The 70018-nt window shown below is 49.2% G+C and overlaps 2 protein-coding genes and 1 pseudogene across 3 annotated transcripts; 2 read left to right on the top strand and 1 right to left on the bottom strand.

Moving 5' to 3' along the window:
* Positions 1-4367: 4367 nt before the first annotated feature.
* Positions 4368-5836, top strand: LOC129639164 (heat shock transcription factor, X-linked member 3-like; annotated as a pseudogene).
* An 894-nt stretch (positions 5837-6730) lies between these two features.
* EOLA1 (endothelium and lymphocyte associated ASCH domain 1) lies at positions 6731-8220 on the bottom strand. Its single transcript, XM_055565249.1, has 3 exons — positions 7968-8220; positions 6950-7211; positions 6731-6809 (listed from the first exon to the last, which is right to left on the bottom strand). Exons 1-3 carry the CDS (start codon positions 8218-8220, stop codon positions 6731-6733), a joined length of 594 nt encoding a protein of 197 aa, XP_055421224.1.
* Positions 8221-31436: 23216 nt separating this feature from the next.
* IDS (iduronate 2-sulfatase) lies at positions 31437-50718 on the top strand. Of its 2 annotated transcripts, XM_055563903.1 has the most exons (9): positions 31437-31671; positions 32070-32206; positions 32764-32941; positions 35414-35502; positions 37136-37336; positions 38747-38917; positions 41061-41187; positions 43294-43467; positions 46109-50718. In XM_055563903.1, the coding sequence occupies exons 1-9, from the start codon at positions 31578-31580 to the stop codon at positions 46579-46581; spliced, it is 1644 nt and encodes a 547-aa protein (XP_055419878.1). In that variant the 5' UTR covers positions 31437-31577; the 3' UTR covers positions 46582-50718. The 2 variants fall into 2 exon arrangements, with proteins under 2 accessions (XP_055419878.1, XP_055419879.1); XM_055563904.1 differs by lacking the exons at positions 32070-32206; positions 32764-32941.
* The last annotated feature ends 19300 nt before the right edge of the window (positions 50719-70018 follow it).

The raw sequence follows: 70018 nt of genomic DNA, 5'->3' as shown, positions 1-70018 counted from the left end.
TAGTGTGATTATATTGACTAGTTTTCTGTGAGTATGGTTTCAGTGTGTTTGCCCTCTGATGCCCTCTTGCAACACCTACCATCTTACTTGGGTTTCTCTTACCTTGGGTGTGGGGTATCTCTTCACTGCTGCTCCAGCAAAGCGCAGCCATTGCTTCTTACCTTGGACGGGGGGTATCTCCTCACTGACCCCCTTCCTGACCTTCAACGTGGGATAGCTCCTCTAGGCCCCCTTGTGCCCGCGCAGCCATGTCTCCTTGGACGTGGGGTTGGTCCTCCTGGTCACCGCTCCTGGCCTTGGGCGTGGGGTTGCTCTTCCCGGCCGCCGCCCCTGGCCTTGGGCTTAGGGGCGTGGGGTATCTCCTCCAGGCTGCCGCCCCTGACCTCGGACGTGGGGTAACTCTTCTTGGCCGCCGCCCTTCGGGCATGGGGTCCTCCCGGCTTCTGCCCCTGACCTCGGATGTGGGGTGGCTCCTCTCGGCCGCACTTTAGCGTGCCCGTTGCAGCAGCCTGCGCTTAAGAAAGTAGAATTAATCTAAGTTAAGCAGCCCCCTCCTCATTGGCTCATTTATTCTGAAGACCTTTATGGAGCCTCTGCTCCGTGAAAGGCCCTGTGTTAGCAGTGGGGACACTGGGAGAAGCAGGACAGCCCCACACCTGGAGTGATGGTCTAGGAGCCACAGTCACATGAAATATGTCATGGGGGTGAGGGGAAACTCTGAAATGGGACATTACTGTGAGGTGTCCTTTTGGATCTTGGATTAACCCCAGAGAGATCTCTTTCTGAGGCAGGATGAAAGGGGTCTGGCTCTTGTTGCATTGCTGTTGACCACAGGGATGGAGTAGTAGTAGTACCCCCTATCTGCTAGGAATCATACAGAACTCCGGTCACACTCCCTTGAAGTGATGCCCAGAAATCCATGGGCTGACCCTTTCTTACCTGGTCCTGGAGATCCAGAATTCAAGGTGTTAATTAGCTTTTAATTATCTTGATTGTAATTGGCCATCATAATCAAAGACTTTACCATTGTTGGGGCTGCAGTGATGGAAAGTAAGGGTTTGGATGAAGACCAGCTGGGACACAGGCAAAGAGTGGTTCTTGCTTCCATTTCCTGGAGCAGCTTGTATCATGCTGGAACACTCCTCCACACCCAAATTTAACAGGTCCTCCAACTGGAAATGGGACTTGCTCAAATGATGAAGAATCTTCTTGCATTGTCAGAGACCTGGGTTCGATCCCTGGGTAGGAAAGATCCCCCTGGAGAAGGGCATGGCAACTCACTCCAGTATTCTTGTCTGGAGAATCCCCATGGACAGAGGAGCCTGGAAACCTACAGTCAGTGTAGTTGCAGAGTCAGACAGAACTGAGCAACTAACACTATGGTCCATTATGGTCTAGCTGGAAAAATTACTGTGTTTTATTTATAAATCATACTGTTTGGCTGATTAGCTATTCCACATCCTATTGAGGTACCTATCCTCTGACATGCCCTGGACCACAAAGCAGTCAACCACATCCCACAGTGGAGAGTGAAGAGTGTCTGGGGGGAACAGTGTGAGAGATTCCTGCCCTGCCATCATAGTGCAAACAGCTGCCAGGCCCTGCGAGCTCTGACTTGTCTCTCAGGCCCATCCTGCAGCCCAACACACGGGGCTCTTCACACCCATTCACCTCCCAGATGAAGAACTGAGGCCATGGGCCTTGGGCATCTTCCCAGGAGCACGTGCTAGTGAGGGTTGGGGTGGGCTCCGAGCCCTGGTCTCAATTCCTCTGGAGCCCCCGCCCTTCCCATCCACCCCAGTCCACAGCCCGACCTTCCCTCTTCTCCTGCCTTCCTCTTCTCAGTGCTACATGATGCCTCTGAGGTGACAAAAAGCAGCCTGCGGAAGGAAGGGGATGAGGCGAATCAGAAGCACTGTGGGGCTGCTCTGGGGTTTGCTGAGAACTGACTCTGCTGGGGGCCTGCATCTCTGTCCAGTCCCAGTGCCTCCCACGTGAGGGTGGTGCCCTGTCCCTGTTGCTGCCATGGGGCCTCCTGCCCAACTGAACCTGCCAGGGTGACCAGCTCCTCACTGAGCAGGAGGGAGGAGGGCCTGACTGTATGGTCCCAGTGCCCAATGGGATAAGGCCCCTACAAGAGCTTCCTCTGATATGGGAAGGAAGGTAACACAGGCAGACCCCTGAAGCTCCAGGTCTCCCCAGCCGCAGTGAGGGAGGGGAGCATCTGGAGGGCCTTTGGGCTGGGGACGCTGAGGCTGGGCCACCAAGCACAGGGGCAGGAAAGTCAGGCTGAGAAAGGCAGGCCTTAGACGTCATGAGGGCTTGTGTGTGCACAACACAAGTGTCCCGAGCCACAGCTGACAAAGGTGCCTTGGTGCCACACAAACCCACTGCCAGGGCCTGGGTGGTACCTGGAGGAGGCGGGCCAGAAAAGGCAGCTCCCTCAGGACCCAGGGGGTGAGGAGGGACCCTGAATTGGGGTAGTGGGGTCAGGAAAGGCCACCTAGCCAGGCTGCCCACAGATGCCACGGCCTTCGGTCCCCTTTCAGAGGAGCCACCAGTGGGCCCCACCGACGTTCACAGCCTCCAGGGTTGTGTCCTAATCCGAGGAATCAACCTGAAGGAATGCTTTGTCAACCTATTTAGAAGAAGAAAGGCCATGGAGAAGCCCAAGTCGAGGCCTGAAGCTCATCCAGGCCACCAGTCCTTAGGCAGAAAGGCCCCTGGGAGAGCTTCTTTCACACTCTCTTAGCTCTCCCCTTTCAGACACCAGGCAGTGGCCTTGCTAGTGGCAGCACTGGGAGACAGTGCCCTAGGGTCCTTGCACATGGGCCTTTCCAAGGTGCTGGTCTGATCCCTACATGGTGATTTTGAAGAACAGTGGCCCACAAAGGCCAGAGAGCACGCACCTCTAAACCCACTGCTCTACTGTCCATGTGCAGTGAAGACCGGTGACCCTCATTCAGGTTTCATCCAGTCCCACACCCTGACTCTCATCCATTTTCAAATACAGGTAATTGGGGGTTTCCTTTGGTCACATCTAGCTCAACAAGTCAGACTTGTCCCTGGGAGTGAGTGTGGATAAAGGAGGCCCCTTCAAAAGTGCCTAACCTGTGAGCCAACAAAATCATTCATTGTACCTGCCATCTGGGTAAGGGAGATCAGGTCCATAGTGGTGGTGGGGACAGGGGCAGGGGTGGAGAAGATCAGAGCTGGCCTCGAAGAAGACCAGTGAAGTTCTTGTTTACAACAGAACAGGCTATATGTTGAGCCCCCAATCAAGTCCTTCAAAGGGCAAATACCCACAGATACCCAAGTTGGACGTGGGAGGCCAGGACCAGGGGTAGCAGAAGCCCAACTACCCCTCTGACAAAAGGAAACAGGACTTTTGAGGCAGTCTCCAGGGAGGCTGAATCTAAGGCTCTGGGAAGGGGATGGGAGAAGCACATACAGGTGTTCCCAAAGTGAGCACTCTAGGGCTACGAGAGTGGTCTTTATGGGAAGAAATGGAAACTGAAGACAACAGCCTGTGATCTGCAGTGGGATGAGGTCTGGGGTTGGGCAGAACTCAGAAGGGTGCAAGCTCAGCAAAGCTCCAGAGTACCCTCCCACATGGCGTCCTGAAAAGTCTGTGACTCAGGTGCTTGGGGGAAAGTCAAGTGGAACATGAGGTCGTCTCCACTGTGCTTGGGCACAGCCCTGCACTGGGGAGAGCTCGACCTGGGTGGCAGTGGGGGCAGGACAATAGAACTCTGACTTTGGGGCCATCTGAGTGGGGCCTACCAACCAGCAGCACCAGCCAGAAGAGACCAAAGCCAGAAAAGGGAGAAGGATGGGGGGCCACCAACTCAAGCTAGGCCAATCAGCCCACTATGGACCCCATCTTCTGGGAGGGACAGTCGCCAGGGGCCCATCTGACCCCTAGGGTCTCTTTTGGTGGAAGCTGACCTAGAACTCACCAGAACTTTAGCAGAAGCCATCCACAGGCTTCTACCTTGCTAGTGAGGGGAATGGAGCCAAGAGCACGTTTGCCAACCCATCCAGGGCCTGGCCACAGATGGGAGCCTTTGTAGGCAACCTGAAACATACTTTTCCGTACTTTCAGACAAGAGACAAGCTGGGAATCACATCTCCATCCCCGTCCCCCCCTCCCCCACACTGGGCCAGGGCTGCCTCTCCACATGACCTCTGTGACATCATGAAAAATTAAGGAAGCGACCATTTAATTGGCTGCCTGGCCCATGATACAGATTCTAGAATCTCCAAACAGTATTTATTGGGCACCGCAACCCTGGTCTGAGGCCCTTCTGCCCTGAGCGTTCACTGCTTTGGTATTGCAGTGAATGTTCCTGAGCTAGACTGTCTCCATGGCTAGTCAGAGTTCAGATGAGGCACGTGCAGCTCCAGTGGCCCCATCAACTGATGGGGAGCCCACAGCAGGGGACCTCCCTGATTCCTCCCTGGATGAAAATGTGGATTCAGGGGAGGTCTTGGCGAAGCAGGGTGACCAAACTGAGAGCCCAAATCTGGGCTGCCAAGACAACCTGACCCCACAGGACCCGAACCCAGAAACAGCCAATGAGGAAGAGAATAACACCGTCCTTGGGCTGTCCTTCCCCAGGAAGCTCTGGAGGATCATGGAGGATGCGGCCTTCACCTCTGGGCGCTGGAATGATGAGGGAGACATGGTGGTCATTGAGACAGATCTCTTCCACACGGAGGTCCTCCAGTACAGAGGCACGGACAGGATCTTCAACACAGACAGCATTAAGAGTTTCATCTCTGAACTGAACCTGTATGGGTTCAGTAAAATCCACCCTTTGGGTTGCTCTGCAGGGAAGAACAGGATGATGATGATGTAGAAAGCCCTTCTGGGGAGACTAGACTAGACGAGCTGAGTGCTGGATGGGTTTCACTTCCCAGGAGAAGGTTTTTCTCGTGAGAGGGTGGTTAAGCAAAGAGGAGAAAGCAGGGCCTGTCTTATTCCATTATCCACTTAGACAGGATCCACAGGTGTGACACCAGGTCCCGAGGGGCCACTTGATATCAGGGAGGGCCAGTAACACCTCAAGCAAGGCCAGCCCCAAGGAAGCTGTGGAGAGCACACATGCTAGGGCCTCATAACCTGCCAGGAATGAAGAGACTTTGTCTCCATAGTTAGGCAAGGCTGGGATGGGGATAGAGTGGAGGGCAGCGAGGAAGGGCTCTTCTTCCACACGATGGCTAAAATCTTTCCTTTCAGATTCATTACAACTCCAACTTTCAAAGAGACAAGCCTCTCCTCCTGTAGAACATCCAGAAGAAAGTCAACCCCAGAACAACTGCTCAGCCCGCCAATGGAACAACAACCACCCCAAAGAGAAAGAAGCGAGCGATGGTGACCAGACGCTCCCCTCCATTCCATCACAATGAGTCCACACAAGAGGCTGATAAGAAAGTTCAGAATGGAACCCCAACTGCTCATGGAAGCCCCAGCCAGCACTCACATGTGTTCTCTGGCCTTTGGTCTATGGGCAGTGTAGCCAGGTGGGCTGAGGCAAACCATCTCCCCAGTGAACAGGGCGGCCCCAGTGGAGAGGGTACATCCAGCAATGGCACGTCTGTACTCCTGGCTACCGCTGGAAGGGACAGCATAGGGGAACTGCCCAAGAGCTCCCCAGAGTATCCAGGTTATGGTTTGGTGATGACTCTGTACAACACCTGTTACTCCATCCTGATGGCGGCCCTTTTAGTCATGGCCCCAAATGAGGCCCTTGAGGTGGCGGAGAAGCAGGAAGAGTCCTCAGATTACAAGTGTGCCCTCTATGAGCAGTTCAAGGACAACCCCAATCCCTGAGCTGCCAGGTCCCTAGGGATACTCAAAAGCACTCTCGTAATAAAAAATCTATTTCTGGCTCTAATAAAGTACAGCAAAACTTCACGGGAGTAAATAAAGAATTGAAAGAGAGCTGCAAGTCTGTGTTCTTTCAGTTTGTCCATGCTATTCCACATGGCACTGGATGAGCCATATGAGGCTGGAAGCCCACTCCCCAGGCAGGCTTTGGTCCAGTCCACGTGGTCCCTTTTCATCTGGAGTAGCAGCATTTCACACATTGCCAAGGGTGCATGCAGCTCGTGAGCGATGAGGCCACCCCAGCTCAGGCTTGTCCCTGGGCCTTGGCTGCCCCTCAGCAGACGGCTCAACCTGGATCCTGACCTTGGGGGTGTCACCTTCTATGAGTCATGCACCTGAAGAAGAAGGGGCTCCTCCTGGGTTCCCCAATGATGCCACAAGTTTCTGATCAGCAGCTGAGCATCTCCAGCTCCCGATCCAGGGGTGGCTCACTGGAAAGCAGGGTCACCTCACCTGCCAAGGGCCTTGCAAACACATGGCCCCAAAGACAAGTACAAGGTTTCCCCAAGGTGAACACCAGCCCTTATCACTCTGCCCTCACAGGTGTATTTAGGAGCCTATCTTTGGACACAGGGCGGCCGGGCACCGTGTTCAACACACACACTTTGTGAACCAAGGGACACTTTACAGCAGGGCAAGGGTCACCTGCAAGGACAAACCACGGCTTGTTTCTGGGCCTGTGGGCCTCTCTGCCTGACAGAGGCCTCGCTGGCTGTTGATGCTCAGCGCAGCCCCCAGCCTTCCCTGATCACCCCTGGACACTGTTCCAATATCGGGGAGTTTGAACCAAAACAGAGAGGGAAAAACACTAACCGGTTTCCTAACAACACATTTCTCTCAACTGCCCAGACCCAGCAGGGCCAAAACGAGTGGCGACATCATCTTTTCGTAAAGGTCAAAGCCCTGGAGACTCTCACTGAGTCCAGAGCAGCACAGCATGAGGGAAGTCCTGGCCCCAGACCCCACACCAAGTGGGCAGTGCAACCCAGGATGGGGCTGATTCAGACTGAACCAAATGGGCACGTCCAGGGCCTGGTGGCGACTGGATGGTGTCACCATGAGCTGGTCTCCTTCCTCTCAAGATCCCAGTCTGGACAGGCCTCCTGACCAAAGGGGATCAGGTGCTCGGGGATGTACACCTGGAAGATGTCCTTTCCGGCCCACCCCAGGATGGGCTGCAGCAGCCAGTGGGGGTTGGTGAGCACAGTTAGGTACTTCTGTCCCAGGGCTGGTAGCAGGGCTTGATTCTCCAGCTCCTTCACCTCGTCATGACCTATGTTTTCTGGGCACAGCAAAGTGTCCCTAATGTCCACCAGAACTGTGTGCAAAGACAGGACACAGAAAGACAACAAGGTGATTCAAAGTCATGCCTGCTAGAGAGTAAGACCGTATCATGGAGAGGAACCAGGGTGAACTGGGTCCTCTGGCTAAGCATTTCAGATGGGATCAGCTCAGCAAAGGGAATTTGGGGTGAGGCCAAGTGAGAGAGAGAGCCAAATGAAATGGAGAGTGCTCCACGAACCCACCAGGACATGGGCAACTCTCAGTCTGCCCACTTCAGGCTGCAGGGACAGAGCAGAAGGGCCCCGGTGGGGAGCCTGTGGACATCAGGTCCCCAAGTGATTCACCAACAGACAGGTGTTGCTGTGCGGCCTCACCCCTGGGGAGTCAGGGGACCTGCTCAGGCCTGGATGCAGGCAGTGGGGTTGGGGAACCCAGACTGGGTGCTATGGTGCCTCTTATGGTCTCTGCTGGGCACACAGATACACATGGGGACACACACACACACACACACACAGACATACGTATACTCCCAGAGAAAAGTGCCATGTGCAGACCTGGACCCACCTCTGCCTCTCAGAGCACAAACGGGGACTGAGGACCAGAGTGGTGGTCAGGCACCTGGGGCCACTATTTCCCAGCCCAGGAACCCTTGCTGCCCCTCTGAAGAAACCCCAGCCCCCCACCCCTCCACCACCAAACGGTTCGACAGAAAACAAACAAGCACAACCCAGCTGAGATCCAGGGCAGCACCAGGGGCCATGCAGGCAGCACGGGGCAGGGAATCAGTTGCCCGTGATCACTCCATGGCCGAACTTGTCCCCGTCCAGCAGCAAGGCCTGGATCTGGGCAGGGCTCATCCCCAGCCTCTGCTCCAGCAGCTCCCACCAGGATGCGTCCTCCCAGGACCGGTGTGCGATGTGGACTGCCAGGGTACAGTGCCAGTGGCCGCATAGCATGGGCTGCCAACACATCTCCAGGATCTTGACACTGTTTAAGACGATACCCGCGGAAGGCTGTCGGAAGGACAGACAGCTGAACTTCATCTCCCCAGGCTCCCACGGCTTCATGTGGCTGTGGAAACATAGAACCACAAAGGCTAGGAGCCTGACACACAGGCCTCCAAGCTCAGAGCCCTGGGCCAGACATCAGCCTCATGTGTCCGAGCATCCTCCAAGCCTGCTGACACAGAGGAGAGGGTCACAGAGGCCTGGCTCCTTCGATCCATCTCCACGTGGTCTGCTGACAGTGGGTGGTGACCCAGAGGACCCATCCATCACATGCAGTCTGTTGGGAGGTCAGAAAGGAGGGCAGGACAGTGGGAGAGAGGCACAAGGTGAATTCCAAGACAGAGGGACTCAAAACCCTGGGAGCACTGAGGAGGGAGGGTGGGTCCCCTGGCTTCACAGCCCAGTGGCCGGGCTCTGGTCTTCTTCCAGCACAAACAGACACAGTCCTGGGCTTGGCTTCCCCCACCCCTGGCCCCCACCTCACCCCTCAGCTCCCCAGCCCCCAACCCTGCCCATGCTCTGCAGATATCCCACTCAGCCCAGGGCTACTGAGCACAGATCCATGTTAACCAATCTAGCCTTGGCCCTGGGTCTGCCCTGGACCTCAGACAGCCCTGCCACATGTCTTCCCCACACCTTTGGGAGCCACCTTCCTCCCAGCCCTTCCCACACGATGGCCTCCACTGTCAGCAGATGCCCCAGCCCCTGCCCAGAGCTAGAGAAAGAATGAAGGAGAGCAGGAACTAATGGGACAGGCGCGCTCCATGTCCTTGCCAGGGCCTGGGACAGTGCCATGCAGGGATCACAGAATTCAAACCTCAAATAACCTGCTAGGTTACAGTGACCTTGTTCAATGGCTGAGGAGGCCCAAGGGATAGAGAGATAGCCTGTGAATGCAGGGGATCTTACCACATGCACCTCCATCCTCACTTCTATCCCTGTGCCTAGAGGAGGGTCACTGTTTACTGGACAAGGGGCAGGCAGAGGAGCAGAGCCGCAGGCCTGAACCTCAGCAGGGTTTCATCACCTCGCAGGGAGCCTCCATTTCCATGTGGCTGTGAGGACGGGGGAAAGTCCCAGAGGAACCCAGCCTAGAGCCTCCTGGGCCTTCCCTTCCCTGAGCCACAGTTCTCACAGGCCCACGAAGCCCCATGTGATCTGGCTCCTGCCCTGGCGGCCTGCTCTCCTCGCCCCTGGATTCACCCCCAGTAGCTATAAAGGCCATCGTTCCATCCTTGGAACATCCCAGTGTGTTCCTACTTCAGAGCCTTTGTAGGGTGTGAGGAAAACATTGCATCCCCTCAGATTCAGGTGCTGGAGTCTCAATCCCAAGTACCTCGGCGTGACCTTACAGACAAAGGAAAGGTCTTCACAGAGCTGATGGAGGTCAAGTGATCTCAATAGGATGGACCCTCCTCTAACAGGATGGCTGTCCCCATACAAAGGACACATTTAGAGACAGACAGGCACACAGGAGAACTGGGGTGAAGAGAAGGTGGAGCTCTTCAAGCCCAGACACACCCACCATGGCCAGCAATGCCCTGGAAGTGATGGGGGAGAGATGGGACAGATTCTCCACAGCCCTCACGAGAGCCAATGTCAGTAGACACCTCAGCTTCAGCTGCCGGTCTCCTGAACCAACATGGTTCATAGTTTGAGCCACCTGGCCTGTGCGATCCTGACACAACTGCCGGAAAATGAAGACGGAGGGTCAGCTCTGTCCAGACATCTCTCCGCAGTGCAAAGAAGGGAGTGGCGGGATGACTTTTACACTCCCAGCACCTCGGGCACACTCCTCCATGTCTGCACAACTTCATGTGTCTGTTTTCAACCTTACACAGTGTCTGTTTATACCTCCCAGTGTCGGGGGTCCCACAAGTTACTTATACTTCCCTCCTGAGAGAAGGGAAGGGAAAAATTCTGCCAATACAACTACTTGATGTGACCACACACTCACTGACTGAAGGGCCATGAAGGAGGAGGCCCGGGGCACAGGGCACACACCCAAGGTGCTAACACATGCCAGCAAACAGCCTTCTGCAAAGGCTTCCCCGTGTCCACTCCCCCAACCACAGGCAAGGGTGCCATGTCCTCATGCACTGGCTGGCCCCAAGCAGCATCATCCCACTGAACCTTTCCCCACCTGCTGGGTGGCAAAGGGTCACCTTCTTCACTGGGTCTGGGTCTGTTACCAGGGAGCCTGGTACCCCTGGGGCTTGGCCTCTACTATGTCTTCTACTGGGGTATGTGACTGGATCCCAATTTCTGCCATTCAGTTTCTCAGCCAACCCAACCCCTTCCTCCTGGGTGCCACTGAATCTCAGCTGTGTGGGTGGGATCCCTGAGCAAGAAGGGGCTGCAAGCATTCCTACCTACCAAAGCAGAGAGTGCCTGCTTGGTGGCCAGAGGAGAAAACACTCTTTTTCCTGCTTGTCTGGGTGTCTTCACCTGCACAAGGAGGAGAGGAACAGGGACAAAATCACCTGTGACAAGACGTTTTGGACACCAAGTCACCACAGTCTTCTCCTCGGCAGGCACCTGAGACCACAGGGATCCAGGAGGGCCCAACTGATGTGAAACACACATGCAGGTTCCCTCAGGGTGGGTTCTGCTCATCACAGCAGCTGGCCTGTTCTCACGGGGCTGGGACAGGGACTCCATAATGCTTCAGAGGACAGCACAGAAACCCATCCCCCAGGGGTGATAGTGATTTACAGCCCAGGAGACGCCACAGGGAACAAGAAAAAATGACTCCTCCCCTCACACTGCCACTCTGGAAGGATCCAGGGACCACCACAGTCAGTCAGTTGCCCTCCATGAACTTGTCGTTGGGCCCCACCGGGAGGGGAACCACGAACAAGCAGCCAAACCCTGCAGGGTCAGGGCCTGGTGGGGGTGGCTCGCAGGGGGCAGGTGGGGCTCGTGTGAGGTCACAGCCCAGGGCAGAGCAGTTCTGCCCCTAGACCACTGGCTCTTCTTTCCTTGACAACCTACTGTCCTCCTTCCAGGCGCGACTGGAACATCCCTTTCTCCGTCTGCCCGAGTGTCAGGTGCTTTCATCTGGGAGCTCTGGGGTGCCCTGCATCTTCCTGCTGTCTCCTTTCTCCCCCTCTTCCTCCCAGGCTGTGGCTGCTGTACGCAAGTCTGGACCCCCGAGGGTCACCGAGTATCAGGAAGGCAAGTTTGGTGTCTCACTGTTTCCTGTTAGCCGGGTACTCACACAGCTGTTGCCATGGGAATGTTGAGTCGGAGCAGTGCTTTCTCTTCCAGCATGCAGCCTGCTCTCTCCTTGCAGAAGCCTTTTGGACAAGAGTTGAGGGGAAGAGGCTGCCTCCTGGATTTGAGGCCTCAGCACTGTGGGGAGCCGAGCGATCACCACACCCAACTCCCTCGTGCTGGTATCCTACTCCTGACCTGAAGAGTGGTTACCAGCTGCCTTCAGAAACCCCAGAACCTCCTGGTAGTGGTTTCAGATCATGAGGGAGGGTCCTGTGAACAGATTGTGGGCTGCTGCTGTTCCTCCAAATCCTGGTTTTGAACGAGACCTTGCCCAGTGAACTGGAGACCTATGATGTGTGGCTGCTGATGGGAGCAGCTGTGAGGACCTGCTCCATGGTGTTTCTCCTCACCCATCCCTTCGCTGCTGCTGACCCCAGCTCTCCTCACGTGCCCAGATGTGGGGACTGAGCCACAGGGAGTGCTGCCTCCCACCCCACCTGGGTCTCTGAGGCTTGGTGAGGGTTCCACATTGCTCCTGCTGTGTGTTTGAGGGCAGCATTGACCTGGAACAGGCTCGGCCCAGATTCTCGGGTTCCCTCGTGTCCTCCTTGGCTGATGTGGTTTCCTCTCTGAAATGCCTGTTGCCCATCTCTCCACTGAGCTGTGTGTCCTCTGTGTGCTGAGTTTTGGGCACTTCTTTTGGGTCTGGGTGCTCATCCTGCCCTGGTTGGTTGTGTTTCAGATTCATCCTCCTGTTTGCAGGCTAGCGACAGACTCAGTATTAGCCTGGTCTCTTGGAGCTGTAAGGGCCCCAGAGGTTGATGCGTGTACCTCAGGCCCTCCCGCTGGGGGCTGCCATCCACCCCCAGGCTTGGCACCTGGGGTGAGCAGTCCTCAAGGAGACACTTCCTTGGTGTCCAGCACTCTGCCCATGAGAGGGCTCCTTCACATCCGTGTCAGTCCCTCGGTTCCTGCCTAGCTTTAGTTCTGGGCCTTGGACTCCTGCACGCTGGACAAGCCCAGGGGTGGCCATGTACCTCTGGGAAGTCAGCCAGACTTACTTCCCCTCTCCCCAGGGCAGCTCCCGTTGACCGCACCCCTCTCCATATGGCCCAGATGGAGGGACCAGACTGAGAACTGGATGTGTTTCTAATTTCATCTGATTTCATCTCAGTTCTACTGCAGTTCTTTGAGAGGACATGGCACACATGGGACCTGCGGACATGGGTGGCCACTCTGCTGCTGCTGCTCGGGTGCTGACTGCCCAGGGTATGGGGTCCTGCCCAGAGGGTCCTCGGGAGCTTCTGTGAGCCTCTGGTACTGCCCCACTTGCATTCATATCACAGGACTTTATATCACATCTGACCCGGGAGCTGGAGATGCTGGTTTGTGCATCTCCATCACTCCCGAGCTCTGGGGTCTATGTGCTCTTCACTGTCTTCTGTCTGTGCAGGTTGGCCACGACCTGGGTGCCAGGCCCCCCAGCACTGGAGGGGGCTTCTGGACAGCAGGCTGCGGCCCACTGAACAGGCCCAACTGTTTAATTTGTGAGATTGAGGAGCAAGGAGGGCGATCTGGAGTGTGCATTGCCATCCCATACCCATGGTGAGAGGACTTCAGTGAGTGGACTTATGTTCTGGGCAGGAGCCCTGTCCAGCTACCCTTTGAGTACTTGTGTTGCCCACCGTGGTGACTTGGCCAAGCACAGAGAGGGTGTGAGGAGTCAGAAGCAGAGGATGCCCATGAGGCGCCACCAGAGGTGAGAAGGTTCTGCAGTTCATGAGTGGGACGTGGATCCCCTCTATTTTCTCTTTTTCTCTTTTACTCACTGAGTTCACACAGGGTTTCCGTTTGGCCTTACTGTCTTTCCCTCACATCACATGTGCCCCCAGGTTCTAAAGGAGTCCTCGACAGACGTCTCACTAAGCCCTGCACCTGGCTCTGGGAGATACTGCATTCCAGGCTCTCCCAGCTCAAGATCGACTCACAAATCCTCAGGACTAGCCCTGTGTCCCTTGCCCCTTGATACCCTCTGGTCAGAAACCCCAGCCCAGGGGGTCTTCCTAAAGTGGCTGCAGAGTCAGATTTAACTGGGTCTCTCACATCAGCGTCAAGTTGACCCTGTGTCTGGTAACTTCTACCCTTCTGGTGGTCCCACCTCCCCCATGTGGGGTCACCAATGCAGAGCCCGAGGTCCCTTTGGGAGGGACTGGGGTCATTTCTGTGTCTGTCTGCTGTGGTGTGGCACCATCCTTCCCCTGGGGACCCAGCCCACCCCTCTTCCTCAGTTCCAGGTCTGAGAACTGGCTTGGGGGCTGAACCTGGGAGAGGGACCTTGACCCATTTACTGGGGTGGTTGCCCTTGGTCTCACTGTCATTTTGGACTGTACCTTGGTCTGTTGTGCATCCATTGAACCCCCAGGAGGCCATGTTGTACTGACCACCTGCCCCACTCTGTGGGTTTGGCCTCCTGGGCGGTGGCAGCGCTCATCATGGCCCCTGGCTCCTGGCCGCTCAGTGCAAGCCCGCGACCTCTGCTGCAGTTCCTGGGCAGCGGAGATGGGGGGAGGGGTGTTGTCTATCTCCTCGATCACCAGGCCCAGTGATCCCAGCCTGTGTTGTGTGATGACTTTGCTCTCCTTGGTAGCCAGGCAGTAGGTGACCAGCTCTCCCCATGGTTCCTGGGCTCTCCTGCTGGTAGTGCTGTGCATCCCACAGCAGATCAGGGGTGGCTAGATCCCCTGCTTCCTGGGACAGAGGGCACCTTTGAGGGAGGGCTCCAGTGCCATTTGCTCCCTTGGGGGTGGAGGTGGGGGGTCACCAGCTCTTTATGGGGGTGGGGGGATGGGCTGCTGCCTTAGGCTTAGAAGTTCAGAGACATCTGGGGAGTCCCAGTCTTCAGGGGCCTGCCTCCCAGTCTCCCTGGCCCTCGTGTCAGGGATTCAAATTTTCTCAAGAGGACCTCTGATGCCAGCGGGTCAGGCCATATTTGGCGGAACGTTGTGTCTTTGAGGTTCAGCCACTCCTGTTGAATCCTGGGCCGATGTTTGTCCACTGCCTGAGGTTTTGTCAGCTACTGGGGAGACCCTGGGCCCCACCTTTGTTCTCACTGTTCTTCACCCTGAGCTGCTCATCCTCCTGAGGGCAGCAAAGCAAAGAAGTCACTTCCCTCTATTGCCCCCATGTTCCACACACCTGGATCTTCTCACCTGCCAGGGAATTCCTCTCCCCCTGCCACCCCAGCACAAGTTCTAGCAGCTGGGCTGTGGCCTTGAGCCCAGGGCTGAGGGCACAGGATGTGTCCTCATAATCAGTGGGGCAGGGGATGTCAACCCTGTACCAAGGCCCCATCTCGCCACCTCTCCTCAGACCACTCCAGGACCAGCCTTCTGGGGATGGGTCCTTCTTGAGGCTATTCCCGGGGGTGGGGTGGGGGGGGAGTTGGTGCCGGAGGCTGGCTGGGGACTCACCACAAAGGGGACAGGGAGCAGGCAGGGTTGGGCAGGGCATCCCTTTACCTGCGATGGTGACCTGACTGTTCCTGCCAGCCCGTCGGGAGGTGCAGAGCACAGACAATGGAAGTGTCCACAGTGGGCCCCGGTGGTCGGGCCCTCACAGTTCCTGAGGCCTCATGATCGCTACTGACCAAGCAGGAGAATTGACAAAAGGAATTGGTGCCTGAGTGGTGGCCATGTGTACACACAGGACGCCAAGTGCTTTGCCTGGGTGGCTCCATGCTCTGCCCTGCACGCAGCCTGGTGGGAGGGGCTCTTGGCATCTTTTGCAGCAGACAACTGCTGGGATGGGGAGGAGAACTCTTTCCAGTACACTGGCCACCCAGCCATCTGCTAGCTCTGGTGTAAGCATAGCGTGATGGGAGAGGGCAGGTCTGGGTGCCAGACCTTACAAGGCAAAGTGCATTCAAGTCCAAGGACACCCATCCTGCAAGAGGCTCCTCCACTGTGCAGGGCATCAGGTGTCCACTCACCCCTGCATCACTCAGGCCTAGGGGGTGGGGAGCCTGGAGTGCATCTTCCAGGCAGACTTGTGAAGGGCAGAGTTTGGGGAGGATGAAAAGTGGGAACCAACCACTGACTCACATCAAAGGACCATGGTGGACTTTTTAGATGGGAGGGCCATCTGGTCTGGGTCTTTTAGTGAAGGGGGTCTCGTTGGCTGGGAAATGAAGAAGGGCCCCCAGAAGTGTCAGACCCATGGAGAGAATTGAGCCCAGGTGTGTGGCTGGAGAAGGCGAGTTTGTGGGGGGCCCCCAACCTGACACCATCAGTTCAGGTCCCGCAAGGGATTTTTGGCAAAGGATTTCTAGAGACTCTGATGTGCTGTGAAGTTGCATCCATTGCCTGCAGAGGCAAGGCTGCGTGCTGGTATGTGCAACACTACCCAGGTAGGCTGGGCAGGCTCTGGTCCTCCACAGAGGCAGTGTGGGAGGAAGCAGACACTCCGTTCTGCCATCTCAAACCTGGATTTGTCCCCAGCTCCACCACTGCTGGAGTGTGAGTCTCAGCAAATCACTCCCTCTCTGAGTCTCCCTTTCTTTATCTGAAGGATGAGCACAGTGTGAAATGTCCCCATTAGGAGTAATCCTATTTGTTGGTGCATCTGATAGGAGTGAGGAGGTCACAAGATGAAAGCACATGAAAGCAATCTATAAACCAGAAAGCACCTACTACGAATAGTGGATGAAGAGGCATCTCTTTTCCCAACAGAACTTCCCCCAGAATGAGTGGGAATGCAGGCTTGTGCCTTGAAACCTGCAGCTGGGAGACAGGCAGACAGTGAAGAGCCTCCAACTCGGAAAGGAGGAGAACATGGCCACCATCAGCCCTCAGTCCCAAAGGTCCTATAGGATGTGGCCTGGGTTGGGACTTGAGGGTCATTGATGGATTTTGAGTAAAGATGTATATAGTGGCCCCTGGGGTCAGAAGGCAGTGTGAGCTGAGTCAAACTGACAGGCTTTGTGAACTAGGGGTTGTAGGAGGACCAGGAATTCATAAAGCTGGAAGCCTCTTCCCTGAACTGTGCAGGAGTCAACATCTGCCTGCTGCCTCAGGTCCATGATCTGCTGTCCACCATTCCGTCACCTAGAACACTTCAGCAGCCAACTGTTTTCACCAGCTTGACCGAAACCCTTTTGGTAGTCCCACCAAAAATGGATGATACCAAGAAGCTATTTATAGTATCCTGAATTTTCTCTACGTATCCCACTTGGTATTAACAGTCTCATGGTTCACTGCAGCCATGTCAGTGTGTTTGCCAGCCCCTGCCTGGGTGCTGATGATCTCTGTGTCCCTGTTAATGATTTCTAAATCTGTCAACTCTTGTGGCCCCAAAGGCTTTTGGACAAAGCATTAGGTACAAGTGATCCTAGCCCCAATAAGAGCCAACACTTTCAGAGGACTGACAGAGGCCCAGGGGTACTGCATGTGTTACCTTCCTCCAGCCTTCAGCCTGCAGGGATGCCCTTCCTGGGACAGGCAGGACTGAGGGCCAGCCCCAGGTCAACCTGAGTGACTACACACCCTACCATCTGCCAAACTGCCTCAGGATATGAAATCTTTTGGTGCCAACCGTGGTCTTCTGTGGTAGAAATGGGAGGAACCGAGAGCTGAAAGAGGAGGGACCCTTGGCAAGCACGTGTATTCACTAGTTTGTAATTCTGGAACCTGTCCACTGTCTTGTTTCAGGACATCTGGAGTCTGGTGCGGTCTCCCACTACAGCCTCACAAAACCTGGGTCCAGCCACACAATTCTCGGGTGTTAACGTGATTCAGGAGTCTCTGGTTTTGAGATACAGGCAATGACACCGGAAGCTCAGCAGCATTAAGCTCGCCTCGTTGACTTGCTTTCATAGCACACTTCTCAAGCGCTGATAGGAAACGCAGGTAGAGGAGATGGCGTAAATGGCATTGTGCTGCTGCTGGTGCTGCTTGCCCTGCTGGGCGGCCCCCTCTGTCTCGGAGAAACCTGTGCGTTAACTTTGGACAGGATGGAAAGCTGCCTTCAGGGAGTGGCACCCGGGCCTCACTTGCAACATGCTTGGTAGCTAATCATATTCTTAGGATTAACCTGGACCCAAAATTGCAAAGACCATGTTTTCCCTGAGCAAAATTGTGGTTTTCCGTCAGCCCATGATCTGGAAGCTGTCTCTTGCTCAACCACCCTGGCTTCTGTGCCCTGGTCACCCTCCAGGTACCCCGGTTACCCGTGAGGGTGTATGGTCATCAACCTCACAGTGCAGGGCTGAGCAGCCCAGATCAGTGTCCTTGCCTGGGTTTGTCCTTGGCATTGTGGGGTTGTGGCTCAGAGGCCAGGGTTTAAGATCTTGAGCCAGTGATGACTGTTTTCCAGCCTCAGGTTTCACATCTCTATGCTCGGTATAGTAACAGTGCACAGTTGCTAGGACAACAGGGAGGGTTCTATGAGTTGAAAGGCTGGGATAAACTTGGTGCACAAAGATGTTACGGGGAAGAGAAACAGAAAAATTATGCCAGGGTCTTTCATCTGCTTTCGGTACCTACTACTGGCTGACAAGGGCAAAAAAAAGTGTTCCATGCCACCTTGCCTCCAGCCTGCTATCCTGTCCCTCTGGAGTTCTGGGGACTGTTTTTAAGGAGCTTGCTGTTTACATAGTAACATTGCCAGGAGAAATAACAGTAACCTCAGATATGCAGATGACACCACCCTTCTGGCAGAAAGTGAAGAGGAACTGTGGAGCCTCTTGATGAAAGTGAAAGAGAAGAGTGAAAAAGCTGGCTTAAAACTCAACATTCAAAAAACTGAGATCATGGCATCTGGTCCCATCATTTCATGGCAAATAGATGGGTAAACAATGGAAACAGTGACAGATTTTATCTTGGGGCGGGGCTCCAAAATCACTGCAGATGGTGACTGCAGCCAGGAAATTAAAAGACACTTGCTCATTGGAAGAAAAGCTATGACCAACCTAGACAGCATATTAAAAAGCGGACATTACTTTGCTGAAAAAGGTCCGTCTAGTCAAAGCTATGGTTTTTCCAATCGTCATGTATGGATGTGAGAGTCGGACCATAAAGAAAGCTGAGCACCAAAGAATTGATGCTTTCAAACTGTGATGTTGGAGAAGATTCTTAAGAGTCCCCTGGACTGCAAGGAGATCAAACCAGTCAATCCTAAAGGAAATAAGTCTTGAATATTCACTGGAAGGACTGATGCAGAAGTTGAAACTCCAATACTTTGGCCACCTGATGCAAAGAACTGACTCATTGGAAAAGACCCTCATGCTGTGAAAGATTGAAGGCAGGAGGAGAAGTGGGTGACAGAGGATGAGATGGTTGGGTGGCATCACTGACTCGACGGACATCAGTTTGAGCAAGCTCCAGGAGTTGGTGATGGACAGGGAAGCCTGATGTGCTGCAGTCCATGGGGTCACAAAGAGTTGGACATGACTGAGCAGCTGAACTGACCGGCATAGAAGACAAGTGACATTGGAAATGGGAAACCAGAGTTCCTCTGTTCATAGTCAGATGCTCCCCGTGGTACAGGCTGTGGCTTCAGAACCAGAAATATTTCACTGGCCCAGCTGGCACCATTGCTGCAGCTGTGCCCCAGGGAGGCTGGAGCTCGGGTTGGTCAGGGTCTAGAACTCCACTGGCTAGAGTCTGCTCAGATGAACAGAGCCTGCTCCCCACAGTCCCTGCTTATTGATTACCTGTTGGATGCTGGGAGCAGACCCTTAGGTCATCTCTTTGTGGGAATTCACATTTCCTGATGCAGCAAGGGAAGTTTAGCGGTGAGTCAGGATCACCCTGGGGAGCTAAGATTGAAATCACATCTGTTTGAAGGCAGAGCCCACAATCATTGCCCCATCAGTGCCCACCCCATGTGCCATCAATCAGAGAGGTGGGGTACAGGCGACCAGCTGGAGGCAAACAGGCAATCAGGGACAGTCACATTTATCAGTGGGTGGTTTCTGCCCAGGGCAAAAGGTCAAGGCTAGGACTGGGAGTTTCAACTTTTTGCTCCTGTATGGGGTTCAAAGGCAACACTTGGCCTCCAAAATTCAACAGAGAGAAATGCCAGCTTTGAGAACTTTTGCAAGCTGCATTTTGCCTGTGAACACACATGCCCTTTAGTGAGAATCCTCTCTGGTATGCCTTCCACCCAAGTGCTTTTTTTGTGTCTTTGTTTTTTGGTCCCTTAGAGATTCTTAGAGAAGTTTCCAATATTGATAGACTTTTAAATGATGTTGCAGAAATGTCATGTTGCACCACTTACACAGGGGATAATGTCGGCTGCTTCCCCAGTGTCCCATTTCTTCAAGTAAAATGCAGATAACAGCATACAGTATATAAGGAAATTATGTCCTGGTGAAGATAATTTAAATTCTTGATATTTGTAGTATTTGTACTGCCATAGAAAATGAGGGCTTTCTTTTTCTCACCAAGCCAGTTGTTCCCCTTGCTACCTTTCTGGCATAAACTACTAACCACAGGAGGACACCTGGTTGACGAGACACATGATAATTTGCTGTATGGCTGAAGAGTTTTTCCACACTTCAGTTTTTCCCCTGAAAAGTGCCCCATTTCAAGCTGTCTTTAGCTGTTCCTTCTGTGGATGGACCCATTTGCACCTGAGGTGTGTTGCATGGCACACCTATGAGAGGGGCCCCAAAGGAATGTCAACTCAGGCCTCACGCTGCTTCCCAGTTCCGCTTTTATTGGAGAGGTGCAGAAGGAGTGGGGGTTGCCGTGGCCATCCTGCTGTGGGATCCCCTTTGCAAGAAACACCCAAATGTCAGAGGCTGACAGTGCAGGCGTGCAATGCCCCTAGACTGTCCTGGGGCTGCCCTACAGCCCTTCCCTTCAAGCAGGAAGCCCCCCACCCCCGACTGTGAGAATCCTCCCTCCTTGAGGCCTCCTTATTTCCCTTTCCTAAGGCTCTTGGTAAAGCTCTATCTGAGGGAATATGTAGAAATCCTCCCTAGATGGAAGAGGAACGAGGAAAACCAGGAGGAAGGGGGTGACCAAATAGAACCTCCATGTTCCCATGCATGCAGGGCAAATGTGGGGGGAAAAGCAGTCATACCTCACTCCGTGCAATACGTGATTAGGCTTTTCTGTTTTGTCTGAAGTGTGTGCCTTCATCTCTAATCAGCAGTCCCCAAATTTTTTGGCACCAGGGACCGGTTTTGTGGGAGACAATTTTTCCACTGATGGTGGGGAGTGGAGTGGGAGGTGGGGCAAGTGATGATTTCAGGATGATTCAAGCACATTACATGTACTGTGCACTTTATTTCTATTATTATTATTACATCAGCTCCATCTCAGATCATCAGGCATTAGATCCCAAGGTTGGGGACCCCTGGTCTTTATGTTGTTGTAAGGAAGTGAATCACCATTGAAGCCAGCGCTTGGGCAGCCCCTGGTGGAGGCTTTTAGAAATTCTCCACTTCCTGACTGACAGTACTAGGGTTGCCTGCTCCAAGCCTGTCTGCGCATCCAGAACTGAGCTGGCCAAATCAATGAATGGCAGCATTAAAAGGTCTGGGCTTGAGCAGAAAGGAAGGAAGAAGAGAGGAGAGAAAGGGGAGAGAACGGAAGGGAAGAGAAATTCGTTCAGGATGATGCAAGGTGTCCAGAGACAAACGGGACTGGGACCAACTTGTTCCGTGATGAGCTGATCATCTCCCCTTATACAGGCCTTGGTGGAGCATGTGACTTAGGGCAATGAAAGTCGCTCAGTCATGTCTGACTCTTTGCGACCCTGTGAACTATACAGTATACAGTCCATGGAATTTTCCAGGCCAGAATACTGGAGTGGGTAGCCATTCCCTTCTCCAGGGGTTCTTCCTAATCCAGGGATCGAACCCAGGTCTCCCACACTGCAGGCGGATTCCTTACCAGCTGCACCACCAGGGAAGCCTGGAGCTCAGCAAATGTCAAGGATGCAGTGATGCCCAGTCCTTCTGCTGCATCCTCATGTTCCACTGGGTTTTACTTCAGCAGTATCAGGTTCTGGTTGTAATTCAATTCACTTTCATTCCCTCCAGGAGTCCCCAGCTAGAAACCAGGCTGCGTGCGTGCTAAGCCACTACAGTCCTCTCCTACTGTTTTCGACCCCATGGACCATATAGCCTACTAGGTTCCTCTGTCCATGGAATTCTCCAGTCAAGAAAACTGGAGAGTTGCCATTTCCTTCCATGGGAGATCTTCCTGACCCAGGGATCAAACCCTCGTCTCTCATGTCTCCTGCATTGGCACGCGGGTTCTTCACCACTAGTGCCACCTGGGAAGCTGCAGAAACCAGGCTAGTCCTGCTGTATCATCCACCTCCTGGCAGCCCAGATCCAGATCCGTGCACTAGCCACTCCCCAGGCAGTCAGAAACCCGTCTAGCACATCCTGAGACAGTCACTGCCTGGAACGGGGCCCTTGGTGCCCAGCACTTGTGGTAGCAATTGCAGTCCACATCGGGATCCTCAGATTCAGTTCATGTGCCCACAGACAAGGGTGCTGCCTGCTGCTCTGTGCAGGGTGAGAGCCCTCACTGGCAGCGCGCTGAGCACAATCTTGGCTGCTCTGCCTTCTCACTCAAGTACTTCTGATTGTGCTGCTCATCCCAGTGATTCCTTGAAATCCAACAAATTGTGCCAGCCTTGTGCATACCCTGTGCACATACACAGTGTGTATACACTCACTGTGCATACAGCAGTGAGTGTAAGGGGCAGAGGCTGACTTTGAGGAGTACCCATCTGAGGACCCCAGATCGGGTTGAAACAAGCCTTGAGTTCTCCCTGAATCCTCATCCTTCTGCTGTGGCAGGATATTTGGGGATGTTGACAAAGTTCCTCCATACTGCCTTTGGTTGCCAGAATGCACCCTTAAGTAACCTCTTACTAAAGGATCAAGCAGGAGATAATTTTTTGAATTCTTGTATGTCTGAAAAACTTTATTCAATTCTCGTACTTACTTGACAGTTTGGCTGTATATAAAACTTCACGCTGAAACTTTGTATACTTTTTTTTTTTTAATCTGTACAAGCTTTTAGAATCTTTTCCTATCCTTGGTGTTCTGAACTTTCACAAACTATGCATAAACTTGGGTGTGTGTTCATTCATTGTGCTAGATACTTAATAAACCTTTTCAGTATGAACTGGTTTTTCTTTAGCTCTGAAGTCAAGATTGCCGGGAGAAATATCAATAACCTCAGATATGCAGATGACACCACCCTTATGGCAGAAAGTGAAGAAGAACTAAAAAGCCTCTTGATTAAAGTGAAAGAGGAGAGTGAAAAAGTTGGCTTAAAGCTCAACATTCAGAAAACTAAGATCATGGCATCTGGTCCCATCACTTCATGGGAAATAGATGGGGAAACAGTGGAAACAGTGTCAGACTTTATTTTTTTGGGCTCCAAAATCACTGCAGATGGTGATTGCAGCTATGAAATTAAAAGACGCTTACTCCTTGGAAGGAAAGTTATGACCAACCTAGATAGCATACTCAAAAGCAGAGACATTACTTTGCCAACAAAGGTCCGTCTAGTCAAGGCTATGGTTTTTCCTGTGGTCATGTATGGATGTGAGAGTTGGACTGTGAAGAAAGCTGAGCGCCGAAGAATTGATGCTTTTGAACTGTGGTGTTGGAGAAGACTCTTGAGAGTCCCTTGGACTGCAAGGAGATCCAAACAGTTCATCCTAAAGGAGATCAGTCCTGGGTGTTCATTGGAAGGACTGATGCTGAAGCTGAAACTCCAATACTTTGGCCACCTCATGCAAAGAGTTGACTCATTGGAAAAGACCCTGATGCTGGGAGGGATTGGGGGCAGGAAAAGAAGGGGACAACAGAGGATGAGATGGCTGGATGGCATCACCGACTCAATGGACATGAGTCTGAGTGAACTCCGGGAGTTGGTGATGGACAGGGAGGCCTGGAGTGCTGCGATTCATGGGGTCGCAAAGAGTCGGACACAACTGAGTGACTGAACTGAACTGAACCAAAAGTTATTTTTCTAATATGCCTTTAATTTCCTCCCCCTTATGTTTTTTTCCATTTCTATAACTTAGTAAGAAATTTCCATTTCTTGCTCTTCTTAAATATCTCATATTTTATTGCACACTCTCTAGATTTTGTTTGCCTATGTTATTGAGGCATAACTTACATACAGTAAAGTGCACAAATCTTAGGTGTAGAGCTTAATTTTTTTCATATGTAGTCACCCATATAATCACTAATCAGATAATATACTAGAACATTTCCATCACTCCTGAAGACTTCCTCATGGCCCACTCCTGTTCCATACCTTCCTCCAACTGCTGCTGCTGCTGCTAAGTTGCTTCAGTCGTGTCTGACTCTATGCGACCCCAGAGACGGCAGCCCACCAGGCTCCCCTGTCCCTGGGATTCTCCAGGCATGAACACTGGAGTGGGTTGCCATTTCCTTCTCCAATGCATGAAAGTGAAAAGTGAAAGTGAAGTCGCTCAGTCGTGTCCAACTCCTAGTGACCCCATGGACTGCAGCCTTCCAGGCTCCTCCATCCATGGGATTTTCCAGGCAAGAGTACTGGAGTGGGGTGCCATTGCCTTCTTCGACCTTCCTCCAAAGATAACCACTATTCTGACCTTATCACCACAAATCTGTTTTGCTGTTCCAGAACTTCCTATAAATGTCATTGAACACTATATACTCTTTGATGTCTGGTTTCTTGCAATCAATGTTATGTTTTTGGAATTTAATTATGTTTTGCATGTATCAGTAGTTTTTTTTTCTTTTTATTACTGCATTGTATTTCATTTTGTGATGATATCAGTTTGTCTACCCAAATTATTGGATACAATCAAAGGACCTCTGGGTTGCTTCCAGTTGAAGGCTGTTCTGAATAATACTTTGAACATTTTTCTCTGTGTCTTTTGGTGGCCAGAAGTCTCACATCTGTTGGGCATATGCTTTGGAGTAGAGTTGCCAGTTCATGAGATAGGCATATGTTTAACTTTAGCTTTTGGTAAATTCTGCCACAGAGTTTTCCAAAATGGCTGTATCAATGAACACTCTTACAATCAATGTGAAAGTTTGAAAAGCTCTAAATTCTTGCCAGCCCTTGATGGTGTCCTTTACTGTATTTCTGCTCAACATTGTAAAAGTTTTTCTCAACTTGACTTTTCAATTCTTTTATTGAATGTTGAATTTTGCAACTATAGTTTTAATTTCCAAGTGTTCTTTCATGTTCTGTTGGAATTTTTCCATAGCAATGTATTCTTGTTCCATATATTCAATTGCTTCTTAAATCTTTCTGATGATGTTTATAAAAGGTATTTTTGTTTGTCCTTTCAAAATTATACTTGGAGGGACTTCCCTGGTGGTCCAGTGGTTAAGACATCACACTTCCACTGCAGGGGGCTTGAGTTCGATCCCTGGTCAGAAAACTAAGATCCTGCATGCTGCACGGCATGGCCAAAAAACAAATAAATAAATTAAACAAACAAACAAACAAAAAAAACCAAATAAATTAAACAAAAAACAAATAAAATAAATTATTTTCTATGTCTTAATCCTTTAGGGCCAGCTTTGTCGTTTGTTCTTGGTATTTCTCTATCACCTTGTATTCCATCCTCAAATGTTTGACCTCTCTTTGTCACTTGATTACAATGAAGAATGAGGATGGCTGGAAGCTCTGTGTACAGCGTGGGAACTATTCATTTACAGGCTTTGTTTTAACATGAAGAGGCAGTGTGCTGAATGTAGAACAATTCAAACTTTTTGTTGTGGGTCCTCAAAATGTCATAATATGGAGAGATTTTTTTTTTGTGGTGGTGGTTTCAACACTCATTCCAGCTTTCCTAATTTTCCCCCAGACAATTTATTAAATTTCTTTAGAGAAGAGCCCTTCTTTTTTTTTATGCTTGGGTTAAAGACTGATTTGGGGGCTTTCTGAGGCAGGTTACCATCCATATAGAAACCTTCAATTAATCTCTCTGGTTTATGTCCCGTGTCTTACCTTGCCCAGTATCATACCTGCTCTCTTGGAGTCGGGAGACTGACCAGGCTAAGTTTGTTCCTCATTTGTTGATATCCCTTTGTAGGCATTCTAGGCTGTGGCTTAATTAGTCTCCATTGTGGCAGCTTCTAGAAACTTGGTGAAATGTTTAAGCCATTGCAGGTCCCCTCCTGTTTTGTTTTGTTTTTACTTTTTAAAAATTGAGATAAATTCATATAATGTGAAATTAACCATTTTAAAGTAAACAGTCTAGTGCATTCACAACTGTTGTACAACCACTGCCTCTGTCTACTTCTAGAACACTTTTACCATCCTGGAAGGAAACCCAGTACCCATTAAGCAGTTGCTCCCCATCCCCTCTCCCCCAATCCCTGGCAACCACCAATTTGCATTCTCTCTCTACAGATTTATCTATTTCGAATATTTTAGAGAAATGGAATCATACAATACATGATCCTTTGTGTTTGGATTCTTTCAACTAGCAAGATACTTTCAAAAGTCATCCATGGTGTAGCATGCATCAGTATTTCATTCTTTCTATATGTCTACATGATATTCCATTGTATGTATCTCCCACAATTCATTTATCTGTTCATCTGCTGATGGATAGTGAAAGTGAAAGTCACTCAGTTGTGTCCGACTCTTTGCAACCCCATGGACTATACAGTCCATGGAATTCTCCAGGCCAGACTACTGGAGTGGATAGCCATTCCCTTCTCCAGGGGATCTTCCCAACCCAGGGATCGAACCCATATCTCCCTCATTGCAGGCAGATTCTTTACTGACTGAGTCACCAGGAATATTTTGGCTTATTCTGCTTTTGGCTATTGGATGTGATGCATGAACATGTGTGTGTTAAGTTGCTTCAGTCGTGTCTGACTCTTTGCCACTCCATAGACTGTAACCCGCCAGGCTCCTTTGTCCATGGGATTCTCCAGGCAAGAATGCTGGAATGGGTTGCCATGCCCTCCTCCAGGGGATCTTCCCGACCCAGGAATCAAACCCATGTCTCTTACATCTACTGCATTGGCAGGCAAGCTCTTTTACCACTAGAGCCACCTGGGAACATGCATGTACTTGCATATATTTGTTTGGGTACCAGTTTAAGCTGGAATCAAGATTGCCAGGAGAAATATCAATAACCTCAGATATGTAGATGACACAACCCTAATGGCAGAAAGCAAAGAGGGACTAAAGAGCTTCTTGCTGAAGGCAAAAGAGGGGAGTGAAAAAGCTGGCTTGAAACTCAACAGTCAAAAAAACAAAGATCATGGCATCCAGTCCCATCAGTTAATGGCAAATAGATCGGGAAACAATGGAAACAGTGACAGACTTTATTTTCTTGAGCTTCAAAATCACTGCAGATGGTGATTGTAGCCATGGAATTAAAAGACACTCCTTGGAAGAAAAGCTATGACAAACCTAGACAGCCAATTAAAAAGCAGAGACTTTGCTGACCAAGGTCTGTATAGTCAAACTATGGTTTTCCCAGTAGTCATGTATGGATGTGAGAGCTGGATAATAAAAAAGGCTGAGCACTGAAGAATTGATGCTTTTGAACTATGGTGTTGGAGAAGACTCTTGAGAGTCCCTTGGACTGCAAGAATATCAAACCAGTCAATGCTAAAGGATATCAACCCTGAATATTCATTGGAAGGACTGATGCTGAAGCCGAAGCTCCAATACTTTGGCCACCTGTTGCAAAGAGCTGACTCACTGGAAAGGATCCCAATGCAGGGAAAGATTGAAGGCAGGAGGAGAAGGGGATGGCAGAGGACAAGATGGTTGGATGTCAATGCAGACTCAGTGGACATGAGTTTGAGTGAGCTCTGGGAGATGGTAAAGGACAGAGGAGCTTGGTGTGCTGTAGTCCATGGGGTCGCAAAGAGTCGGACACAACTGAGCAACTGAACAACAACCAGTTTTCAGATCTTCAAACCTTCTACCAAAGAGTCATATGGTCATTCCATTTAATTTTTGAGGAACTGAAATTTGTTTTCCACAGCAGATGAATCATTTGACATTCCTAAGAGCAATGTATAAGGGTTCCAATTTTTCCACATCCTCATCAACACTTGCTAGTTTTAGTTTTTTTTTGGGGGGGTGAGGATATTAATCAGCCTAGCGAGTGTAAAGTGCTACTTCACTGTAGTTTTGAGGTGCACTTCCCCAATAGTGAATGAATTTGAGCATTTCTTCCATTCTATCTTGCTGTCAGGTTATATTATTTTGTTCTTTCATGATGATTTCAAAGGGCAGAAGAGATGAAAACAGATATGTGCAACCTAAGACTCCTCTCAGTGGAAGCCTTCTTGCCCCAGTGGCTGAGAGGGTGGTGCGTCAGGGCCATATGCACCTTCAGGGCTTGCCTCAGTTACAGAGAACCTCCTTGCCCAAGGTCACAGCCCTCCGAGGGTAACCACATTCAATGACTTCTCAAAGTGATGTACAAATACTTGGACATCTGGCCGTAATTTGAGACAACTCTGAAGGCCAGTCCTAGCTCTAGACTGCCCTGTAGTATTTGCCCAGGCCTGTATCACTGCTCGATTGATCTTTCTGTCCACTCTTGCTGCCTTTCCACCCTTTCCACAGGTATTTTTCCTAAAAGCACTTCCTGATAAACATCCTGCACACTTAACTCTGTTTTAGAGTCAGCTTTCTGATGAACATATCCCATGCATGTTCAGTCACTTCAGTTGTGTCTGACTCTTTGTGACCCCATAGACTATAGCCCACCAGGCTCCTCTGTCCATGGGATTCTCCAGGCAAGGATATTGGTGTGGGTTGCCATGCTCCCCTCCAGGGGATCTTCCCAACCCAGGGATTGAACCCACATCTTCTTCATCTCCTATGTTAAAGGTGGATTATTTACCCACTGAGCCACCTGGGAAGCCCAAACCCAACCCATACAAGACAATAAATGCATGTGTCTGGTTAGTTAATTAGAGTTTGAAATTTAGTTAATTTAATTTGATAGTGGTACCAATAATTATTTCCTTACTATTCCAGAAATGTATTTAAGATGTTCTTGTATAAACTATTTTATATAGAAAGATTTGGGGCTGTGTGCTTTGGATGCCCTTATGAAATCTCATGAGCTACAAAGTAGTGCCAATCTTGAGACACCCAAGCTCTGATTTTATGTTTCCACCTAAATATTTTAAGTTTTTAGAGAAACTAAGTTCAGTTCAGTCGCTCAGTCATGTCCAACTCTTTGTGAAACTAAGTCACTCCCTTAAAAACTGCTCAATGAACTGGAGCCACTGTATGAGTGCAGCTGATATGGAGGAGGGCATTTCACATTCTGGTCTGTTGGGGTGTTTAAGTACTTAAAAAATTAGTTTTGAAATTTTAAGTCATGAGAATCATTAAAATCAAGGGTGTCTACAGCAATGAAGGCTGCTTTGTGTTCCTGAAATTGGATTATGTGTTCAACAATGTCCGTCTTCAGCATTTGCTTTCACTTTCCTCCACTATCATCTCCCTTTACTTCTGCATTTCATTTTTCAAAGCTCTTCCACATCTGCCTGAGTTTTGTTAGAGTCTCCATATGAAGGAATCTGACCTTGCAGTCAAAGGCCTATTCATTATATGAATGAACAATGTTGTATTTATCTTGTATTGTTTCACAAGTTACCACAAATTTAGTAACTTAAAACAACACACACTGGACTTCCCTGGCAGGTCAGCGGTCAAGAATCTGCCTGCTAATGCAGGAGACATGGGTTTGATCCTAGATCTGGGAGGATCCCACATGCTGCAGAGCAACTAAGCTCATACACCACAACTACTGAGCCTGTGCTTCAGAGCTTGGGAGCCACACTACTGAGCCCATATGTCCTAGATCCTGTGCTCCACAACAAGAGAAGCCAAGACAATGGGAAGCCCACATACCACAACTAGAAAGTAGCCCCTACTTTCTACAACTAGAGAAAGCCCACGCAGCAACCAAGACCCAGCAGAGCCATACATAAAATTTAAAATAAACAAATAAATTTAAAAACATTTAAAAACACCCCACATTTATTAGTTCACAGTTTCCATGGATCAGGAGTCCAGGCACAGCTTAGCTGAATCCTCTGCTCAGGGTGTCACAAGGCTGCATTCCCTTGTGGAGTGCAGAGTCCTCTGTCAGGCTCACGTGGTTGTTGGCCAAATCCATTACCCTGTGGTCCTATGACTGAGATCTTTTGGCTTCTTAATGAATGTTGCCTGGAGGCGGCCCTCAGGTGGCAATTTTCTAAATAGACACTGGGGTCCTTGGGTCGGCTCAGAGCTTCCTGAAACATTAGAGGCCAGACTTTGGGGAAGGAAAAGGCAGCCACCAGTGCAAGGGCTACAAGGAGATCAAACCAGTCAATCCTAAAGGAAATCAGCCCTGTATTCATTGGAAGGACTGATGCTGAAGCTGAAACTCCAATATTTTGACCACCTGATGCCAAGAACTGACTCATTGGAAAAGACCCTGATGCTGGGAAAGATTGAAGGCAGGAGAAGAAGGGGACAACAGAGGATGAGATGGTTGGATGGCATCACCAACTCTATGGACATGAGTTTGAGTAAGCTCCAGGAGTTGGTGATGGTCAGGGAAGCCTGGCATGCTGCAGTCCATGGCGTTGCAAAGAGTTGGACACAACTGTACTACTGAACTGAACTGAATGCAAGTGTAATGTCAGCATGCAGAGGGGCAGCTGAAATGCCACCTCAAGCCTGGCAGCTTGGGCACTTGGCTGGGCTGGCCCATCCCAAAGGATTCAGCATGGTCTAGTCTGGTGAGTGCAGGTGGAAGCTGGCCCTTCCTGGGCAGGGCAGGCAGGGGAATGCCAGCCAGGCTGCAGTGTGAACAGCCACCCTGCGGGGACCTGAGGAAACAGCAAAGCAGGTGCTATGGCAATGGTAGCAGGCCTCCTGCAATGACTGCATTGTGGCTACCAACAGATTAGGTTCCTTATCATGGAAGTTCACCCTGTGCCTCCACTTCCTGGCTGTGTGATAGGGTGAGTGATTTAGCCCCTCTGAATTGCAATTTCTGGATCTGTGAAATGGGAATGATAGTAGCATCTAGCTCACAGTGTTCATGTGAGGAGAAAATTAGCACGTGTTCTGGGCATAGGGAACCCTCAGTAACAATACTAACATGTATGGATTATTGTATGCAAGAAAAGATCTCCAATCCGCCTGGCATTCTGCTAGGTTCTTATACTGGGAGAGGTGAGTCAGAGACAGAGAGAGGATTGTGACATCCTTCTCAACCCTAAGCCCCAGACAGACACTGAATGATTTTTGCCGTCAAAGAGTTGTGACTGTCACTTCTCCCACCTCCTACCTGGTCCCCGTCTCCTGTTTCCCCTCCGGCCACACCAACCACTGTGCCATTGGCTCACACTGTCAGCATGCTCTCCACAATGAATGGTCCCTCACTTCCTTCAAGTTTTTGTTCAAATGAGACTTTACTATTGAGGCTTTGCCTGGTCACCCCATAGAAAATAACACGAAATTCCCCATGCCCCCTCCCAAATTATTTGGTCATTTATTGTCCTCAAGCTCAACCAGGGTAGGGACTTAGAACTCACAAGCTGCCAACAGTGCTCAGGATACATATCTGGTGTACTTCATAAGTGTTGAACAAATGCATAGGAGAGGAGTCCTTTTAGATGGAGCAAGGTGGGCTCTCAAAGGACACCATGGAAGGAGAACGGCATTAGGGCTTATCTGCAGGGAGAAATATGACTTTTATAGACAGAAGAGGGAAGGGAAGGGCTTCTAGGTGAAAAGCATTGCAGGAGCAAAGGCAAAGAGGCGGGAAACTGCTGGTTGAGGACAGTGGTTGCAACGGAAATCTTTGAGGACACCTGGAAAGCCCCTGTGCTCCTGTCTTACAGGGGCGGTGAGCCACCGCGAGACGCTTGGCCAGGTGGGCGGGGCCACCGCTCCCCGCGAGGAGGTCGGCCAGGTGGGCGGGGCCGCTGGGCGGGGCGGGCGCTGCGCTAGAGTCAGGGCTCCGCCCACTGTGGCCCGGATCTCGCGCAGGCGTACCTCGTGCTCGCCCCGGGCCCGGCTTGTGCGGCGGCTACAACCGCCTCCCTTCTCTCCCGGGTTTCCGATGAGGGGCAGGCGGCGGGGGCGGCCCGGCCCTGCCGAAACCTGTCGCCGTCGCCCTGGAGCGGCTGCTCTGGGGCAGAAATGCCACCACCCAGCCGTCCCCTGCTATGGCTTGGCCTGGTCCTGGGTGCTCTCTGTGCCTCCCGCGGACCCGCGGCGCCAGGCAACGCCACAGGTGCGTCCTTCGTCCCCATTGCGCGGCTCCGTCTCTCCTTCCCTGGCTACGTCCCTCCTTAACTCCCTCGCTCCTTCTCTCCTACCATTCCGTCCATGCTTCCTCCCCTCCCTCATACGGACCATCGCTTCTCCCCTCCCTCCTGCCCTCCCTCCCTGTTCTTTCTCTCCATCCTTCCCTCCCTCCCTCATCCAGGCTTGAGGCCATGGCCAGAGCCTAACCTTGCCACCCAGGACTGGGGCTTCCACTGTGCGTCCGCTTCCACTCTCCCTGGCTTGGCTGACTGGGCTGTCAAGGCTCCGGTGCCAGCCTTAGGCCTCTTGGCACCCTAGCATCTGCCACTGGTGGGGGTTAGGTGTCAGTCCAGGTGGTCTCACTGCAGCCCCTCCCCCGTGCAGATCCTCTGAATGTCCTTCTCATCATCGTGGATGACCTACGCCCCTCCCTGGGCTGTTATGGGAACAAGCTCATAAGGTCCCCAAACATTGACCAGCTGGCCTCCCGCAGCCTTCTCTTCCAGAATGCCTTTGCCCAGGTATGTCTGGGCACCTCTGGGTGTGCCCCCCTCCCACTGTGCACTGAGGGTTGTGGGATGGTGTCTCTTTATTAAAGGGGAGCATGGTCTGGAAAATGGTGGTTGAGAAACCTGGTTGTCCACTGGCAAGACAGCTGGTTGCTTTCAAGGGGTACTTCTCCTGGGGTGGAGGGTGTGCCCTGGCCCTGTCGTGCTCAGGCCAGTCCTGCTCAGCTTTCTCCCCCGCATTGGGGATTCCCTGGTGCTGAGAAGGAGGGGGTGCTGCCATGGTGGTCCTCCCCCCTGTGCCCCCAAGACCCTGCCCTCTCCAGGCCCCCAAGAGACACCATCAGGCAGGACACAGTCATCTGCTGGATGGAGGGGCTGAGGCCTTCCGCTCCTCTTGGGAAAGACTTCTTTCTGGCATGAGGCCCAAATCCAGCTGGTTGGCTTTGAGATCTGCATGACTCAGCCACCAAGCTGTTAGCTGAGGACCCGGGAGGTTGCCTGGTTACCTTTTAGCTGCCAGACGTTGTTTTCCTCTGAGGACGTGTCCTTCTGCTTCTGCTCCCTACCAGCAAGCCGTGTGCGCCCCGAGCCGCGTGTCCTTCCTCACTGGGAGGAGACCAGACACTACCCGCCTGTATGACTTCAACTCCTACTGGAGGGTGCACGCTGGAAACTTCTCCACCATCCCCCAGTACTTCAAGGAGAACGGCTACGTGACCATGTCGGTTGGAAAAGTCTTTCACCCTGGTACTGCTTGCCCTGCAGAGTCTGGGCTCTCTCTTTTTTCATGCCTGGGGACTGGAGACCCCTCCTGGGGTTGGAGCTCTCTCTGCAGAGGCCTTTTTGGGCTCGGTGGACACCTTGTTAGTCACTGACATATTTGTCCAAAGTAGCACTTCTCACCCTGACTTTGTGTTCTCACCCAAAGTGAGAAATGGTAGAAGGGCTTTTCCTTCATTTCAGATACTGGTGATGGGGGGAAGGAAGCTGTGAGTCCAGCTCTGCACCTGACCCCCTGTACTCCAGGCTCCCTGGCAGTAAAGTAAGATAAGGGCAGCTCTGTTGGCTTGCCCAGTGAAGAGGCTGCAGTTTTGTGGGGGTTGTCTGCCCACTGTCTGTGAGTTAGGTCAGAAAGAGGAGAGTGAGCTGGTACCAGGGTCTCTGACCTTCAACACTACCTGGTGAACTAGCTCTTTTTAATGCCAAAATGAGAATGCTGAAGCACATACTTTATTTTCTTTTACCTTGAAGTAATTCATGGTTATTTTGCAAAAAGTTGGGTGGAAAAGAAGGAAAGTATAAAGAATATAAATTACTTGTACTTGCAGCACATGGAGAAGATCTGTATTTTGATGAGTGCATTATTTTTCTGATTTGAGATTTGCCTGTATATACAGTTATATACTGTGAGTGTTTTAAGCACAAACATTTCCCCACGTAGTGACTCTTCACACCATCATTTTTAATGGCAGCACGGTGGTCTAACAGAGACATGTACAATAGTTTAGTCCCCCTTGTTTTCAGATTCTCTCACTTTCACCTTCCATGGGATGAGCATCTCTGGAGGCAGAGTGAACTGCTGATGGGCAGTAGCACTGGGGTGCGGGCCCCTGGCTTCCAGTCCCAGCTCTGCCACTGCTTTGTTGTTGTTCCCTCACCCAGTCGGGTCCAAATCTTTGTGACCCCATGGACTGCAGCACACGAGGCTCCCCTGTCCATCACCAACTCCCGGAGCCTGCTCAAGCTCATATCCATTGAATTGGTGCTTCCATCCAACCATCTCATCCTCTGTTGTCCCGTTCTCCTGCCTTCAATCCTGCCACTGCTTAGCTGTGCAGTTGACCTCGGGCAAATCATTCATCATCTTTGATCCTCCCATTCCTCCTCTGGGAAGCTGGAGTGGCAGCTGCCTTGATTCCCTTCCCAGGGGAGCATGGGGGTGCATTGGGAGCCCAAGCTCTGTCCCACGGAGCACTTATCAGGAGGGGCTGCAAAGTTGGGCCCAGTTTTGAAGGCGAATCTGCCAGGAATCATGTTATGTGGCCGAAAGGCTCGCAGCACTAGATCTGCTCCCATCTTGACACCCTCGCCTGAGCACCACTGGAGGGAGAGCCCAGGAAAGGAGACACAGTGGAGGGGAGATGGTGCTTCAGGATGGGGGCCTCCTTCCTCCCAAGAATGAGCTCATGGAATTGTCTTAGTGGGGACGATGAATGCAGCACTGCAGCCCTTGTGGAGACACATTTTTCAAGAGGGTCTTTGTTCTCAAGAACCTGTTCTGTCAGGGAGAGGCCTGCCCAAGGCTGACTTGGCCTCCTCGACTGAGTGCGTGGCCACCGCCCTGATCCTCTGGCAGGCTGGGGGCGGGCGGGCTTTTCTCATGGGTGTCATTTCCCCAGGGAGAAAACTGAGGCTGGGTAGGTCAGGTCACTCGCCCAAGGTTGCATGGGCATGGAGGGCAGCGCTGGGGTTTGGAGCAGATCTGAGCCACGTCTCGGTGCCTGTGGTGTTGAGAAGCCCTCTGCCTTTGCCTCAGGCCCACCTTGCCCAGCTCGTCATGGCAGTCCCCTTGTGTGCCCGTGTTGCCCTCTCAACTCCTCCCCGCTGAGCTGCACAGGCTTTCCCTCCCTCCCTCTGTCCAGGGCCCTCACTGTGCCCCCTGCCCAGACCCATGTCCCGTCTGTGCCCAGGGCTCTCTGCTTCCACAGTGCTTCTCCTCCCCAGACGCCTGCAGTCCTTCCTGGGTGTTGCACGTTGTTATTTTGTTTTCCCAAATAGACTGTGGACTGCTGAGCTTGGGTGGGTTTCTGTGTCATGAATGAGCACTGGACCTGACGTCCTAAGGCAGGGGTTCAAGTCCCATTCCCCTTGCTTCCTGTCTGGTTGGCATCCAACAAGGCGCCCCCTTTGTGGAACCTCCCCTGGCCTAGCCATCCCTGGTTGTGCCCGTGCCTCTGTTGCCTTCCTCGTCGGGTGGGGAGAGGTGCCAGCGAGGGCTCTTCCGGGCCAGGTCCAGAGCTCAGGAATAAGCCCAGAGGGACAGCTCTTGTGGGGACTTCTTGTCATCTGGCCTAGCTCCTAATCTTATACATGAGGAGACTGAGGCCAGAAGAGGGGGTTGGCCCTTCCCCAGTTGTGTGCAGAGTATATATCTTGGGTGGGGAGGGCATTGAGGGACTTGCTATGCTGTATTTAATGACTTTTCCTTTTCCCCCCAAGGCATTTCTTCCAATCATAGTGATGATTCTCCATATAGCTGGTCTGTTCCACCTTATCATCCCTCCTCTGAAAAGTATGAAAACACCAAGGTGAGGCTCTGAAAGGGGTACTGTTCTGAAGAGGAACCTCTTGTTCTCTGTTTAACAAAGTCAACTATTGCATGTATTCTATGTTCTTTCTAGCTGGTTCTATGGTGAGCTTTGTGGCTTTGGTTTGTGATCATGACTTGACAGAGACAAGTGTTAGGATCTTTGGCATTAGGTCCAGTGGAGAGGTGGCTGAGTTTTTAGAAGCTGGCTGGGATATGTCACCCTAGAAGCTTCTGCTCTAATGTTTAAGACTTATTTAATGGCTCTTTTGTGTTCCTGGATAAAGCTCTGTGCAGAGGATTAGAGGAGATGCTGAGACGTGGAAGGGAGAAGACAGACCTGTGCTCTGAGTGTCTCAGCCCAGATGGGGAGAAAGGCTTTCCAACTGTCTGTCTTCTCTGTCTCGTGCCTAATGGATGTGTTCTGGTGCTGATACCTTTGATAGGGGCTTTAAAATTTTAGAGCATTATGAAAAAAAGGACTCTATAAAGAAACTTAATGATGGTTCAGAGGAACCACCCCCCCCAATGTATAAATGCAACTAAAGCTCACATTTAAGAAATTCAGAACACCAGCTAGAGCACTGAGAAATGACATGTTTCTCAGAGGTTTTTAGAGCCACCATGTGGGAGAAGGGTGTGGATTGGGGGAGATTGGTAGGGTGCAGAAGAATTTTCTAAATTTGTGACAACTTTTATTTCAGAATACAGTGAAAGCCAGAGGGCTCTGACCTTTGGCCGGTGGCTTGAGTGTTAACAGAATGAGGTTGGAAGACTGCATCTCAAGCCTTCTGTTCCCTGAGATCATCTCCCTCCTTTTAGTGGCCTCACAAATGCCAGGTCCCTGAAGCCATCCTTCATATCATTCTCACAGTGATGGGTCTGACTGCACCACATCCCCAGGGGTGCTGCAGACCATGTGAGCATGGCGGCTGAGTGGGTGCTGAGAGGCAGGTGGCTTCCTGGCAGGGCGGCGTAGGTAAGGCAGGCCTGTGAAAGGATGCTCCCCAGCGAGATGTGGCAGCAGCTGCCACTGCCTCTGCGTGTTTATGAGGTAGAAACCATGGTCCAAACTGAAATTGGCCTTGTGGCCAACGTGGCCGCTTTAGGAAATGAAGCAGTAGGTTCAGTTCCATCCTGTGCATGATGTACATGAGGACCTCGAAATTCTACCGACTATCACTTTATCCAGTTAAGTGCAGCCCTGTCACTTAGAAGCTTTAGTCTGGCTTTGAAATTGAAAACATTTTTTTTTTCATTTCCCTAATGACATTAAGTATCTCTACATGTAATTACTTTGGGGAAATATGTATTCAAGTCCTTTGTCTATTTTTTTTGTTGAGTTGGAGACAGCTATTTTTTTAATCGTTCGTTTACTTGGGTTTCCTTTAATTAATTATAATGTAGAGACAGAAGATACAGAACAGGAAGCTAAGTGCTGGTGGACTTCTGGCCTCTGCCTGGAAAACAAGAAACACTTCTGTGTTTCGGTACTGCTTCCTGTGTGCCTGTCTAGTCTGGATGACTAATACTTAATGTTCTGGAGGTAAAAAAGCTGAATTGGTTGTGTGAAACTCTCATGGCTTCTGTTTCTTGCATTTAAAAAGCTGATTTTATATGTTTTGTTTTGAAAGACCTGTAGGGGACCAGATGGAGAACTCCATGCCAACCTGCTGTGCCCCGTGGATGTGGTGGATGTACCTGAGGGCACCCTGCCTGATAAGCAGAGCACTGAGCAAGCTATACAGTTGTTGGGAAAGATGAAAACATCGGCCAGTCCTTTCTTCCTGGCTGTGGGGTACCATAAGCCACACATCCCCTTCAGATACCCCAAGGTGAAGAGCTGGCTGAGGGCTGATCCAGCACAGCTGCAGTAGCTGGGTCATCATAAAAGTGGCCACATCTGGCTGTCCCCAGTCACCAGGGCTACCTGATGGCACTGGTGTACTCAGTGGTGGGATGCTGGGTTTCAGAGGTCAAGGCTAAGAAGTAGACTTAGGATAGTAATCTAGTTGGAAACGCTGGGTTTTCTACTTCCTCCACTGGAGGGTTTTTTCCTTGGATACAGTGAGTCATGTAGTGGTGGATGGTGAAATCATCATGGAGAAGGGCGGCAGAGCCAGCCACCCTAGCCCGTGGTAAGCGATGGTCCCTGAGACACCCCTCCAGGGGCTGTGCAACCCTGGTCAACTTAACTGCCTTTCTCCCGAGCTTTGAAACACAGGGCCCTGTGTGGCTTGTTTGAGCCTAAAATCCTGTGCTTACATTCATATTATTTAGAGTATGTAGTCACTTCTTTTGCAGAATATTTTTCAGTTTTCCCTATCATGTTTTCCCCGGGCTTAAGCAGCCCATCCTTTTGGTTTCACAAAGCATGCCCGTCGTTTGCGATGGGAGTGGAGAGTGGAGACCAGAGGCTGCTCTCTGATGCTGTGGTTGTCTGCCTTTGACTGGCCCAGGGCATTGGGCCTTCCTCGCAGGACCTGTCAGTCCCCTTGCCAGAGAGGGACTCACTTCTGTGTCCCGTGTAGAAGGAGTTAGCCTACCCCTGGGTCTGCTCATGAGGTTGGACCTTGGCCCAGCTTTGGGGAACCTGGCTCCTGGGAGTGAGTGTTCTCCCCTCTCCCAGAACTGCCGAGTTGCTCCCTGGGCCTGGACTGTCCACAGAAAGCCCTGTTTTCCTGCCTCAAGTCTGGGATTTTGATCTGTGCAGGCAGAGGGTACCTGGGTGACCAGCCTCGTCAAGGCCCTGGTCCCTGAGGCTTTCATGAGCCTCCGCTTCCCAGCTGGCAGTGTGGCATAAATGTCAAACAACTCATTGCTGGGGGGATGACTCACATCCTGTGTGACTGAACTAGGGCTGTTCCTGGTGTCCCCCAGACTGTCCCCTTTGCTGTGTCTCATGTGCTTTCACTGTTATAATCGTAACCTGTGAGCTCTCCCATTGACTGTCTGAACACGAGAGTGGTTCGGGGAGCTGGCAACACCTCTCCACATGTTTTCTAGTTGGAGGGGAGGTGGTGACAGAAATAGGAGGGCATCGGTCCCTATGAAGGAAGAGAGCTGTCGCTGATTGGTTTGCAGGAAACCAGTCGAGTGATTTCATTAGCACTGGCGTCTTGTGACGGTGACTTTCAGAGGGGGAGACACCTGTGTCAGTGCATCACAGATTGAGAGAAGACGTCCAGCATGTGCCTTTGCCAGAAGAGTGACATCCTGGTGGCTTTGTGTGCTTTTCCCCCAAGGAATTTCAGAAGCTGTATCCCTTGGAGAACGTCAGCCTGGCTCCTGACCCCCAGGTCCCCGCTGGCCTTCCTCTGGTGGCTTACAACCCCTGGATGGACCTCAGGCAGCGGGAGGACGTCCAAGCCTTAAATCTCAGTGTGCCCTATGGCCCGATTCCTGCTGACTTTCAGGTACCAAGTTTCTATGTGTGAAGCATCCTGTGGAGCACAGGGGCTGGGGGTGGATGTGCTGGGTGGATCGACAGATCTCCCGTTCAGCATCCCCATTCCAAAGAAGGGGATTGTCGGGAGACTTGGGAACTCACTGGCTGGGGCCCCAGGGTGGAGATGAAGCCTAAGTGACCCTCACTGATAGGAGATGATGTTGAATCCAGGTGACAGTCTGTCAGGTGGAGGGTGGTTGGCGACTCCTGTGCCAGCTGAAACTCTGGATTTGCTGGTCCTGGTGAGTCCCCTCTGTGGGAAAGCTGACACGTGTACCTGTTGGTGTCAGGAGGTGGCTTAGTGAGTGGGGCCTTGGTGCAGAGGGAGCAGGGCACTTACATAGTCAGCGCTGTCCAGCTGCTGTGTCTGGGGTCCATTTGTCATGATGTGGGGGTAGAGCAATTCCAGAGTTGGAATCCTTGTGCTGACTTACCAAGCCCCCCTTCCCTGAAGTGCAAAGTGGATGTTGAGGACACTCTTTCTGGAATATTCCATATGTGGCCCTGCCCTTCTGTTACACATGGACATTCCAACGGGCCCTCTACATGGGAAGGCAGACAACAGTGTTTTCACACTGTCTTCCTGTTGGAATCGCCAGATGTGCTTTGTGGGAAATGCAGGTTCTCGGACTCCACTCCCAGCTTCCAGCTCTCTGAGTCAAAGTGGGGCCAGAACACCATGCAGCCCACAAGTCCTTATGGGAATTCTGATGCAGGCGGCCCAGGAAGACACTGAAAACACGCTCTCCTTCCTTCCCGTGAAAAAGGCAGGGGCGGAGTCAGGCCAGCAGACACTTTCTGCTCCAGGAACCACTTGGGCTGAGAGTCTGGGGAGGGTGCACTGTAGGCAGCTTGTTGGAGAGAACGTGGCTATGATCTCCTGTCAGGTGACAAACGGCCCAGAGGAGAGGCCTGCTCATGGCCGCCCTTAGGGTTGAGTTGTATCCCTCAGGAAGATCCATGACAGTCCTGACCCCCAGGTCTTCAGAGTGTGACCTTGTTTGGAAGATGTGACATGGGTGAGCTCATGCTGCCATAAGCTGGGCCCACATCCACTGTGACAGGTTCTCATGAGAAGAGGAGAGAGACAGCAGAAGGACTCCACGGGTGGCTGGGGCAGAGGCTGGAGCCCTAGAGATTGCAGCCACCACCCTACACTAGAACATCCTTCTCCTGGAGCCTTCAGAGAGAGCCTGACCCTTCCTACACGTTCAGTTTAGACTTCTGGCCTTCACAACTGGGAGACAATTCGTTTCTGTTGTTTTAAGCTACCAAGTAGGTCATACTTTGTTAGAGCAGCCCAGGATATGAATACAGCTTTATGGCATCTTTGGCGTGACTCTCAGAGTTTGGGATGGTAAAGCGTCTGTCTACAATGCGGGAGACCTGGGTTCGATTCCTGGGTTGGGAAGATCCCCTGGAGAAGGACATGGCAACCCACTCCAGTATTCATGCCTGGAAAATCCCATGGACTGAGGAGCCTTGTGGGCTATAGTCCATGGGGTCACAAAGAGTCAGACACGACTGAGCGACCTCATTTCACTTCACTTCAGAGTTTGGGAGGCTGAGGGGTCAGTTTCTGTGTACATGGTCATCTCCTGGGACTCATAAGGATATGTGAAGGAGACAGAAAAGAATAGTAAGAGGCATATCCATCCACTGTGATCTGTGCCCAAAAGTGAAAACTGATTTGGTGATTTGCCCCAAAAGTGGGAATTTGGCTGTGGCTGTGGAAGGCACTAGTGGTGAAGAACCTGCCTGCCGATACAGGAGTCATAAGAGATGCAGTTTCAATTCCTAGGTCGGGAAGATCCCCTGGAGAAGGGAAATGGCAACCCACTCCAGTGTTCTTGCCTGGAGAATCCATGGACACAGGAGCCTGGAGGGTTCTATTCCATGGGGTCACAAAGAGTCAGACACGACTGAGCAACTTAGCACACACACACATGGAGGCGAGGGTATGGGGAGGGAATGAGGGTTCTGTTCTTGTTGAAAATGTCACCAAGGGCACCAAAGGGCTGGGACTCAGAGGGGCGCTCAAACAAGCACTGTATCTGAGTATGCCATACACATTAAATCGTAGTCACTTGCATTACTATTTTTATCTGCAGCGGAAAATCCGCCAGAGCTACTTTGCCTGTGTATCCTATTTGGATACACAGGTCGGCCGCCTCTTGAGTGCTCTGGACGACCTTCAGCTGGCCAGCAGCACGATTGTGGCACTTACTTCGGATCATGGTAAGTGTTTTGAATGCCCTGGCGAGTCACTCAAAGCATCTGAACTTGTCTGTGAAAACTTCCCTAACTTGAGTGAAATAGGTGTATATTCTCTTCCGTGAATCAGGAGTGCCCTGAGTCTGCAGTCTTGGGTGCTTTTGTGTCCACCTTGTTAGACCCAGGACTTCTCTCCATGGAGGCCAGGCCTCTTTTGAGTCGAAGTATCTTGGCTGGTGGAGGTGGGTGGGCGGGATGGACCTCATACTAACCTTTCTTTCTTGGTGAACTCAGCAGGAGCCCCCATTTCTCACTGAGAGGGTTGGAATGACTCTTAGTTTGTCTGAGGAGGGTGCAGAACAATGCTGGCAGAGCCCAGCATGGCCTTCAGGCCTGAGCCCCGCTGTCCTGTCTGCTGGGACCCTGGGGTTCACTACTCTGGGTCTCTAAGGCAGTTTCCCACTTGTTCCAATAATGAAAATATATTTTTAAAAGAATTCTTTTCTGGGGTGTGTTTGGGGGCCAGTGAGCCCCTTTACCCATGTTCCTGTGCTTCAGTTATCCACTCACAGCAGTCTGTTGGTCTCATCCTCACCCACATGCCCATCCCCAAATTGTTTTGAAGCCAGGCTCAGGTAATTCAGTTTTCTAAACAGTATCTCTAATAAATTTGGCTCTTTTGAAGTTTGACTATATTACTATTGTCCTACTTAGAAACAGGAAAATAATTCTCTAATATTGTCAGATATGAAGTGGGACAATTCTAGATCATAGCATGTGTTCACTGTGATGAGAAAGAAGCACACAGAGCACACTGCCCTTTATCCTACTTGCCCAGAGCTAACTGGTGCTGACGGATAGCCATCCATCCTTCAGTCATGCATATACGTGGGACTCTATGTCATGAGTGCGTATGTGCATAATGTATAGCCATAAAACATGGCAAGATCAGTTGTGCTTGTGTCCTGTTTTGTTCCCTGGTTTGTTTTTTCCACTTAATGTCATAGACAGTTCTCTATGTCATTTCTCACAAGCCTACCTTACACCTTATAAAGACCCATATTATTTTGTTAAGTATGGAGGTGTCATAAGTTTTCACTGTTTCCCTAATGATCTGCCATCAGCTTCAGAACCCCCTTCTCAGTGCCCAGTTTCCTCCTCCAGTGCTACCGTGGCCCCTGCAGCCCTGTGAAGGCCAGGCCAGCTGGAAGCTAGCTTCTGCTCTGAGGCAGTTGCACTTGATGACAAATGGCCCTTCCCAAAGGGCCCTCCTGGGACTGTCTACATGTGAACCACAGAAGCCTTCTTGAACCTGTACATGGCAGCTTGATGTGATTTTGTTTATTTTTTAATATGAAATACTTAATGTACTGCTGCTACTGCTAAGTCACTTCAGTCGTGTCCGACTCTGTGCGACCCCATAGATGGCAGCCCACCCAGCTCTGCCATCCCTGGAATTCTCCAGGCAAGAACACTGGAGTGGGTTGCCATTTCCTTCTCCATTGTGTGAAAGTGAAAAGTGAAAGTGAAGTCGCTTAGTCGCATCTGACTCGTAGCGACCCCATGGACTGCAGCCTACCAGGCTCCTCCATCCATGGGATTTTCCAGGCAAGAGGACTGGAGTGGCTTGCTATTGCCTTCTCCGACTTAATGTACAGTCTCTCTCTTTTATATTTTTTATATCAAAAATAGCACTCAAAGTGATTGGAAATTGCCAACTTGGGGTATTCAAGCTGTCTTTTACAAGAGGTATTTTAAAGGAGGCTTAGGAGTTGTTTTTAAATCAAGGTTAAGCATGTGGAACCAGAAGTTATTTTCTTTGGTCTGTGGTGTTTCGTAAAAATTGAAAAAGATACGCATGTCTTTTTAAATGTGAGAAACTGTGCTCCAGTCTCACAGATCTTGTTTTTGTGGTACACACTCACAAGTGCAGGCCTGAGCTTGTGTGATTTGAGTCACAATGACTCCACCTCCTACCTTTCTGTGTGGTAATTCTAGCAGAATTTCTTCTAGATGCTGAGTTTTTGCTTCCCCTGGCTTTTACAACAGGGAATGAAATGGTGTCTAACTGAAGTGAGCAAGCTGTGAGGTGCTGATTCATTTCTGTCATGCTCTGATTTTTATGACCAGGATGGGCTCTGGGTGAACATGGAGAATGGGCGAAATACAGTAATTTTGACGTCACTACGCGAGTGCCTCTGATGTTCTATGTTCCCGGAAGGACAGCCCCGCTTCCGGTGGAAGGCGAGAAGTTTTTCCCTTACCTCGACCCTTTTGATTCCGTCTCAGAAGTGCCAGAGCCAGGTATGGAAATGCAGAAGTGATGCCACCTGACAGCAGGGATGCCTTTAGTTGGTACAGAAACCCCCTCACCACCCAGCACAGGCCTTTCTACTTAGGGCAGGGGAGGGGCAGTGCCAGAGTTGATGAGGGTGGCCCCTGTTCATTGGGGGGCTTGGAAGGGGGAGGGGTAGAGCAGGGGCCACCCCAAGATGGGGAGAGCCATCATGGAGGTGACAGGAGTGTGCTCTGAGCTCAGGGCAGGGGGCAGGGGCTTCCCCCTTACAGGTGAGCAGAAGTTCATTACCTGCGTCCTTCTGGCTGGGTCTCAGTCCTCTACAAGGGGACGTTAGCCACCTCAGCTCCTCCATCTGCTGTGGTGCCAGGTCTGTCCCATCAGTGGCTCTTGTTTAAATTTTTCTTGGTTCTACCCATTGTTCTGGCCTTTCTGGATCTTTCCAAGTTTGCTCTCTACTGCCCAGTTTTTTTTCTGAACCTTTGATTTCTGTGTGCTGCGTGCACTGTCTTCTTTCATGTCATTGATAAAAATGTTAAACAGTTTGAAGACGTGACCATAGCCCTTTATTTACTGGGAGAAATCTTCTGACACATTGAGAATCCTTTTTGAAACTTCAGAGGGGAGGTGTTGAGCTTACAGATTGATGTTGCTGCACTGTCATCCCATTTCTTTCCAAATCTTCTCTCAAGCCTGTATATCTTCTTTGATCATTGGACTTGGATTTCCAACAGCCAGTCTAACATGCCCAAAGCTGAATATTTGACCTTTGACTTTAAGCCTTTGATACTCTTCCCCTTCTCAGGAAATGGCAGTGGTTGCCCGGGCCAGAAAACCATGCTGATAGTGGCCCGTCTTTTCTCTTATGGTCTGTATGTGATGAGCAGTCTTTCAGCCCTCCTGCCACTGTTCATTCAGAATCTGTCTACACCATTTCTCCCACTTACCGCCACCATCATGCACCACACTGCCACCTTCTCTTGGTAAAACCTCCTGGCTTGTGCCCTTGATCCCTAGAGTTTTTCCTCAGTGAGCCTGATGTTAACAGCTTCAGTGAGCCTGTTAAATCCCAAGCAGGTGGTTTCAGAACCCTGCTCTGGGGCCTCCTACATGCCTGTCTCAACTCTGAGTGAAAAGTTATTAAAATGGCCAGCTGTCACCTGGGCTCCATGTATCTCCCTGAACTCATGTTTTTCAAGTGTCCAGGGCAGCTATCTTGTACAGTGTTCCGCAGTCTGGGTTTGTCTGACTGCTTCCTGAGAACTAGATTCAGGGTAAACCCTTTGGACACATGCAGCACACTGTGAGGTTGTGAGTTCCACCTGTATACCATTGGGGACACTTCATGGTGGCCTGTGCCATTATTAGTGAAGTCAAGCTGGACTGTCTGATTAAGGTGGTTGTGTTAGACAGGCCTTGCCATTGTAAAGGTATCTTTTAAAAAATCTTCTTTACCTTTATTTTTATTTTACTTACAAACCAAATATGTTGGAAATAAAATTGAGCCATATAAAGCAAACTCTTAAAGATCCAGAAAGGCTAGAGTTATGGCCCAGAGTCACAGTAAATTTTACCAGGAGTCACAGTAAAGTGCAAGATTTAGCCTCTAAAGATAAATCAACAACAGTGAGATATCATTTCATACCTGTTAGAATGGCCTTTATCAAAGCAGACAGAAAATGGCCACACTGCCAAGGGTGTGGAGAAACAAGAGCCCTCAAGCCTTGCCAGTGGCAATGTGAAATGACCCAGTCCCTGTGTAAAAGTTTGGTGGGTCCTCAAAAAACATAGAACAGTCGTGTGACTTGGCAGTTCCACTCTTAGGTATGTATCCCACAGAACTGAAACCAGGTACTCCAAGAAAACTATGCATAAAAATGTTCATAGCATTATTAGTAGCCCAAAGGTGGGAGCAACCCAAGTGTCCATTGACAGATGAATGGATAAGCAAAACATGGCACATCCATACAGTGGGCTATCATCCAACGTTAAAAGGGAAGGAAACTGATGTGTGCTACGGCCCGGGTAGACTTGGAAGACATGATGCTAAGTGAAAGAAGCCAGGCACAAAAGGACAAACACTATGTGATTCCATGTCTGTGAGGTGCCTAGAGCAGTAGACACACAGAGACAGATAGTAGAAGGGTGGTGCCAGGAGCTGGAGGTGTCATTTCACAGGGACAGTTTCAGCTGTGCAAGGTAAAGATAGTTCTGTGCTGGGTGGCGGGCATGGCTGTACGGCTGTACAACAGTGGGAACATCCTGAGTGCCCCTGACCTGGGCACAAAAAACTGGTCACAGTGGTAAATTTCAAGTTGTTTGTATTTTACAACAATAAGAAGGAGATGGATGAGATGCAGATACCCAGAAAGGAGGGATCGGCCGGGCAATGCTGTGAGGCTGGGAACAGACTGTCCTCAACAGACTTTGCCCAGCAGTCTGAGCCTTGCCTGAATCACCCACACACTGGTGGGTCCTACATTTAAATCTTTGCTAAAAGTGCCAGCAAGCTGAGGGCACCTTCATTCTGCCCTGCTGTTGGGTGAGAACCTGTTCCTAAAGCTCTTGGGCTAAAAATAAATGCTGTAAAAGAACACAAGTCAGCGTGTGGGGCTGTAACCTGCTCCACGGGGTGGCTTCTTCTTTCAGGCCAGCAAACTGGGGACCTGGTGGAGCTGCTCTCTCTCTTCCCCACACTTGCTGGACTTGCGGGGCTCCGTGTCCCTCCACGCTGCCCCATCCCCTCGTTTCACATGGAGCTGTGCCGAGAAGGCCGGAACCTCCTGAAGCTCTTTGAGGACCATGGTGAGGAAGAGGAGCCCCATGTCCACAGTAATCCCCGGGAGTTGGTGGCCTATAGCCAGTATCCTCGGCCTGCAGACTCTCCTCAGTGGAATTCTGACAAGCCGAGCTTAGAAGATATAAAGGTCATGGGCTATTCCATACGCACGGTAGACTACAGGTATACTGTGTGGGTGGGCTTCAATCCCCAGGAGTTTCTGGCTAATTTTTCAGACATCCATGCAGGGGAACTGTATTTTGTAGCTTCTGACCCTTTGCAGGATCACAATGTGTATAATGATTCCCAGGGTGGAACCCTTCCCCAGTCATTCATGCCTTGAGTTTGCCAACCACAGAGATCATATATAATGCCAGTGAGAGAAGGAATTAGAGCTGGTTTTTCATGATTACCCATACTATTGGAATCAACCCCAGGGGCAGGGAGTTAAAACCTGCATCAGTAATTTGGCCTAAGAATATCTAACAGCCGCAACTTTTGATTTTGTCATTATAATCGGGCTGAACCTTTTCATTTTATTTATTTATTTTTTTTGGTAACAGTCATAGCTTATTAATTGAATGAATAAGCACAGAGTGAGCAAGTTGAAATTGTCATAGCTTCAGCTATCAAGAGCATAGTGACTGAACATAGCACTGTACTCAAGAAATATAATACTTCAGTTATTTGTGAAATGTAGTACATTTCAAAATGTAACCACATGTCAAATTAGGTTTGACACTATAAATTCCTGGTTCTTTTGTTTATAATTTAATAATATATCTAATTTAGCCTGATATACTCAAAATATTATATCAACATGTACCCTAGGTTTTTTTTAATGTAAACTTAATAATGCTAGATACCAATACCTGAAAGTCTAGCTCTAACTTTTCCAAGATTGCAAATCTTCAAATCCAAAAATAAAATATGCATGAGGTGATTACTGTGGAATTTCTATATCAAATAATAAATAATGCTAAGTAAACTAGAGGCATGCCATGTATGAGAAATTTAGTTAAAAGTTTTCAGAGACTTTCTGGCACAGACAATAATTTGCTAGCAAGTAATATGACCCTTGAACACCACAGCCATCTTTAAAAGGCATCTTTATTCACAGTGGAAAATAGTTGAAGGCATAACTGTATCCCTGAATTGAGACATTCAAAACCATTCGTTTTCTTCTTCTCTGGAGATTGTTGGTTGCAGACATGTATTTATCCAGGAGGCAGGAAGGAAATAATCACTGTTAGTTGCTATTACAAATAGCATTAATTTTAGTAAATTCTAAATTCTTTTGAGAACTGTGAAAGCTATTCATTAATATCATATTAGGTGATTTCTAATTCCCCAGATGGTAGTTCTGTATTCACTAAAGTTACCAGGAAAAGCAGGTAGTAGTAATAAGCTTAGCCTATGTCATCTTAAAAATAATGGAATATTCACAGGTCATGTTCACTACATGTTGATCAGTCATCAGTAGTCATCAGAAGAGTGAAGCACTCTGTTAATAAACATTAATGTACTCCTGTATCAAAGTAACTTCTTATAATTCTTTACATGTGCTGCTTTGGTGTTTAAAAGGTAAATGTTTGTGAACCAAAATACAGCAAATTAGTTTACTGCACTGTATTACATTGTAACCAAAAAGGCAAGATATTATAAGATTACTTCAAATCAGTAAAATTTCAAATACAGATTTTTGTTTTTACTAAGCCTACAGTAGAGGCGTATATGGTGACAAAACAGTCTTCTAATTGAATCAGTGACTTCATGTTCTGCCAACAGTTTGTACTTGAAGAGTGAAGGGCCCTGTTCCTCTCTGCTGATCCCATTTCTCTTCTGGAAGCCTCCACTTTTGTGGATGGTGTCCGTCAGCCTTTTCTTTTCCCTTCTCCATCCTCTCTATTGCTCACATCACTTCGATGCAGAATTTTACAATCCAGTCCAGTTTCTCGTGATGTCTATTCAGGGTATTTAGCTTTATCTCCTACTTTACAGTTACGAAGCTTTTATTTTGAAGCTTTTATTTCGAATTCCCAGTTGACTATCATCTGTACACTTCATTGTTTTTTCTCTTTATTTCTTGAAGCACATTTTAGTATCAGAAAATCTCCAAATTGTCCTCTTGCTGAAGTTGTAAGCTGAACTGTGCTGAAAAGAGCAGAGTGACTGGCATTCTGGCTGTCTCTCACCTTTGTGACAAAAGCCCCTGCTGGGTCTGCTTGGGGGCGTTTTGCATTTAGATCTGACTCTGCAGGAAGAGCTTCTGTCTTCTCTTTTCTCAGTGAGGGCGCACACTCAGAATGCTTCTTTTCTCCTTAGGTCTTAGCTTTCCTTGGCCTCCTTTTACATATGTCTCCTTTTAGAAACTCGGCTGCGTTTCACATGCAGGGGCATGCTCTTCTAAATCAGCTCACAGGTGACGGTTGCTTTTTGTGTTTTTGACACTGATGCCAGGGTGGAGCCATTTGTGCACATCTCCAGCATTCATCAAGACAAGCAGCTGCTCTCTGGTTTTCACATATCAAAGCTGACCACATTCCTTATCTTGACCAGGCTTAGGGAAACCACATCTTTGTTGCATCACGTAACTTTTCTCCAATCCTGCTAAACTGGACACATTTTATGAATGGTTCTCTAGTCATTCTTTGTAGAAATCCCTATTTCACTTGAGCCAGGGGGTCTTTCATGCAGTTTACTTGAAACCCAGACCAGTGATCTCAGAAATCTTGAGTGGCCCTAATTCAGAGGCTCAGATACATGAGGGGGCAGCTTCTGCTTCAGGGTGTCTGGGCGGAGGTCTGAGAGCCTGCACTTCTGACCCTTCTCCTCCAAAGAGTGCCCTTTGAGAACTATGCCACGTGTGTGCTGACCAGTAGCCACTAGGCCCCAGTGACTTTAAATTTCAGTGAATGAAATTACAACCAACATTTTAAAAGCAGAATCTCTGTTGCACTTGCCCTATTTCAAGTGCTCAAGAGCCAGTGTGGGTAGGCCATTGGGGCACTGTATCAGACAGATGCTACGGGCTTTCTGTGTGGCAGAAAGTGAACTGAACAGAGCTGCCCTAGGTTAACTCTGAACTGGTTGACTTGATCCGCCTAGCTGTTGACAGGTTCTTCCCGTGGGCTGATTGTCTCCTGTTTGCCCGCAAAAACTTGTCCAGCGAGGAGCCACGTGTGTTTGGTGTAAATGCAGAGCAGGGAGTTCCCTCTGCCAACTGACCTCTTCCTCTCTACCACCATTGCTATCACCACAGCCCTTCCCTCCTCCTTCCCAAGTAGTTTACCTCCCCCCCTCTTTCCTTCCCTGCTCCCCTCAAAATCCATGTGTCTTCCTGAAATCCCTCTTTGATCCTGCCCTTTGAGAACACCGTTAGTGCCTACTTCTGGGTCTACACAGACCTCCGCTGAGCAGTCAGAGTCTTCCCTGACTCCACAATGCCCCTTTCCTTGGCTGGCCAGTCTGTGAGCTGGTGCCTGACTCTCCTTTGCCAATCCCTCCCTCCCAGCCCGCCCCTAGGTTCTTCCCTCCCCCCTTCACCATCCATCCATACATAATCATCTGCCTCAGCCCCCTTCTATGCCTCTACTTCCAAGAGAGTGAGGGCTCTGAACTCTCTCAACTGCGTTCTTGGATGAGATGAACGTCACTGAAGAATCTTGTGGGCACCTTACTTTAATAAAAGGTTTTTTTTTTTTCTGATTGTAAAATTAATGTGTTAATTTTAGAAAAAAATGGAGAACAGAAATGTAATAAAAGGTAAGAAAACACATCATTATTTTACACCAAGATAGTCACTAAATATCTTGCCTTTTTGGGGTGTAAATTTTTTACACTGTTGTAATCATACCATGTGCTTTATCATGCAGTTTTATATTCCTATTTTCCTATGTGGTTATTACAGATACTTTATATTGGTGGTAGTATATTGTGTGGTGTAGTTTTATCTTAATTTTCTAAATTTTCTTTCAGTTATTGGCAATTTAGTCAATTTCCAGATTTTCAGTATTGTAAATAATGTTGTGATAAGCAACTTTATGAATAAAATGTTTTTGTGTGTTTTACATTAATCCCTTAGGATGGACGCTTAGTGCCAAGTTGCCGAAAGCATCTCCATTTTAGTCCTCTCCTGCTCCCTTAGGATAGTAAAACTGAAAATAAAGCAAACAAGCCTATAGATAATACAGACCATAAAAACAAACAAAAAAACCCACCCTCCCAATAATAGCTGAAAGTAGAATCCTATTTGAGCTTTGAATTCTTTGCTTATTAATGGCCTTGATCATTGTTCTCTGTGTACATTTGTTGGGCATTTGTATATCTCATGTGAGTTTGCCTTTAAATTTCGGGTTTTGCTTTCTTAAGTAATCAAACAAATTGCTCTTTTCCTATGTGATTTCTTCCCTGTCTTTTCCTATTAAACATGAGACCCATCCCAATCTAGAGATTTAATAAATATTCATATTCCTCTCCTTTTCTTGTGGTTGGTTTTTGTACTTAATTTACCCTGTCTCTCCACCCCATGATCAGAACAGTATATATTGCTCATTTTGTAAAATTGGGAAGACATGGGAAATGGTGAGGATGACCAGTAGCCACCTCCAGACACCTGGACACCTACCACATTAAATCCTGTGTTCAGGTGTTTTGGTCTAAGGTAATGTTAGCCTGCTTTTTCACATTGCCGGCAGTTCTTAGTTAACAGTTGTCATGACTGCACCACCCTTCCTACATTAATCTTTTTTTTTGACAGAAATTCTCAACTTCTGTATGCTTTAAAAAACTGTATAAAAATGTGTATAATGTCCGATTTACCATCTCACACATTGTTAAGTGCACACACCGTGGATTAAGGACAGTCAGTGTTACGCCGCTGTCACCAGCATCCATCCTCAGAACTCTTCTCTTGCAAAAGTGAAACTGTCCCCATCCAACAGTTACTCCCCATTCTTTCCCTCCCCCAGCCCCTGGTAGCCACCATTCTACTTTTTGTCTCTGAATTTGATTACTTTGTGAACCTCATATCAGTGAGATCATGCATTTAGTTGCATTTTGTGCCTGCCTTCTTTCACTTAGAATATCTTTAAGGTTCACCCACATCGTAGCAGGTACATTAATGTCCTTCCTTTTTAAGGCTGAATACTGTTCCATGGCATGGATAGACTGCATTGTGTTTATCCATTCATCCCTGAGGGCACTTGGGTTGTTTCTACCTTTTGACTGCTGCAAATAATGCTGCTGTGAATGTATGTGTACAAATACCCAGCCCATGCTCACCTCTAAGCAGTTAAAAATGGCGGGGTATGCTGAGAGATAAGACTCAGCCGGCTGTGGAAGGCAGGATTTCTCCAGACCCTAGCAAGGGGCTGGCCCTCCTCCTTCAGGCCAACTTCAGCGACACCTGCCAGGTGTCCAAGCTGTCCCATCTCACTGTGAGAACGAGAGTGTACACATTCCCAAATGAGGCTCAGCTTCTTCCCCAGTACCCAAGTCCAACCAGTTATAGCTCCTCCTCTGAGTCTCAGATTCTGGCTTGGGCTCACATTGAGCCGGAAGCCAGCTGCCCATGTCGGCCTCTGCCCATTGTCTCTTTGGGCCTTAGGTACAGCCCCTTGTGGTTGAACCTGCTGTCAACCTCACCCCTCCCACCCTGGGCAGTCTCTCTTCTGTGAAAGAGACCTTGAAGCTGAGAAGGCTGTCACTGATAGGGGCGCTCGGGTCACCATACTGTTGTGATGCTCAGAGCCTTCACTTCTGTTGGGGACTTGCCCTCCATGTGCTACCGAAGCTCCTTGGGTATCTCTTCCATGTACTCACTTGCTGGGGCAGAGGCTTCCTCCCTGTCGAGTCTCGGATGTTCTCAAGAGCCCACCCTCAAGGGCTTTTCTTTGAAACAGAGTTTCCTGCCCAAGATGGCTGGGAGCCAATGGCCCTAGTCACCAGATGGTAGCCATACTTGGCTCTGGATTCGGGGCCATGATTCAGGGCCTCCGATGGAGACAAGTACAGGCTGGAGAAGACAGTTGTGGTTTGGCTTGGCTCTGGATGAGGTACCCACACAGGATCACATGGCACAGCCTGGGCAGGAGGAGCAGATCCCTGGGAAACAAAGACACGAGGTCTAGTGCACTTGGCACTGGCCAGAGAGCAAGAGTTAGGATGCGAACAAAGGCCAAGAGTTAATAAGGGCTTTTGCTTTTTCCTGCCTGCAACAGGCACTGGGATTTATGCAGGGGAGAGGGTTTGTAGCAGGCCCTAGGCTGACATTTACCAAACCCTTGTCCTAATTTATCGTCGTTTCGAGTGTTTTGGAAAGAACCTTTTGCGAATGATTTATATTCAAAACTCATTATTTACTTAACAGGTTTTATCAATTAATCTCTTCCACGCTATTGAAAATGTGGCCTTCTATGTGTGTTAAGTGCACCACGAGTTATTGTATGAATAAATCATATAAATTTGCCATTATCACTGTGTGCAATTCTTACTTCTGCTTCAAGATGGCTTGCTGCTGCCCTTAAATGAATGAGGCCTTCAGCAGCTCTCAGCACCACAGTCCAGGTGTGCCGTGGGATGGCTGCAGGAGCTGGGTTCATGGTGAGAGGGGTGAGTTGCACCAGAGTGTTCTAGAAGCATCTTTCTGGGTGGTGATACTTCTGCCAGCTTGCCCTGCAGTTAGAGACTTCCCAGAAAGAAGGAGGAAGCAAGGGAGGTGGCCAGTTGGTGGGTCTCTGTTTAGGGAAACCAGATACGCAATAGTAATGACTTAGAGGAGGGCCAACTTGTTTTCTTGAATGAAATGGGTGGAATCCTGGGGTCCCAGCTGCAAAAGTCACCATTCAGTACCTTGATTTTAAAGTACCTTGGTGAGCCTAGCCTTGTCTTTTTCCACCTGGCCTCGTGGATGGCTTTAAGTGAAGAATTGGAAGGTCTTTGAGGATGAAAGTGAGGACTCTGGAAGATCCATCATCCCTTTCCAAATGGGTCAGGACAGATTGGATGGACTGGGTGACCCTAAGCAGGTGAAGTATGTCCCATGGATCTATTTGCTGGCTTGTTTACTGTGACCAGGGAATACATGCATGCAGCAAAAAGTTTTAAAAGCACAGATGTATATGCAGTCTTCACTGTGTGCAATTCAGTTCCTCTTCCATCCTGTCCCTGGCCACCCTGCTGTCCCCTGAGACAAGCAGGGTTACAGACTTCTTGTGAAGTGGTGAAATTTGAGAAGGATAAACATAGTCCTAACGAGGCAGGGGGAGGGTGTGTGTGTGGAGAGTGAGCAAAGAGAATGGTGTCATACAAAGCTTCAGCGTTTTGGCCAGCAGCTCAGAATGCTGTCCTGGTGTTACAGCTGCGGACTACATGAATGAGCATCCAAGAGGAGGGAGGTGATCACTCCACGGCCACCCAGCACCTGAAACATCATATGTAACTGAGGACCTGGAGCAGTCATGGACCCACAGAAGATCCAGTGTGTCCTGTTAGGGACAGCTGAAGGAGGAATGCTCAACTTGGGAGAGAAAAGATTTGGCAGCAGGTGGAGGGAGGCAATGGGGAGCAGAGCAGGGCACTATGTTGATCTCTGCAGAAGCATCATAGGAAAGGGAGATTGGACACAGTTGCTACCGGCCCCAAGGAAAGAAGCTGGAGGGAGACAGATGGTCGCTCAGTGAAATGCTGAACTCTCCAACAGCAACTCTGGGTTGGAAAAGCTTGCTTATAGGTGTGGTGAGGTCTCTGTCACCTGAGGTATGCAAGCAACACTTAGGCCAGTGGTTCTCAATGCGGGTTATTCTTCCCTTGGGGACATTTGGCAATGTCTGGAGTCACTTGTTGTCACAAGTTGGGGGAGGGATGCTAACTGAGTGGTGAGAGGCCAGGGAGGATAGGAAGCATGCACAGGACAAAAGTCAGCTGGCCCATGTGGCAGGAGTGCCAAGATCCAGAGACCCTGGCAGGTAATCATTTGCTGGAGCGCAGCTGACTCCAAACACCCCTTCTGTCTCTGGAACTTTTATGATTTGGGGAAGACACATTCAATTATTAAATAGTGTGCTGGCTATATAAGGGGATTGGCCCTTTGCATATAGCTTTGAAAAAAATCTTTCAAGAGGGCAAGGAGTTTTCAAATACAGATGAACATTTTCAAACAACAACAAAAAAAGGTTTCTATGGTAGTAATTAATTGGATTACTCCTTTCTTCCTGTCCAGAGATTTTCCCATCTCAGCTTCCTCTTTGATAACAAAAGAGTTATATATATACTAGGTAATTTATTTTAAAAAATAAGATTGAATTCCTCCCTTATTGCAAAAGTATTTACATATTTATCACAGAAAATATACAAAGGAAAGATAATCTAACACCACAGTGAACTCGATGTAGCCCTTCCTGTGCACAATATATGCAACGATTGGACCTTGTTCTGCATCCTATTTTTCTCCATATTTTACAACCTGCTTTTCGCACTGTATGATCTCTAAGGGCTTCCCCAGCCTCAACTTTCTGACATGCAATTCTGACGCATTTCCATGTGAGCACCTGATGCTGTTTCCTGGAGGACAAAGCCTGAAAACTTGGTGTGTCCTTTCTCTCTCATGACTGCTAATCCACGTGGCTATTTCTACAAAGGTTAACACCAAGACTGCTGCTCTGCCCAGCCTTGACCTTCATATTGTCTGTGCTGCCATCTCCCAACATTTGGATGCATAACCACTTCCTTGGGTTTCCTGCTCCTTCTGCACCCCAGTCCAGGTCACACAGTTCTGATCTTTGCAAAATGCAAATCTGGTCATGTCACCATTTGTACATCCCTCACAGGCTTTCCTGGTGGTTCAGTCAGTAAAGAATCCACCTACAGTTCAGGAGACCTGGATTCGATCCCTGGGTTGGGAGATCCCCTGGAGAAGGGCATGGAAACTCACCCCACTATTTTTGCCTGGGGAATCCCATGTACAGAGGAACCTGGCAGGGTACAGTCAATAGGGTTGCAAAGAGTTGGACACGACTTAGTGACTAAACCACCACCACCACCTCCAAATGTGTCAATGGCTTCCCAGTGAAATGAGGGCAAGCAGAAAATGATTTAACCTGGCCTTTCTGTAGGCCCTTCATGGTTTTGTCCCTACAGACAGGCCTCCAGGTCCTGATGCCTCCTCCTCTGTCTTCAGGGCCAGCTGGACCCTCACCTCCCAAGAGCCTTCTTCCCTGCTGTCTCTGACTGGGCCAGGTGGCATCATGCCCACCCGACTCCTTCATAGCCCTCAGCTCACTTGTACTTTCACTCTTGCTTTGGGACTGATTTCATTTATATCTGCTTCCCCAGGAAGTTCCATGGGGGCACAGAGTATCCATTTTTGTACTCTTATCTCCCAGTGCCTAGTACATGGTAATATATACAACAAATATTTGTGGGATAAATGAGTACCTATGAAGTATTAACATAATTCTAAATGATTAAAATGTAGAAATGGAATTTCCAGGTCAAGGTGTGTGTGGAGGACATTTGTCATGATTTTGGCCACCAACATCACCATCCTGTGGGGCTCTACTTTTGGGTGGAAGGCATATCCCACTTGCCATTGTGGAGGCACAAAATGTTGGGTGCCCACCTTCCCTGTGGCTCCCTCATGTCTAGAGAGCAGGTGTGTGACGTCCACCCAGCTAGGCAGACACCCTCCCCCCATTTGGCCGTAGGAGGTGATGGTGGCGCAGCACACAGGCTCTGCACCCACAGCAGGCAAGTGGCGGCCACCAGTACCTGACTATTTTGTAGTGCGATTTTGGCTATGGTCGTGGCAGCTGCCTGCTCACCTATGTCCCTACCTGAGCCTGAGACTGCAGCCTCCCCTGGGACCCTGTGAGTTACTCCATAGCCTTAAGAAAAAAAAAAGCCAACATCTTTTCTGCTTTCAAGCAACCAGGACTCCTGACTCGTATAAGGTATGCATGTGACAATCTGGAAGCTGATGCCAAACTGGCCTCTGAAGGAAGGCCCAAATTTGGACTCCCATCAGCAGAGCAGTGCACCAAGCTGATCCCTCTCCTCAGGTACAGTTTCTGTCACTTTGCAATGACCTTGTTCTCAGGAAAGGGACATTCCCTATTCATTTCTCTATGTTAAGCCTCTAACCCAGTGCCTGGCACACTTTAGGCACACTCATGTTTGTGAATTCCCATCTCTTTCAGAATTTTCCACAGTTTATTGTGATCCACACAGTCAAAGGCTTTGGCATAGTCAATAAAGCAGAAATAGACGTTTTCTGGAACTCTCTTTTTTGATGATCCAACGGATGTTGGCAATTTGATCTCTGGTTCCTCTGCCTTTTCTAAAACCAGCTTGAACATCTGGAAGTTCACGATGCACATATTGGTGAAGCCTGGCTTGGAGAATTTTGAGCATTACTTTACTAGTGTGTGAGATGAGTGCAATTGTGTGGTAGTTTGAGTATTGTTTGGCATTACCTTTCTTTGGGATTGGAATGAAATTAAAAGATGCTTACTCCTTGGAAGGAAAGTTATGACCAACCTAGACAGCATATTAAAAAGCAGAGACATTGTCAACAAAGGTCCATCTGGTCAAGGCTATGGTTTTTCCAGTGGTCATGTATGGATGTGAGAGTTGGACTATAAAGAAAGCTGAGTACCAAAGAATTGATGCTTTTGAACTGTGGTGTTGGAGAAGACTCTTGAGAGTCCCTTGGACTGCAAGGAGATCCAACCAGTCCATTCTAAAGGAGATCAGTCCTGGGTGTTCATTGGAAGGACTGATGTTGAAGCTGAAACTCCAATATTTTGGCCACCTGATGCGAAGAGCTGACTCATTTGTAAAGACCCTGATGCTGGGAAAGATTGAGAGCAGGAGGAGAAGGGGCCGACAGAGGATGAGATGGTTGGATAGCATCACCAACTCAATGGACATGGGTTTGGGTGGACTCTGGGAATTGGTGATGGACAGGGAGGCCTGGCGTGCTGTGGTTCATGGGGTCATAGAGTCAGACACAACTGAGCGACTGAACTGAACTGATGTTTGTGAAATGAATGAACAAAAGGAATTAAAAAAAACAATTTGAATAAGACTAAAGGCATCTTGGGGCTCCTCAGGTGGTGCTAGGGGTAAAGGATCCTCTTGCAGTGTGGGAGACTCAGGAGATGCGGGTTCAATCCCTGGGTAGGAAAGATCCCCTGGAGCAGGAAATGGCAACCCAGTCCAGTATTCTTGCGGGGATAACCTCATGGACAGAGGAGCCCGAAGAGTCCGACAGGACTGAGCAACTGAGCAGGCACACACGCACAAAGGCTCCAGTGCATTAAGAGACTAGACTTGGGAGGACGCCCAGGCAGCTCGTTATTCCACGAGGGGGCGCTGAAGCGCCAAGCCCGGCAGCCTCTGGGCCAAGGACTCGCAGGTGCCCCAGGGGGCAGGCCTCGGACCCAGGTTCACACACTTCTCCCACCACCTGTGATCCAGTTCTCCGTGGCCCCCCTGCAGGGGCTGCTGCAAGGGTATCAGCTCCTTTCCTTGGGTCTCCCCACCCAGGAGGTAGATTTCAGCTGAAATGATGTGCAAACGAGCTGGCTCAAAGCTGTGGCGCTGCCAGAATATCACACTGTGAAAGGGGAAAGGCTGGTGACCACCCGATCGGAAAAGTGCCTTTGTATGTACCTGGAAGATTCACGTGTATGTGTGCGTGTGTGTGTTTAAGGATCAAGAGCCGGCCCCTCTATGGCCATATTTTTCATTTCCCTTTATTCTTTGTATTGCTTTCAAATCAAAGGGAAGCTGCAGCAGAGAACCCTTTGCCCCGAGCTGCATATATGAAAATGAACAAGGTTCTGGGAGTCGTGTGTTTTCAATAATGGATCGGCGGTGCAGCCCTTGCTCGGAAATGAAGCGAGACTGTTGCTAGGTTGGAGGTAAGAGGCAAGGGGTGGGGTGGGAGTCCTCATTCCAGTAGTTTTACTTTGCCCACATCCTCCAGCTAGCTCTTTAAGTATCACCAACTGGTAGAATAAGAAATCAATTCCGAGGCCAGTCTTCTCTCTATTTAAATGATTTTTTTTTTTTACTTTCCATCATCAGGGCTTGATAGTTAAGATTCACAAAGCCGAGTTCATTTGGAAGAGAACGACTGTAAAACTGGGTCAGCAGACGCGTTCCACGTTGGCACGCAAGATGAAATATAACCTTGGTCTGGTCGGAGCTTCACAGCCACAGGCAGGAACTTTGTTTCCACGTGGCGCACTTGGATTTGTGCCTTTCGGCTGCGATCCTCCCACGCATCCCGGTCCGGGAGGTGTCTCGCCTACAGCACTTGCGAGGCCGGCCTTGCGTTCTGGCCGGCGGCGGAGACCGACTGCGGTTCCTCGATCGACCACTGGAGGCCACTGTGGCACCAAGAACGCGCGGAGGGCGCCCAGTTGGCGGAGCGAGAGTCCCTTAGGAGGACTGGCACACTCACGCACCAACAGTTCTTGAATTCTAGTCCAGGATTTAAAAGATGGTGTTATGAATTAACAAGAAGAAAAGACTCGGCAGATGAAGCGCGGGTCTCAGCTTCCCTGGGGTTGTTTTCTAGCTACTTTCTAACTTATTTTCCCTCTCTGGAACTGGGTCTCATCTGCATCCCACGAGATGCATCCTTTCTGTATGGTGAAAACGCCCTCCAGAAATGACACAAGGGAAAGAAAAACCGCGGCTGCAGCCTGTAGTATTTTATCCCCCAGTACTTTTGCAAAGCAGAATATTTTACTGTTTCTCCAGCAACCAGTTTGGCGGCAGGTGCCAGCCACCAAGTGGGCTGCAGGAGTAGCACTACCTGATAAAATCCAAGATGCCCGGTTAACTATGAATTTCAGATGAACAGTGAATACGTGGCTTACTATCAGTACGTCCCACATGTCACATGGGTCATGCTTACCTAAACAATGATTTGTTGTTTACCAGAAATTCCAGTTTGACTGGGCATCTGGGATTATGATTTGCCCATTCTGCCCACCCTCTGCTGGCAGGATGACTCGGGTGGGGTAGCAGTGAGCTGCCCTGAGGGGACTTAGAGCCTGGGAGTAGCTAGGGCTGAAACCAGGCACTGAGAGTTCTAGTCCAAGCTGAGCAGTGATAAGCACCACGTGTTCATTCAGAGAACATATAGGTCCTTAGACCCACCTAGCAGATGGGAGTCTCAATTAGCAGAAACAACTAGAGGTATTGTTTGACTTTTCTCTTTTTGTTTACTGCCCTCGATTTAACACCTACACAGAGACACCAGTTTCAGGGGACTTTATTCTGAGCTCAACCGAGTTCAACCACTGATCAGCCGGTTATGGCTCCGGGAGGCCCTGTGCACACAGGACGCACTGCTACAGGCCCTGCCTCTGGCATGGGCACCCCACAGTGGAAGAACCAGCACTGATTTAAACCTGGGTGGCCTGAGAAGGAGGCAAAACCTGCCAAGGGGCGATTGCCTGGTATTACAGGAAGCAACAGCAGGCATTTTGAACATGGGGCTCCTGAGATCACTGGGGTCCCAGCACATTCCTGCTCACATCTCCAGACTCTTCACAAGGCTCTCCCATCTGACTGGAGGGGTCCAGGACTCAGTGGGGATATGCCACGACAGAATTTTTGTCTTCTGGTTTTGGCAAGAACATCGGATTCCCAAGGAGCACCCTGTCTCTGGACACCTCTTTTGGTTGGCTTGAGCCTTTAGATGTCTAAGCAGAAACCCTGGGAAGGTCCAGAAGAGCCCACACAGATCAGGGTTGATACCATTCTACCACGTGGAGGCTGAATGACCTTGTGCAAGCTATGCCCCCTCCAACGTGTCACACCCCCGCTCCCCATCGCCTAACTCCTGGCAGTATCTGGCCTCTTTTTCCAAGCTCCATGAGATCAGGGACCCTCTTGAAATTGAGGAATCTGCGCATTCCAAGCTGTGACTGCTGGCATAGGAATAATAAGAGGGAAAGGGGTCTCTAGTCAGAGGATACTTTTGCAAAAAAAAAAAAAAATAGCCAGGTAATAAAATTACTCTAAGTATTAAGGTCTATGGCAATTATTTGAAACATTTCTTCATTGTTTGTCTGGAGTTTAGGGGTTGTGTTTCCATTTCTACCCTCCCAGTACTGACACTGAAACCCTGACCCTGCCCCTGCCCATGACCTATGGGGTGACCTGGGACAGATCTCCTTCCTGGGCCTGGGTCAGCCCATCTGGGGCTGATACTGCCCAGCTGTCACCCTCAAGAGTCCTGTGAAAGGCCAGTTCTTCTCGCCACAAGAGCTGTGTTTACTATGAGCAACAACATGATCTCTGAGGTTTATTTTCCTTCTTTATAAACTAGGGTTGGATGAGTTTAGCCTCAAACCAAACTCTTTCTCTCTCTCTCTCTCTCTCTCACACACACACACACTTCCTGACTTCCTGGGGCCACAGGGTCCAGGGCTGGCCTGACACCAGGTCAGCCTGCAGCTTGAGGGTCACTTCCAGGATGGGCTCCCAGCCTGGGAGAGGCTTTCTGGCAGAAGAGGTGGGTTCACGGGGTTACCTTGCGGGTCCTCAGCTCCAGAGGCCAGCCCCTGATCTGGACAGCCCAATTGCCCGCTTCCCTGCCTATCCAGTCTTCAGACCTGCTGCTACAGATTTCTCTCATCTTATTTGGCTTTGCTCTTTTTGAACTTGTTTTGTTCTCACGAATAGGTCATTGTACGTTTCGCTCACTGGAATATCAGATCCAGAAAACAGAGACCTTGTGGTATCTCCTTTACCATGCCTTCTCACAGTCAGCACTCAGATCAGGGCCTCGAGGGTGCTTGAGGAGTATTGGATTGGCCAAGAAGTTTGTTCAGGTTTTTTCATAAGATGTAACAGAAAAATCTGAAAAAACTTTCTTGATATTTGTTGTCTCAATTTTTGATCACTGTCTGAAAGCTTATAAGAGAAACCATGGCAGATGTGAACAGACTTGATTTGAGACTGAATTCTGACTCCCCTACCCCCAACTAGCTGTGTGGCCTTCAGATCAGATCAGATCAGTCGCTCAGTCGTGTCCGACTCTTTGCGACCCCATGAATCACAGCACACCAGGCCTCCCTGTCCATCACCAACTCCCAGAGTTCATACAGACTCACGTCCATCGAGTCAGTGATGCCATCCAGCCATCTCATCCTCTGTTGTCCCCTTCTCCTCCTGCCCCCAGTCCCTCCCAGCTTCAGAGTCTTTTCCAATGAGTCAACTCTTCGCATGAGGTGGCCAAAGTACTGGAGTTTCAGCTTTAGCATCATTCCTTCCAAAGAAATCCCAGGGCTGATCTCCTTCAGAATGGACTGGTTGGATCTCCTTAGGTAAGTGCATTAACCTCTCTGAGCCTTAGTCACCTCATGTGTAAAATGGGATGATACATCTGCCTGTCTTACTGGGTTGTTTCCAGGATTTGCTCAGACCACTGACGTGTACAGACTTTCCAAACCCAAAGCCTTAGAGAGGTTCTGCTACTGTGACATCACCCGGCACGTGGACAGTCCTTGACACCGTGTGTGTCAGCTTGGGGGTCGGTGGCCATGCTGACACTTGGACCCTGGTCTCCTAATCTTTGATCCAGGTGGCTTTTGGTTCACTGCTCATGGTCTCATCAACGTGACCTTGACAAACTATGCATATGTACCCACGTAGGAGAACAGCTGAATGGTTTTCCCACTGGGAACAGGGAGCCTCAACTGGTGCTGATCAAAGCAGTTCAGACAGGGGCTGGTAAGGGCTCAGAGGCCCGGCCTTGTTTGCTAAAGTATTTCCTCTCATGGAAGGTTCCTGCTGTCCTCATCATCATGTCCCCCTCGATCTGCCGCTAGAGCCTTTTCATTTTCTTCTTTTCCTCTTTATGTGCTGCAGCTGTGTGTGCTGCCCACCTACAGCCTGGATGGGGGAGGGGCCAGCTGTTTCCACACCTACCTGCATCTTCCAGGAGTGGCCCAGACCACGTGGGCAGTCTTGTCTCAGGGGGCAGTTGGAAGATTCTCTGCTGGGCCAGGTGTCCCTGCACCAGCCCCCTTTGTTTTGCTGCTCTTAACTCCCTAGGGCTTGCCATCTCTGCTGAGTTTATCTTGTGAATCAACTTGCCCAAATCTGTGGCCTTAGAGTCTATGACAAGAGAAGTTGAAGCATCTGTAAGCACTTGGGCAAATATTTGAACGAGCTCTAGGTTCATGAGTGAGGACTTGAGAAGAACAGGATCAGCTCTGTGATACTAGTTTGTTATTTTCTTAGCTCTCCTAAAGGCCACAGGAGGGGGAACCTTGGAAATAACTCCCTGTGTTTGTTCCTTCCTGAGTTGCTTTTCTCAGCCCATCAGTGTACAGTACCACCTCTTCCTGTCAGGTCCACACTAGAACCCTGCTCTGGATAGACTGTCAGATCTGGGCTCTGGGTGTGCTAAGTCGCTCAGTTGTGTCAGACTCTTTGTGACTCCAAGGACTGTAGCCTGCCAGGCTCCTCTGTCCATGGGATTCTCCAGGCAAGAATACTGGAGTGGGTTGCCGTGCCCTCCTCCAGGGTATCTTCCTAACCCAGGGGTCGAATCTCCGTCTCTTGCATCTCCTGCATTGGCAGACAGGTTCTTTACCATGAGTGCCATCTGGGCTCTGGGAATGTTACTTCATCACAGTTCAGTGTCCTGGGCATGGGTATTCAGGGGGGAATATTGGGAAATAGAGTAGGTTTGAATGGGCATATAAGTGTGTGGTGGGGGTAGGCAGGGTAGGATGGGGCTGGAAGGCACCATTGACTCCAGTTTCAAGTTGCTGATGAGGCATCAGAGGCAGGGAGAACTAGTCAGACTCTGCCAGCTGCTGCCAAAGTCAGAAAGCATGGCCGTGTGTTTCAGAGAGGTTCTGAATGCTGTCTGAAGAGGGATGGTGAACAGTCTCTTCTTGTACACCAGGCCCTACCGACTGCAAAAGGCTGTCCAGAGTGAAGCTTGAGAAAGTTTCTGAAGATGCGACTGGGCTCAGAGGAAAAGATCAACTCATAGTGTCTGCAGGGACACAGGAAGAGGTGGGCGAAGCAAGCATTTACCAAATCTTCATAAGTTGAAACAATGCCAATGAGGAGATGGGGTTGCTTGTCTGAGCTCTACCTCAAAAAATTCTGTGGTTTCACTAAGTCACTTAGTCCTGTTTATCTATCCAAATATATATATATATATATATATATATGTGTGTGTGTGTGTGTGTGTGTGTGTATACATATGGATATAGTTATAGATTTATGATGTATTTTAAGGATTTGGAGGCTGGAAAGTCTGAAATCTGCAGGACAGGACAGCAGGTCAGAAATGCAGGGAAGAATTTTTGTTGGAACTCAAGTCTGAAGGCCATCCAGAGCAGAGTTCCTTACTCCTTAGGGGAACCTCAATCTTTTAGTCTTAACACCTTCAACTGATTGAATAAGGCCCACCGACATGGGGGGTACAATCTGCTTTGCTCAAGGTCTACTGAGTTAAATGTTAGTTACATCTAAATAATACCTTCATAGAAAATGTAAAGTGGTGTTTGACCAAACAACTGAGCACCATGGCCTAGCCAAGTTGACATACAAAATTAACCATTAGAGAAGTGATCTGAGAAAACATCTACAGAGGAATAAAAAGAGGATACAGGGAAGGAAAGCAGCCACCAAAGGGTATGTTATGAAGTCAGTCATCACTGAACAATGGGAGCTTAATCCTTCTGGAGTTCCCTAGGTTTTAGAGTAGAACACCTGTCTCCAAGCAGTACAGCCCATGAGGTGAAGGACTAGGTCATTCATATACTGACTCCCACCAGTTATGGGTTCAGAGTTGCTCCCAGCATAGGGTGAATTCATCATCCTTCAGGCCTGCCCCATGGGCAGGTGGAGCAGACGCTAGTGGTCAGAGACAGTGCCCAGGCAAAGCAAATGGCAACTGGAGGCAGGGCCACTGTGCATGAGGGCTGAGGGACAAAGAATAGAACCCTTAAAATGCCTACAAAACCAGAGAAAATAATAGTCACATTCTCAATCACCTTAAGTGAGAGTTTATAACAGTAAAATGAGAAAATAGAAATGAAAGTACTGGAATTTTAGTCTTTATGAATGAGGTACCAATATAATTAATTATGTAATTTAAAAGCTATAAGTTTCAATTTACCTAAATCCATTATTCTTTGAATATTCCATTTAGTCAAGATTTTACTGACAGATGCCATGTCACGCTAATTCCTATTCATCCTTCTGATCTCAGAGAGAATTTCTTATTTACTCTGACCCTTCTGGGTAGGTCAGGTCCCATGTGATACACTCTCAAACCACCCTGTTCTTTTACTTCAGAGCACTTCCCAGCCTGGAAGAAGGAACCATCTCTCTCTCTCTCTCTCTCTGTCTCTCTCTCTCTTTTTATGCTACTGATACCCCATCACCTAAGACAGTACCTGAAGCATAGTAGGTACTCAATAAATATTTGATGAAAAAAATGAAGAGGATATAGTGAAAAACCTTTCTTGGAATCCATTATGGATCAGCAATTGTTGTAAAATAAATTCATTCAATGACTCAGACCAGGATCAGAAGTTATCTTTGAGAACTCACTTTAATGAAGAGACACTAAGGACTTCTTATCAACGTGGCAATTGTTGATTAGTAAATGGGTAGTCTTAAAGTTCTCGAGTGAAGTCCAAAGCTTAGACTTCTTAACTCCAAAGAAATTAAAGCCCACAATTTCTTCTCTCTAATTTCTGAGTCTTCTTGGTCTCAGCCACAGGCTTTCTTCAGCAGCTGCTGCCTAGCTGCCTTCCCCTGGAGTGGATATTGTTCCTTAGAAATTGAATTAACCTCTCATGTGCTCTGCTTTTAAGAGTGCCACAACTGTGGCCATGCTGGTCTTCTCAGCATACACTGAGTTGGCCACACCATGGTAAAGAATTGGTCTTTGTTCCAAGTGAAGCTCATCCTTTGAAATGTTTTAAGAAGGAGATCGACATAGTGATTGATATGAATTTTACACAGATCCTTTAGACTACAGAGTGGAGTGTAATTGGAAGGGGAGTTGAGACAGATGGAAGGACCGGTCATCAGACTTGAAGAGGTGAGGCTGGAGTGGATGACAAGATGGTGGCAGTGGCAATAGAGGAAGTGGAGGAATGGGTTTAAAGATATTGGGGAGTAAAATCAGCAGAATTGATTTGATGTGCAGGATGAAAGAAAGTTCTCTTTTTCATGCAATGACTATGCAGTGCTTTTTCTTTTTCTTCCTTCCTTCCCTCCTTCTTCCCTCTCTCCCTTCCTTCCTTTCCTTCCATGCTTTCATTTATTCTTTCATTGAAAAACATTTACTGAATGCTGCCTGCTGCTGCTGAGTCACTTCAGTCGTGTCCGACTCTGTGCAACTCCATAGACGGCAGCCCACCAGGATGCCCTGTCCCTGGGATTCTCCAGGCAAGAACACTGGAGTGGGTTGCCATTTCCTTCTCCAATGCATGAAAGTGGAAAGTGAAAGTGAAGTTGCTCAGTCACGTCCGACCCTCAGCGACCCCATGGACTGCAGCCTTCCAGGCTCCTCCATCCATGGGATTTTCCAGGCAAGAGTACTGGAGTGGGGTGCCATTGCCTACATTGACTCGATTTTTCCTGAACTGTGCTCTGTACAGCAGGGAGATAGAATGAAGTATCTTCTCTCAGGAAACTCTATCCAGTTGAAGATGCTTGGAACAGTTTCAGACAACTATGTGGTCATAATAATGTCTACCATGTGCTGACTCCTCTGTACTGTGCCAGGTACTTGACATATTCAGTAGGACTTTGGCATTTAGGGGTATATATATTTTATGTCGTTTCAATGACTGTTCCAGAATATGTCAGCATTTGGAACTCTGATGGAGGCACTGGGAGGTTGGTAAATGGAAAGGAGGCTAGCCCAGGATCCAGTATCTGCAGGTTCACATGGTTTTGCTCTTCTCTACCCATCCCTGCCCACAGAAAAGCTCTAATTAAGGATTCAAAAATGCCCATTAAATTTCCCAGTGATACCTCTTTTTTCTGGGGACTCTATGACTCTATGTGTTGCAGTCATCTTTGAACCCTGATTCTGTGATGGCAAGTCTTCTGGGAGTCATAAGTATTCATCATCACCTCTGACTTTCTACTTGTCCCCAGTGGGAGACCAGGATCATGAAAACACTCTTGTGCAGAGGGTGACTGTGATTCACTGGGCAGGAGGAGAGGACCAGATCCCCTCCTTTATCCTAAGCACACCCTGCAGATATTTCACTACTGGAAAAAAGAATGAGGAGGTTTCATTCCCACAGGCTCCACATGGACTTGAGACCATTGTTCTGGCCCCCTAACAATAATGGACTCCTTCTTTGGAGTCTGGACCCCAACTGGCCCAGCTGCTAAGACTTCTGGTGCCGTCATCTTTCCCTTAGCCTCCTCTCAGCCCCCCTTTCTCCCTTCCTCTCTCAATGCACTGAAACCTTGATATTTAGAAATTGTCTGAGTAATGAACTTTGGTAACAACCAGCCTTGGGTAGAATCAACCCAGTGACCTCAAGGGGAAAGAATTTTTTTTAGTGACTTTTTTCTTTTATGTTTTCAAAGGAACAAGTACTGGACTTTTCATTTCACACATCACAAATTTACATCTTCAAAAGCAGGGAAACGTCAACACCTCGGAAAAATGGAGTGGAAAATCTGTGGACATCTGCTTGCATGGAGTGGCAGTGATCACAGAACTGTGATCTTCTGGACCAGGGCATGACTAGGCTTCAGGGCCTATGACCTAACTTAGGGCCATCTTCAACCTTCTTAGCTTCATATAACATGCAAGGCCAGGCATCACATTCCCTGAATTAGGCTGCTCGTGAAACCAGAACCTTATTTCTATAGAAAGTCAACAATGAAGCTGTTGTGTTTGACTGGAGTTAGGCTCAGAGCAGCTCCACTTCCCATGGTGGGGTAGCACGTTCAATGGGGCCTTCATCTCCAGTGCAGCCCACGGAGATGGGAGTCAGAATTTTCAGGTATTTCCTGAGGGCCCCTGTCACAGTTCCCTCTCAACGTATGCATTCATGGCCAGGTCATTTATCCTGCCTGCCACCTTGGGCTGATGAAAATGTTACTTTGACTTATGGCTTGAGCACTTCCTCAGAAAGTTGTGGACCCCGAGTGAGTTCCACTCTGGACTTTCTTCATGGAAAGGTTTTCATTGTTTATAGTCTGTGAATTTTGGCTGGCGGCCAAGGCCCAAGCCAGAGGAAGGCATTCTCTGTGGGATTTTGCCTGCATCCACCACTATGATAAATACGTGATGTTATTATCAGTATATTTGACTTTCTATAAATGCTTTCTTTGTCTGAGAGGAAATGTGTGTGGTTTGCAAGTTCATACATTGTCCTCTGCTGTTCACTGGTCATTACAGATTCATTTAATTGTTAGGAAATTACTGCAAAAAGATTACCTCTTTTAGAGCTCAGATACATCACATGGTGAAGAACACCCAGACCTTTTTGGATTAAGAAAAGCTATTCTTCCAGTAGACCTCTCTTATAATTCCTGGAAGCTGAGTCCATTGTGCTAAGACCCAGAAGTATAGAAAAGACAAACTTTCTGTGGAGTGAGGCTTGGTAGCAAATAATAGAATTATTATTTACTTTGAAGACAATTGTTTTTTGGGATTGTAACTGAGAGAAGTGATAGAATCTTTTCTGACAGTTTTTAGGACTAAAAGACATGGTCCCGCCTGGTATGGTTTAGGCATTGTGTTGTTGCAGTTTAGGGGGAGGCAGTGATGCTGTCTGGGAAAGATCCCTTGAAGGAGGAAATGGCAACCCAATCCAGTCCTCTTGCCTCGAGAATCTCATGGACAGAGGAGTCTGGCAGGCTACAATCCATGAGGTCACAGAGAGTCAGACATGACTTAAGCAACTTAGCATGCACTGATGCTGTCTAGATACCTACGTGCCATCTAGGGGGATGGCTAGTGGTGGTGGGGTTCCTCAAGAGCAGCTTCTTGGTTGGGTCACCCCATTATAGAGAAGTGATTTTTTAAAAGCTTACTATTACTGGTTTCTTATAAAGGGCCCAACTCAGAAATAGCCAAATGAAAGAGATGCATAGGGTAAGGTATTGTTGGTGTAGGGTGTGGCATGGACCTTCTCTACTCTCTCTGGGCAAGCCATCTCCCCAGCACCTACATGTGTTCATCAACTGGGAAGCTACAGATGTGTTTTTTAAATCAGTTTTGGGTTTTTTTTTTTTATTTAACTTTCTGGCCGCACTGTGTGCCATGTAGGATGTTAGTTCCCTGACCAGGGATTGAACCTATGCCCTTGCAGTGGAAGCACGAATTCATAACCATTGGACCCCCAGAGATGTCTCAAGAAGTGGTTTTGACCCTTTTTTGAGTCATGGGCCACTTTGGGAATCTGAAAGAATTTTTTTTTTTACTTTATATCACTACATGCTCATATGCACCTGTGTACACATTTATACATGTAAACTTTATGGAATTCCTTGAACTCCTAAAGACCTCTCCTAAAAGGACACGAACCCTAGATGTAGCCTACAGTTGCTGCAGTCTAGTTCTCAGTCTGAAGCTGTCACATCAGGGTGCCAGAAATGAGGACAGACTTATGCAAACTGAAATAACAGCAAGAAGTCAAAGAATCTATAATGGCATTTCCCTCTTTATAATAACGAGTGTTTTTGTGTCTCCTTCTTGGTATCCAGAGACCTGAGGAGCAGAATCATTATGCCAAATATTGCTTGGAGAGGTGGGTGGCTTGGGGTGGGCATTTTATTCCAGCACTGAGGGACCATGCTGCTCTGTTCCTGTCTTGAGCAAAGACCATCTCTTTACCAAGCTCAGATACAGGATCTCTGTCCTTCAAATGGTGCTGGATATACATGACAATCTGCACTTCTTTGAACTTGATTTTCCAGGCTGATCAGTCCCCTCGATGGATTCATTTTTTCTTTAGAAATGTCCTGTTTCCTGGAACCCTGGAGCCATGTGTGTCCTCCAACTAAAGGATGCCCACAGTCTTAGCTTCGAGATCACAGGTATGGAAAGTTCATGAGAGCTGAGGATGGAGCCCATCCCTTGCGTTCATTGGCTTTAGCTGTTCTAGGTGCTTACAAGAAAACTGGAAGGAGCTCCTGACAATTTGGTGTGGTTTATGGCCTTCGTGTTTCCTTTGTGTCTACCTCAGCCCTGCAGTAGAGTTGCACTTGGGACAGGAGAGGACAGCAGCCTGTGTGGTCAGGGAGGCTATGATCTACCATTTTCCCCAGATGACTGATTCAGAGCACATATATGCCTATTTTAATGTGGTGTGTTTGTACTGCAGACCATATTTCCAGCTACTTTGCCAAAAATCCATTTGCACAGTGTGCCCCACTGGCTTCCATATTTGAAGATCCAAGGGGCCTGCAAAATGAAATAGTTGAATCCCAACTTTGGGGGTTGCATAGCCTCCTGAAACACTGATGTTTGGGTATTCTTTGATATCCAAAAACACCTTCATTGACTCTTGTAACCTATGATGGTAGAAGGATGCCTTTCTAAGCCCACATGAAGACTCCCTTGGCCTTTTCTGAACCCTAAAGGGGCAAGGTTATTTCAGCATACAAGGGCACCTGGGAGAATTGGTCTAGTAGCAATGCCTGAGAAGGGAACCACCAGCCCAAGCTTTTATTCATCAGTAAGTGAGCTGGCCATCTGGAAAGATGATGAGTATCTTAGAACAGTTATTACCTCACTGTCA

Source organism: Bubalus kerabau, chromosome X (assembly GCF_029407905.1).
Source record: "Bubalus kerabau isolate K-KA32 ecotype Philippines breed swamp buffalo chromosome X, PCC_UOA_SB_1v2, whole genome shotgun sequence".
NCBI classification, from domain to species: domain Eukaryota; kingdom Metazoa; phylum Chordata; class Mammalia; order Artiodactyla; family Bovidae; genus Bubalus; species Bubalus kerabau.
Note: the sequence above shows the minus strand (reverse complement) of the source record. Positions and strands in the feature narration are given on the sequence as shown.

Coding starts and splice junctions, on each gene's coding strand:
- EOLA1 (XM_055565249.1), bottom strand. CDS start 8,220: ATGAAGTTCAGCTGTCTGTCCTTCCGACAGCCTTCCGCGGGTATCGTC. Junction 7,212..7,967: donor CGGCCATGGAGTGATCACGG/GCAACTGATTCC, acceptor CTTTGCACACAG/TTCTGGTGGACATTAGGGAC. Junction 6,810..6,949: donor AGGAAGGAGACCAGCTCATG/GTGACACCATCC, acceptor CTCTGGACTCAG/TGAGAGTCTCCAGGGCTTTG.
- IDS (XM_055563903.1), top strand. CDS start 31,578: ATGCCACCACCCAGCCGTCCCCTGCTATGGCTTGGCCTGGTCCTGGGT. Junction 31,672..32,069: donor GGCGCCAGGCAACGCCACAG/GTGCGTCCTTCG, acceptor TCCCCCGTGCAG/ATCCTCTGAATGTCCTTCTC. Junction 32,942..35,413: donor TGGAAAAGTCTTTCACCCTG/GTACTGCTTGCC, acceptor TTTCCCCCCAAG/GCATTTCTTCCAATCATAGT.